Raw genomic sequence first — 68,703 nt, forward strand, 5'->3', positions numbered from 1 at the left:
CCACGGGCCCCCTACCCCACCCCCCGGCACCCTACATGCCACCCGCATGGCCCCCCATGACCCCCCTCATGTCTGCCCATGACCCCCGACCTTCCATGACCCCCCCACGTCCCCCCATGACACCTCACGACCCCCCACGACCCTCCATGACCCCCCATGTCCCCCCATGACCCTCCATGACCCCCCCCACGTCCCCCCAAACGCCACGTTTCCAATGGCCCCCCACGACCCCCCATGGCCCCACATCCCCCCATGTCCCCCCATCCCCCCAATGCCCTTCCCATGTCGCCCAGTGTCCCCCCCCCCATGTTCCCCGACATGCCCCCCCTGCCCCCACGCACCCAGTGCCGGCCTGGGGGCCCCGGCTGTCCCGCACTGGCCCTGCAGCGCCCGCACTTGTCCCTCAGCTCCCGCAGGCGCCCCAGGATGGCCACCAGCGTCGCCGCCCCGCAGGGGGGACCCGGGGGGGGCCCGGGGGGAGCCCGGGGGGGCTCCCCGTGCCCCCCCGCAGCGCCAGTGCCAGCAGCAGCAGGGGAAGCCCCGGGGTCATGGTCCTGCGGGGAGGGGACGGGTGGCACCTGTGGGGACACGCGTGGGGACACACGGTCATGGGTGGGGGGGGACACATGGACACCCATGGGGGCACCCATGGGAGCACAGGGACACTCATGGGGGCACCAGGGGACACACGGACATGGGTGGGACACACGGACATGGGTGGGACACACGGACACCCATGGGGGCACCCAGGGGACACACGGACATGGGTGGGGACACACGGACACCCATGGGGGCACCCAGAGGACACACAGACATGGGTGGGGATACACGGACACTCATGGGGACACACATGGGACACATGGACATCTATGGGGGCACCCAGGGGACACACGGACACCCATGGGGGCACACATGGGAGCACAGGGACACCCATGGGGGCACCCAGGGGACACACGGACATGGGTGGGGACACACGGACACCCATGGGGGCACACATGGGAGCACAGGGACACCCATGGGGGCACCCAGGGGACACACGGACATGGGTGGGGACACACGGACACCCATGGGGGCACACATGGGAGCACAGGGACACCCATGGGGGCACCCAGGGGACACACGGACATGGGTGGGGACACACGGACACCCATGGGGGCACACATGGGAGCACAGGGACACCCATGGGGGCACCCAGGGGACACACGGACACCCATGGGGGCACACATGGGAGCACAGGGACACCCATGGGGGCACCCAGGGGACACACAGACATGGGTGGGGACACACGGACACTCATGGGGACACACATGGGACACATGGACATCTATGGGGCACCCAGGGGACACACGGACACCCATGGGGGCACACATGGGAGCACAGGGACACCCATGGGGGCACCCAGGGGACACACGGACATGGGTGGGGACACACAGACACCCATGGGGGCACACATGGGAGCACAGGGACACCCATGGGGGCACCCAGGGGACACACGGACATGGGTGGGGACACACGGACACCATGGGGGCACACATGGGAGCACAGGGACACCCATGGGGGCACCCAGGGGACACACGGACACCTATGGGGGCACACATGGGAGCACAGGGACACCCATGGGGGCACCCAGGGGACACACAGACATGGGTGGGGACACACGGACACTCATGGGGACACACATGGGACACATGGACATCCATGGGGGCACCCAGGGGACACATGGACACCCATGGGGGCACCCATGGGAGCACAGGGACACCCATGGGGGCACCCAGGGGACACACGGACATGGGTGGGGGACACACGGACACTCATGGGACACACATGGGACACATGGACATCCATGGGGCACGCAGGGGACACACGGACACTCATGGGGTCACCCATGGGAGCACAGGGGACACTCATGGGGGCACCCAGGGGACACAGGGACACTCATGGGGGCACCCATGGGAGCACAGGGACACCCATGGGGGCACCCAGGGGACACACGGACATGGGTGGGGACACACGGACACCCATGGGGGCACACATGGGAGCACAGGGACACCCATGGGGGCACCCAGGGGACACAGGGACACCCATGGGGGCACCCATGGGACACACAGACACCCAGGGGACACAGACACTCACAGGGACACCCTGGGGACACAGGAACACCCATGGGACACACAGACATGGGTAGGGACACACGGACACTCATGGAGACACCCAGGGGACACGGGGACACCCATGGGGACATAGGGACACCCAGGGACACAGGGACAGCATGACCCACAGCACCCACCCATGAGCCTTATATGGCCCCTGCACCAGTGCGCCCAGTAACACCAGTAACCCCCAGAAGCCCCCAGTAGTCCCCGCTCCCCAGCAATACCAGTAACTCTGGTAATCCCCAGTCTCCAGCAGTAGCCAACATCAGTAACAGCAGCAGCCCCAGTAACATGCCATCTCCGCTAACACCAGTGACTCCAGTCACTCCTCCCTAGTCCCCAGTAACTCTGGTAGCACCAGTAACTCCAGAGACACCAGTAACTCCAGTCACCTCCAGTAGCATCCATGACCCAGTGACACCAGCAGTTCCAGCCCCTCCAATGAGCCCAGTGACTCCAGTGAGCCCAGTGACTCCAGCAGCAACCAGTTACACAAGCAATTCCAGTCACCTCCAGTAACATTAGTAAGACCAACTCCAGTGACATAAGCAACTCCAGTAACCCCAGTACCACCATCAACTACACCCGTTACACCAGCAACCAGCAACACCAGCAGCTCCAGCAACCCCAGTGAGCGTAGTAACCCCAGCGACACCAGTAACTCCAGTGACTCCAGTCACTTCCAGCACACGCAGCAGCTCCAGTAACACCAGCAACTCCAGTCACCTGCCGCAGCACCAGTAACTCCAGCGACTCCAGTGACACCAGTAACATCAGTGATTCCAGCAATTCCAGCCGCTTCCAGCATACGCAGCAACTCCAGTGACACCAGTAACTCCAGTGACACCAGTGACACCCGCAGCACCAGTGACCCCAGTGACACCAGTAACCCCAGTGACCCCAGCAGCACCAGTGCCCCCAGTGCCCCCAGTAACACCAGTACCTCTCGTCCCGGCTCCGTCCCTGCGCCTCCGCTCCGGGGTGGGGTTGGATCTTGCCGGGGGGGGGGGGCGTGGCCGGGGGCGTGGCCGGGGGCGGAGCCACCTCCCACGCACCTGCCCCCCCCCCCCCCCCCCCCCCCCAGGGGACCCAGTGACCGCGCGGCCCCCCCTCCCCCCCGGGTGTTTATGGGGTGGCGGTTGCCCCGGTAACCAAACATCTGGCCGGGAGCAGCCAGATGTGGGCTGCGGCTGCCAGAGCGGGGGGGGGCGATCCCAGTGACACCAGTGACACCAGTACCACGGCACAGACTGAGCCACGGCTCCAGTAACACCGTGACCGCAGTGGCACCTGCCCCACGGCTCCCAGTAACACCAGTAACCGCAGTGACGCCTGCCCCACGGCTCCCAGTAACACCAGTAACCGCAGTGACACCTGCCCCACGGCTCCCAGTAACACCAGTACCACCAGGAACCACAGTGGCTTTTGCCCCTCGGCTCCCAGTAACACCAGTAACCGCAGTGGCACCGGCCCCACGGCTCCCAGTAACACCAGTAACCACAGTGGCTTTTGCCCCACGACTCCCAGTAATACCAGTAACCGCAGTGGCACTGGCCCCACAGCTACCATTAACACCAGTGACCGCAGTGACACCTGCTCCACGGCTCCCAGTAACACCAGTAAACACAGTGGCACCGGCCCCACGGCTCCCAGTAACCACAGTGGCTTTTGCCCCACGACTCCCAGTAACACCAGTAACCACAGTGGCACCTGCCCCACGGCTTCCAGTAACACGTGTAACCACAGTGGCACCTGCCCTACGGCTTCCAGTAACACGTGTAACCACAGTGGCACCTGCCCTACGGCTCCCAGTAACACCAGTAACCACAGTGGCACCTGCCCCATGGCTCCCAGTAACTGCAATGGCTTTTGCCCCACGGCTCCCAGTAGCACCAGTAACCACAGTGGCTTTTGCCCCACGGCTCCCAGTAGCACCAGTAACCACAGTGGCTTTTGCCCCATGGCTCCCAGTAACACCCATAACCACAGTGGCACCTGCCCCACAGCTCCCAGTAACACCAGTAACTGCAGTGGCACCTGCCCCACGGCTGCCAGTAACACCAATAACACCAGTAACCACAGTGGCTTTTGCCCCACGCTCCCAGTAACACCAGTAAGTAACCTCAGTGGCACAGTGGCACCTGCCCCACGGCTCCCAGTACCACCAGTAACCAGAGTGGCACCTCCCTACGGCTCCCAGTAACCTCAGTGGCACCTGCCCCACGGCTCCCAGTAGCACCAGTAACCACAGTGGCACCTGCCCTACGGCTCCCAGTAACACCAGTAACCTCAGTGACACAGTGGCACCTGCCCCACGGCTCCCAGTAGCACCAGTAACCACAGTGGCACCTGCCCTACGGCTCCCAGTACCACCAGTAACCACAGCTCCTGCCCCAGAGCTCCCGCCCCAGTCCCCGGTGTCATGGGGCTGAGCCGTGGGGCCAAGTCGCGGGTGGGGCCGTGACTCAGCCCCCCCCCCCCCCCCCCGCTGTTGTTGTTGCCGCAGGACACGGCGGGGGGAGGGGGACTCGGCCGGGGTCCACTGGGGGGGGGGGGGGTCAGGGTCACGCCCGGGTGCCCCAGGAGGGGCGGGGGGATGTGGGGCACGGGGGGCCCCTAAGGACAGTGGGGTGCGGGGAGGGGGGTGACTTAGGGATGCCCGAAGAGGCGGGGGGGGGGGCGGGGGGGGCACGTGGGTTCGCCACGCGGTCTGGCAGGGTCAGGCGGGGGTGGGGGTCCCATGGGGCCGGGGGTGTGGGGCAGAGCCGGGGGGGCCCGGCCGCCCGGGCGCCTTGGCCGGGGCTGGTGTTGTGCTCATCCCCCCCCCACGGGCTGGGCGGGGCCCCACACGTGTGGGGCTGGGGGGGTGTGTGGGGCTGGGGGCACGTGTGGGGCTGCAAGGGCTGGGGGGCATATGTGGGGCTGGGGAGGGCACGTGTGGGGCTGAGGGGGGGCATGTGTGGGGCTGGGGGGGGCATGTGTGGGGCTGGGGGGGCATGTGGGGTTCAGGGGACACGTGGGGCTGGGGGCCACGTGTGGGGCTGGGGGGCACGGTGTGGGGCTGGGGGGACATGTGTGGGGCTGGGGGGTATATGTGGGGCTGGGGGGACATGTGTGGGGCTGGGGAGGGCACGTGTGGGGCTGGGGGGGGCATGTGTGGGGCTGGGGGGGGCATGTGTGGGGCTGGGGAGGGCACGCGTGGGGCTGGGGGGGGCATGTGTGGGGCTGGAGAGGGCACGTGTGGGGCTGGGGGGGCATGTGTGGGGCTGGGGAGGACACGCGTGGGGCTGGGGGGGTCATGTGTGGGGCTGGAGGCACGTGTGGGGCTGAGGGGGCATGTGTCGAGCTGGGGGCATGAGTGGGGCTGGGGCACATGTGGGGTTGAGGGGACACGTGTGGGGCTGGAGGGCATATGTGGGGCTGGGGGCCACGGGTGGGGCTGGGGGGACATGTGTGGGGTTGAGGGGACACGTGTGGGGCTGGAGGGCACTTGTAGGGCTTGGGGTGGGAGCACAGGCACATGTGGGGCTGGGGGGCCACCAGGGAGGCTGGGGGGCCGTGGGCACATGTGGGGCTGGGGGCACGGGGCAGATGTGGGGCTGGGGGACGGTCGTGGGGTACATATGGGGCCACAGGGCCCATGTGGGGCCGGGGGAATGTGTGGGGCAGAGGCTGCGGGGGGGGCCCGCCCTGGCCCAGCCCCACGGCCGCTCCTGCCAAGGAATTTTCTCGGCCTCCATCAACAGCATGAGGTAATGGGGGGAGGGGGGGGACAACCCAGGCGTCTGGGCGGGGGGGAGGGGGCAGATGCCTAAGACATGGGGGGACGACGGGCGTCACGCGACCCCTACCCCCCCAAATCCCCCCCCCCCCCGTCCCCACTCCATGGGCTCACTCTGTCCCCATCCCTGCCTCCCCCTCCCCAATCCCTGCCCCTCTCCCCACCTCTGCACCCCCATATCTTCCCCTTCCCCTCCCCCATTCCCCATTACAGCGCTCCCCACACCCCCACCCCCACCCCCATCACAGCTCTCCCGGTCCCTTGTCCTTGTCCCCACTGTCCCCATCCCGGTTTGTGGTGTCCCCATCCCAGTCCTCAGTGTCCCCATCCCAGTTTCTGTTGTCCCCCATCCCATCGCTCAGTGTCCCCATCCCATCTCTCAGTGTCCCCATCCCAGTTTCTGCTGTCCCCATCCCTGCTCAGTGTCCCCATCCCAGTCCCCGGTGTCCCCATCCCAGTTTCTGGTGTCTCCATCCCTGCTCAGTGTCCCCATCCCAGTCCCCGGTGTCCCCATCCCAGTTTCTGCTGTCCCCATCCCTGCTCTCACTGTCCCCACACCTGCTCTCCATGTCCCCATCCCCGCTCCCAGTGTCTCCATCCCTCGGTGCCCCCATCTTGGCACCTGCTGTCCCCCTGCCCAGCTCCTGCTGCCCCTCACCCTCCTTCCCCGTGTCCCCACCCCCCGCTGCCCCCCCCTGCCCCCCGCCCCGCAGCAGGCACCAGGAACGGCTGCCGGGGCGCAGGAGCTCCCCGGGGGACCCCAGCTCGTGCAGCCGCCCCCCCTCCAGCACGGCCACCCGCTGCGCCCGCATGGCCAGGGCCACCTGCCCCGTCACCAGCAGCACCGCGCGCCCGGCCCCGCCGGCCCCGAAGATCTCCTGCTCCACCTGCGGCGGGCGGCATCGTCAGTGGGACCCCGGGGTGTGGGGACACGGGGGGCATGGGGCCCGAGGGGACACGGGCAGTGGGGGGCCAGGGGACATGGGGAGCAGGGGGATCCCACCACGACCAGGTGTTTGCTGGGCAAGTGGCCCGGGGGACCCCGGGACAGGTCCCAACTGGACACCAGGACTGGGGACAAAGGGAACGATGGAAGAGGGGACCAAGGGGGACCCCTGGGACCAGGGGTCTGGGGGGAGAGGGACCCAGGGGACACTGGGACTGGGGACCGTGCGGAGTGCGCTGCATTCGTGGGAAGGGTTCTGGTAGTGGGAGCGGGGGCGGCTCTGCCCGCGCCGGGCCGGCACCACCGTGCCGGGGGGCGCTGGGCCGAGGGGTCCGGAGAGAAACGGCCTCACGGACCGCGGGTGGTGCGGGGGGGTGGGAGGAGGTGCCGGAACGGGGAGTGCCCTGAGCCCACGGTGAGGGGCAGCAGCCCCCGCAGCTGCGGCAGACTGTGGGGCACAGCCCCACTGCGCCCGGGGGGAGCCCGCGCTGGAGCGGGGATGCTGAGCCTGGGGGGGGGGCGCAGGGAATGGGGCGCACGGCAGAAGCAGAGACGCAGCTGGAGTCCGTGGGACGATCCACGCCGGAGCAAGGGGCAGCTCCCTCGGCACCGTGACTGGGTGTCGAGGTTTATTCCGCTCTGGCAACCAAACTCCTTGGCGGGGGGGGGCCAGCCCCAGCCCCCCCCCCCCCCCCCCCCACTGCTCCGAAGCGCCTTTCCCGGCTCCGTTATCCCAAGGGAAATCGGGCACTGGCAGAGGCGCCGATGGCCCAACCCTGGCGCAGCGGGATGGGGGTCCAGTCTGGTGGGCAGAGCCGGGTCTGACCCGGTTCCCAAACTGGGGACGTCACAGGGAGCCAAGCCCCTCTCCCGCCACCAGAGCCCCGTCCCCCCAACCCGGCACACCGCGGCAACCGCCGCGCCGGAGCGATGCGACGGGGCAGGGCCGCATCCCGCGGGAAGGGCTCATGCCGGAGGGCTGGGGGCTGTCCCGGTAGCAGGGGATCCTCTGGGGCAGGGAAAGGGCGCCGGGAGCCCTCCTGCTCCGGGAAAGGAGCGGCAGAAACACGGGATGAACTGACCCGCACCCCCATTCCCCGTCCCTGCGCCGTGGGGAGCGGGCAGAGCCGGGAGGCAGGGCAGGGGGGGAAGAGCTGCTGGTTTAGGATCCGGCGTTGTTCATTGTCACCCTCTGCCGTGACTGGGAATAAACTGGATTGACTTGTCCCCGAGCCGAGTCTCACTCATGGACGGAGTGAGCGAGCGGCTGAGCCGCCGGCCGGGCTGAACTGCGGCATCCAGTGTGCTCCGGTGCGGTGCCGGTGTTCCTGCTCCGGTCCTGCCCCAGTCCTGCTCCTGGTGTGCTCGAGTCTGCTCCTGATATGCTCCGGCTGTGACTGGGTATGTCCCAGTGCTGGTGCTGGTGTGCTCTGGTGTCGTCAGTCTGGTCCCAGCGTCATCCGGAGCGTTCCGACGTGCTGTGGTTCTGCTCCCAGTGTGCTCCGGAGTTACCCGGTGTGCTCTGGTCCAGCCGTGGTCCTTCCCTGCTGTGCTTCCGGTCCTGGTGCCGGTGTTCCTGCTCCCAGTCCAGCTCCTGGGACCCTTCTGCCCGGTCCTGGAGCTGGTGCCAGTCAATCGTCAGTGGCCGAAGGAGCTGCGCTGGAGCGACCCGCTGCAGAGCGTCAGACCGCGGCGCACACGGGGCTTTTCCTGAAGAAGTCAGGAAGTGCCAAGGGAGCGAAGAGACCCCCCGGAGCTGGCAGCAGGTGACCCCCCCTCGCCCCCCTCCCCTCCCCGGGTGCCCCTGCACAACAGGGATGAGGCTCTGGAGGTGGAAGGCTGGTCAGTGGATGGTGTGGCAGAGGGACCATCTGCACTGGAGGTGTCACCGGGGTCAGGGAGGGCCACCCGCTGTATCCAGACCGCCTCTGCAGGGAAGAGAAGAAGGATAATAGTGACAGGCGACCCCATCTGAGGGGGTCAGAAGGTCCAATATGCCGGGCTGACCCCGCTCGGAGGGAAGTCGCTGCCTCCCTGGAGCCCGGGTTAAAGACGTCGCCAGGAAACTTCCCAGCCTGGTACGGCCCACGGGCTGCTATCCTTCACTGCTCTTCCATGTGGGTGGAGATGGAGCTGGAAAAGGAGCCCACGGTCGATCAAGAGGGATTTGAGGACCCTGGGGCAGCTGGTAAGAGGGTCTGGGACACAGGTAATCTTTTCGTCCATCCTTCCAGTTGTGAGCAGTGACACTGGAAGGAGCAAGTCCATTCAGTCGATTGATAAGTGTCTCCGTGGCTGGTGTCATCGCCACAATTTTGGCTTTTTTGATAATGGGATGGCCCACATGGCACCAGGCCTACTGGCACCAGATGGGACTTGTCTTTCTCAGAGGGGAACAAGGGTCTGGGCACAACAGCTGGCAGGGCGCATTGGCAGGGCTTCAAACTGGATTCCAAGGGGGAGGGGGGGAACATCAAGGTGGATAAAGATGTGCTGGAAGCACCTGTAGAACAGAAGGAGGGAATTCCAGCCGCTCCAGCCAGGAAGTCAGATCCATCTGGGGCCCAACTGAAATGCCTTTGTGCCAACGCGCAGCGTGGAGAACAAGCAAGAGGAGTCAGAAGTGTGTGCGCGGCTGTTGGGGTGTGACCTTATGGGCATCACAGAGACGTGGTGGGATGACTCCTGTGACCGGAGTGTCTGAACAGAAGGGTACAGGCTCTTTAGGAAGGATGGGCAGGGGAGAAGAGGAGGAGGGGTTGCCCTCTATGTCAAGGACCAGCTGGAGTGCACGGAGCTGCACCTGGGGACGGATGAGGTCCCAACTGAGAGCTTATGGGTCAGGATTAAAGAGAGGTTAAGGGACAGGGGACGTAGTAGTAGGGGTCTGCTACAGACCACCTGACCAGGAGGACCGGGTGGATGAGGCCCTCTACAGACAGATAGGAGCTGCCTCACACTCACGAGCCCTGGTCCTCATGGGGGACTTCAGCCACCCTGATACCTGTTGGAGGGACAGCACAGCAGGGCAGAGGCAATCCAGGAGGTTCCTGGAATGCATGGATGAGAACTTCCTTCTCCAAGTGGTAGAGGAACCAACGAGGAGAGGTGCTTTGCTGGACCTTGTTCTCACCAACAAAGAAGGGCTGGTGGGGAACGTGACACGCAAGGGCAGCCTTGGCTGCAGTGACCATGAAATGGTGGAATTCAAGATACTTAGAGAAGCAAGGAGGGTGCACAGCAGGCTCACTGCCCTGGATTTCAGGAGAGCAGACTTTGGCCTCTTCAGGGATCTCCTCGCTAGAGTACAGTGGGATGAGGCCCTGCAGGGAAGAGGGGCCCAAGAAAGCTGGTTGATATTCAAGGATCACCTCCTCCAAGCTCAGGAGCGGTGCATCCCAACAAAGAGAAAGTCAGGTAGGAACACCAGGAGGCCTGCATGGATGAACAAAGAGCTCCTGGACCAACTCGGACACGAAATGAAGGCCTCCAGAGGGTGAAAGCAAGGACAGGTAGCCTGGGAAGAATACAGAGCGATTGTCCGAGCAACCAGAGATCAGGTTAGGAAAGCCAAAGCCCTGATAGAGCTAAATCTGGCCAGGGACATCAAGGGCAACAAGAAAGGCTTCTATAGATATGTCAGTGATAAAAAGAGATCTAGGGAAGATGTAGGCCCTCTCCAGAAGGAAATGGGGGACCTGGCCACCCAGGATATGGAGAAGGCTGAGGTTCTCAACGACTTCTTTGCCTCTGTCTTCACTGGCAAGAGCTCCAGAGGCACAGCCCGAGTCACAGAAGACAAAGGCAGGGACTGGGAGAATGAAGAACCGCCCACTGTAGGAGAAGATCAGGTTGGAGACCATCTAAAGAACCTGAAGGTGGACAAGTCCATGGGACCTGATGAGGTGCATCCGTGGGTCCTGAGGGAACTGGCAGATGAAGTTGCTAAGCCACTGTCCATCATATTTCAGAAGTCGTGGCAATCTGGTGAGGTTCCCACTGACTGGAAAAGGGGAAACACAGTCCCCAGCTTTAAAAAGGGGAAAAAACGACCCAGGGAACGACAGGCCAGTCAGTCTCACCTCTGGGCCCGGCAAGATCATGGAGCAGATCCTCCTGGCAACTATGCTAAGGCACATGGAAAATAAGGAGGTGATTGGTGACAGCCAACATGGCTTTACCAAGGGCAAATCCTGCCTGACTAATTTGGTGGCCTTCTATGATGAGGTCACAGCATTGATGGATCGGGGAAGAGCAACTGACATCGTCTGCCTGGACTTGTCCAAAGCATTTGATACTGTCCCACACGACATCCTTGTCTCTAAACTGGAAAGATGTGGTTTTGATGGATGGACCACTGGGTGGATAAGGAATTGGCTGGATGGTCACACTCAAAGAATTGTGGTCAACGGTTCAATGTCCACGTGGAGGCCAGTGAGGAGTGGTGTTCCTCAGGGGTCAGTACTGGGACCAGTGCTATTTAACGTCTTTGTTGGAGACATGGACTGTGGGATCGAGTGCACCCTCAGCAAGTTTGCAGATGACACCAAGCTGGGTGGTGTGGTGGACACGCTGGAGGGAAGGGATGCCATCCAGAGGGACCTTGATAGGCTGGAGAGGTGGGCCTGTGAGAACCTCATGAAGTTCAACAAGGCCAAGTGCAAGGTCCTGCACGTGGGTCAGGGCAATCCCAAGCACAAGGACAGGCTGGGTGGAGAATGGATGGAGAGCAGCCCTGAGGAGAAGGACTTCGGAGTGCTGGTGGGTGAGAAGCTCACCATGAGCAGGCACAGTGCGCTGGCAGCCCAGAGAGCCAACCGTGCCCTGGGCTGCACCCAGAGCAGCGCGGGCAGCAGGGCGAGGGGGGGGATTCTGCCCCTCTGCTCTGCTCTCCTGAGTCCCCACCTGGAATGCTGCCTTCAGCTCTGGGGTCCCCAGCACAAGAAGGACACGGAGCTGTTGGAGTGGGACCGGAGGAGGCCACGAAGACAATCCGAGGGCTGGAGCACCTCTGCTCTGGATACAGGCTGAGAGAGTTGGGCTGTTCAGCCTGGAGAGGAGAAGGCTCCGGGGAGACTTTCCAGCACCTGGAAAGGGACACGGGGCGATGGCTTTGAACTGGGAGAGGGGAGATTTCCGTGGGATCTGAGGGAGAAATTTTTCCCTCTGAGGGTGCTGAGGCACTGGCACAGGGTGCCCAGAGAAGCTGTGGCTGCCCCATCCCTGGCAGTGTTCCAGGCCAGGCTGGATGGGGCTCTGGGCAAACTGGTGTAGTGGGGGGTGTCCCTGCCCATAGGGGGGGGTTGGAACTGGATGGTCTGTGAGGTCCCTTCCAACCCAAACCATTCCTGTCATTCTGTGATTCTAATCCTGATCCTGCGCATCAAAGGGAGGAGAAGGCCCTGGGCACCCGAGAGGCCCCAGGAATCACGGGGGGGGGCACTGGGCACCTAAGGGGAGGGTCTGGGACTGGGCAGTGGCCCTGGGAGCACCGGCTGTGCCCGGTGTGTTCTGTACGGTGCTGAGTGCCGTCCGATGGAGCCACACTGGGAGCACTGGTCTGTCCTGGGGAGCGCCCCCACCCATGGGGCGGGGCACGGGCTGAGCCGGGCACCAGGCACAGCGGGCACCGGGACACCTGTCCCGAGCCCTCGGGGGGCCACACGCCCCAGGATGGTTTTACCACTTTTCCGGCTTTTTCACCCATAAACTCCCCGGGGAGCAGAGCCGGGGTGGGGGTGGGGAGAGCCATTGGGTACCCGACACGTGGGGAAGGTCCGGGGGTGCCCCGGGGGAGGGGACAGGAGCGGGGCCGGGCGGGGGGTGTCTGCGGCTCCGGGGGGGCCCAGGGGCGACCCCGGCCCGGGGGCACACGGGCACAGCGGGGGCGGGGGGGGTCTCGGGCGCTGAGGAGGGGCCCGGGGGCGCTGGGGGCGGGGCTGCCCCGTGCACGGGGGGTCCCGGGCCGCGGGTCCCGGGGGGGCGAGTGCCGGGGGGTCCCGGGGGTCCCTCGGCCCCGCCCCGCCCCCCGCGCTGCCGCCGGCGCTTTCGCTTTCGCTCCTGCCGGCCCGTGGCGCTGCGATCTGCCCGGCGCCCGGTGACGTCCGACGCGCCCCGAGCGGCCATTGGCGGGAGCGCAGCGGCGCAGCCAATGGCGGGCAGGGGGCGGGGCTACACCCGGGCCGGGCGCGGGTCGGTGGTTTCGGGGCCGGAGCGCGGCGGAGCGGCGCGATGGGGCCGGAGCTGGTGCCGGTGCTGGGGCTGGTGCCGGTGCCGGTGCCGGGTCCGCGCGGGCCCGCGAGCCGCCCCTCTCCCGGCTGTGTCCGCAGCAGTCGCGGGGCTCCGCGCGGCCCCTCCCTTCCCACACGCCCGGTGCAGCCGGGGCCGGTCGGGCCGGTCTCAGTCTCGGGCTGGCGGTGGTTTGTTCGCCATGGAATTACCTCCCCGAGTTCGTGATAGGAGAGTACAGACAGGAGCTGCCTCACACTCACGAGCCCTGGTCCTCATGGGGGACTTCAACCACCCCGATATCTGTTGGAAGGACAACACAGCAAGGCACAGGCAATCCAGGAGGTTCCTGGAATGCATGGATGAGAAATTCCTTCTCCAAGTGGTAGAGGAACCAACGAGGAGAGGTGCTACGCTGGACCTTGTTCTCACCAACAATGAAGGGCTGGTGGGGAACGTGACACTCAAGGACAGCCTTGGCTGCAGTGACCATGAAATGGTGGAATTCAAGATACTTAGAGAAGCAAGGAGGGTGCACAGCAGGCTCACTGCCCTGGATTTCAGGAGAGCAGACTTTGGCCTCTTCAGGGATCTCCTCGCTAGAGTACAGTGGGATGAGGCCCTGCAGGGAAGAGGGGCCCAAGAAAGCTGGATAATATTCAAGGATCACCTCCTCCAAGCTCAGGAGCGGTGCATCCCAAGAAAGAAAAAGTCAGGTAGGAACACCAGGAGGCCTGCATGGATGAACAAGGAGCTCCTGGATCAACTTGGGCACAAAAAGAAATCCTATATGGGGTGGAAGCAAGGACAGGTAGTCTGGGAAGAATACAGAGCGATTGTCCGAGTAACCAGAGATCAGGTTAGGAAAGCCAAAGCTCTGATAGAGTTAAATCTGGCCAGGGACATCAAGGGCAACAAGAAAAACTTCAATAGATATGTCAGTGATAAAAAGAGATCTAGGGAAGATGTAGGCCCTCTCCAGAAGGAAACGGGGGACCTGGCCACCCAGGATATGGAGAAGGCTGAGGTTCTCAACGACTTTTTTGCCTCCGTCTTCACTGGCAAGAGCTCCAGCGGCACAGCCCGAGTCACAGAAGACAAAGGCAGGGACTGGGAGAATGAAGAACCACCCACTGTAGGAGAAGATCAGGTTGGAGACCATCTAAAGAACCTGAAGGTGGACAAGTCCATGGGACCTGATGAGGTGCATCTGCAGGTCCTGAGGGAACTGGCAGATGAAGTTGCTAAGCCACTATCCCTCATATTTCAGAAGTCGTGGCAATCTGGTGAAGTTCCCACTGACTGGAAAAGGGGAAACACAGCCCCCATCTTTAAAAAGGGGAAAAACGACCCAGGGAACGACAGGCCAGTCAGTCTCACCTCTGGGCCCGGCAAGATCATGGAGCAGATCCTCCTGGCAACTATGCTAAGGCACATGGAAAATAAGGAGGTGATTGGTGACAGCCAACATGGCTTCACCAAGGGCAAATCCTGCCTGACTAATTTGGTGGCCTTCTATGATGAGGTCACAGCATTGATGGATCGGGGAAGAGCGACTGACATTGTCTGCCTGGACTTATCTAAAGCATTTGACACTGTCCCACACGACATCCTAGTCTCTAAACTGGAAAGACATGGTCTTGATGGATGGACCACTGGGTGGATAAGGAATTGACTGGATGGTCGCTCTCAAAGAGTTGTGGTCAATGGTTCAATGTCCACATGGAGGCCTGTGACGAGTGGTGTTCCTCAGGGGTCTGTACTGGGGCCGGTGCTGTTTAACATCTTTGTTGGTGACATGGACAGTGGGATCGAGTGCACCCTCAGCAAGTTTGCAGATGACACCAAGTTGTGTGGTGTGGTGGACACGCTGGAGGGAAGGGATGCCATCCAGAGGGACCTTGACAGGCTGGAGAGGTGGGTCTGTGAGAACCTCATGAAGTTCAACAAGGCCAAGTGCAAGGGCCTGCACGTGGGTCGGGGCAATCCCGAGCACAAGTACAGGCTGGGCGGAGAATGGATGGAGAGCAGCCCTGAGGAGAAGGACTTGGGAGTGCTGGTGGGTGAGAAGCTCACCATGAGCCGGCACCGTGCGCTGGCAGCCCAGAAAGCCAACCATCTCCTGGGTTGTATCAAAAGGAGTGTGGGCAGCAGGTCGAGGGAAGTGATTCTGCCCCTCTACTCTGCTCTCGTGAGACCCCACCTGGAATACTGTGTTCAGCTCTGGAGTCCCCAACACAGGAAGGACATGGAGCTACTGGAACGAGTCCAGAGAAGGCCACGAAGATGATCCGAGGGCTGGAGCACCTCTGCTATGGAGACAGGCTGAGAGAGTTGGGGCTGTTCAGCCTGGAGAAGAGAAGGGTCTGGGGTGATCTTACAGCAGCTTTCCAGTGCCTAAAGGGCCTACAGGAAAGCAGGAGAGGGACTTTTTACAAGGGCGTGTAGTGATAGGACAAGGGGCAACGGATTTAAACTGAAAGAGGAGAGATTTAGATTGGATATAAGGAAGAAGTTCTTCCCTCTGAGGGTGCTGAGGCACTGGCACAGGGTGCCCAGAGAAGCTGTGGCTGCCCCATCCCTGGCAGTGTTCCAGGCCAGGTTGGATGGGGCTTTGGGCAACCTGGTGTAGTGGAGGGTGTCCCTGCCCATGGCAGGGGGGTTGGAACTGGGTGATCTTTGACGTCCCTTCCAACCCAAACCATTCTGTGATTGTATGATAATTAACGCCGAGTAGCTGCGTGGGTCTGTGCTGCGCCGTTGGCGCTCCCTGAGCACAGCTGGCACAGACCGAAGGTCCGTCGGGTCGGGGTCTCCACCCGGGAAGGAATCTCCGACCCGGAGAGGTGTGTCTGTTCCACGGGACAGCCACCTGCGCGCTGTGCCGCTGCAGCTCCGAGAGCTCTGACGGAACACAGCCCCATGGGCCAAGGGGTTGGCTGCCGGTCGATGGTCCCAGTGGCACTTTGCTCCTGCAACGTGCCAGACCCACCCAAAAGCCTTTCTCTTCCCAACAGGGCTCTAAAGGAGCAACGAGTTGGGAAGAAACAGTCCCCTCTGTGGCCCCGAGCCGCCTCGAAGAGGCTCAAAGCTTCCAGACGCAGCACGAACATGGCCTCGGGTGTCTCCCGAGGCTGCGGAAGAGACGGCGCCGCTGGAAAATAACTGTCAGAGCCGCCGCTGCCCAAGCGTTCCTGCAGCGTTCGCGGGCAACTGCGGGAGCCAACGGGTGCCCCTTCCCACTCCTCGCATACACACGCACGCCCGCTCCTGGGCACCTCCTCTTCCTTCAGGTTTGACCCTCAGTTTCCCACAGTGGACTCTCAGGCATGGGATTTTGTAAAAATAAATAATTTAATGGAGTGGTACAGTAGCAGGGTCGGCTGGAGCCACGTTCCTCCAGGGAAGGGCCCTGAACCAAGAAACCGTTGGACAACGACACCCTCACACCTCTGCACCCACCCGCCGCGTGTTCTTCATGTGCCCTTTGGGTCCGGTGGCAATTCCTGGTCTGGGGTCTGATGCCACTTTGTTGGATTCTCTCTCTGTCTCAGGCCGACCGGTGACAGTTCTCTTGCTGAGGTGCAGCTCCTGCTGACTCCTGTAGCCTCCGTATCTTCTGGTGCGTGCTTCTTGCGCACCGGTGCCAGCAGAATACGGGAAACACTGAAAGAGCCCAAGACTTGGGATAAACAGTGCTTGGGAACAGCCAAAATATCAGCATGTGATCAACCTTCTTCTCCCACTAAATCATGGAATCACAGAACAGTTTGGGTTGGAAGGGACCTCAAAGATCATTCAGTTCCAACCCCCTGCCATGGGCAGGGACACCCCCCACTACACCAGGTTGCCCAAAGCTTCATCCGACCTGGTTTGGAACACTGCCAGGGATGGGGCAGCCACAGCTTCTCTGGGCACCCTGTGCCAGTGCCTCAGCACCCTCAGAGGGAAGAATTTCTCCCTCAGATCCCATGGAAATCTCCCCTGTCCTAGGTTATGATGTAAGATGTGCCCAAAAGTATGCATTCTATCACCATCCTCATGAGCTGCTGAGACCAGGTGGGGCAATGTTTCCCTTGCCTCCTCCTCCCAGACTGTCTTCTGTTAATGGCCCATCAATGCCTTGCCCATGACTGCGCATCACTCCCTCCAGGAGCCATCTCTGTCTGATGGGCAATCATGGATCCTTCGGCAGGATCGCGGCTTCCGCGGAGCCACGGCTGCCGTGCCAGGGGGGCCGCAGCCCCCGTTGGATCAGACGGCTGCCGGCAGCCTGACCAGCAGGGGGGCAGGGCGTGTTCTGACTCTGTCAGTGGGTTTGGTTTTTTCTTTTTGTGTACTATTGCATTTGGGTGGTGGTGGTTGTTGTTGTTGTTGTTTTCCCTTCTCTTTAATCTTCCCAGTGAAGAACTGTTATTCCTACTCCCATATCTTTGCCTGAGAGCCCCTTAATTTCAAAATTTCAGTAATTCGGAGGGAGGGGGGTTACATTTTCCATTTTGAGGGAGGTTCCTGCCTTCCTTAGCAGACCTCTGTCTTTTTTTTTCAAACCGGGACAGACTTTGGCGCCCAACGTGGGGCCCGAGGGCATCGAGAGAAAAGGAACAACAGTTCGTGAGTGACCTACCTTGTTGTAAGTGTCACCATGTGGTCTGGCTTACCCTGGTTCGGGTGGCACGTGGTCGTGGCTGTATTTCTTCCATTTTCAGGCCCTTATCTAAACATGGGTCCTATAACTAAGGCCACTGTGGCTGTTATCCAGTTCACTTTATGGGTTAATAAGGTGGAGAATTCATGGATTTTTAACTTCCTCTGGAAGGCAGGCACATGGATTCAGAGCTATCACACACTAACTGTATGTTTAGACCTCTGTCTTTTTTTTTCAAACCGGGACAGACCCTCTCCCAGTTCAAAGCCATCGCCCCGTGTCCCGTCACCCCACGCCCATGCCCAAAGCCCCTCTCCAGCTTTCCTGTAGCCCCGTCGGGCACTGGGAGGTGCTGGAAGGGCTCCCCAGAGCCTTCTCCTCTCCAGGCTGAACAGCCCAACTCTCTCAGCCTGTCTCCATAGCAGAGGCGCTCCAGCTCTCGGATCATCTCCGTGGCTAGACAACCGGTGTTTCTGAACAACGAGTACCTCGCCCCTGGTGATGGAAGAGCCCCAGGCGGCGACTTAGCCGTGACATCAATCAGAACTAAAGGGTCTTTGAAGAGTCCCCGCTGTCCCTCTACCGCTGCGTTTCTACCGGGAAACAGCACCCACGAATGACACCGATGGGAGTCACGTACGTGTTTTGCCACCTCAGGTGGTGCTGGGCCCCCGAGCCCTCATCACTCCAGCCAGGGCCACAGCATCCTGGTCTTGGGTGCACGGCATTGGGCAGACCTGGACCCGCCGTACGTTGGGGGCACCGAGAGGGAGGGCTGAAAGCTGTATCCTGCCAATACAGTCTTCTGCGGTTGTCTCAGCAGTGACCAGAACATCTCAGGCCTTGGTATGAGTAGTTCTGCTGCCTCAGGTCTTGGTGGTTGTGGAGTGAAGAACTTGTAGGTGGGATCCTCAGGCAGCCCAGCCTCGGAGCTCACTGACGGCAATTTGTTTCCGACAGGAACTTTCTTCTCTCCTTGTTCTCCTGCCCTGCACCTCCGAGCTTTTGCTGCCCATGCTTGGCTCTGCTTTGATGCTTGGCCTTTGGGTGCAGGTTTGCCCTGGCATTGGCCACTCACAGGCTGCTTTTTTCCAGAGGAGGCCCCTGAGTTTGCTGGTGGATGCCTGAAAAGACACAATGGGAGGGGTCTGCCTGAGGACACGACGGGTTTGGGGCTGCACTGTGTCCCCATGAACCATGGACCCGCTGGCACAGCCTCCAGCAGCTCAGCGGGAGCTGAGCCATGCTGTCCCACCACGAGGTGGGACCCTCGGCTGACACGCGGCTGTCCCCCTGCATGGCTCAGGAGGCCACGCTGGGGCTCTCCTGGAGGGAAGGAGAGGACCCAGCTCTCTGAAATGGGGTGGTCTCCTGGCAGCCCCATCCCGCCCCGCCGGGTGCTGCCTTCACCGCCGTTGGACAGCGATGAGCGGGAAGCGTTTGGGGTTGGAGAATGGCCTCTCACTGGGTCAGACATGACCCCGCGCAGATGCCAGCCCTGAACCTCCAGACTCACTTGACCTGAGAGCTGCTCCTCTTCTCCATTGTCTTCTTATCCCAGAACTGCTCCCCTTCCTTACTGGTCAAGCTGGGATGGGCAGCCAAGGGCAGATGGGGAAATCTCACTGGAACAGGATGGAGAAACCCTTTCAGAAGAACATCGCGGTGACGCTGCCAGCCCCAGTGACACACAGGGGTGCTCGGGCCTCTTCTCAAAACATCTGAGAGGGTCATCCCGGTCCCCTCGCAGCCGCCATCTCCAGAGGCCTGGCACGCTCCCCAGTGCCGGCGCTTGCTGGGCTCCTCTGCCAACGCGTTAATGGCGCCAGGTTTTGGAAAGAGGAGCCCAGTGATGCCAGTAATTTCCCGGAGCGAGGAGAGGCCCTTGGATCCCCACCCTCCTGCTGTACCTGGGGATGGGCATCTCGGGCACATCCCATCCCAGGGCTCAGTTCTAGTGGAGCCAACCTTAGGAGAAAAGGCTGTGCCAAGCTGGTGTGAAGCCTCGGTGCACGTCAAAGACTTTTGACGATTGTTGTCAGGGGTTTTCCCACCAGACCACAGAAGCTGGTTGTCCACGGTATGGAAATGAGGCATGGAAGGAAATTTACCTTCTGTGCCTCTCCTGAGAGGTGACGAATCCTTTTCTGTCTTACATTCGTTCTCAGCAGGAACTTTTCTCACGGCCTTCAGAGGGTCCCTGGGCAGTGACTTGGTCACAAACTCCACTTCAAACCTGGAGACAAAGAGGCGACACCAGCATGACCCACAGCACCACCAGCCTTTGCTGCTTGCAGCGACCAGCGGCGCACAGGCAGAGTTTGGCACCGTCGGGAAGGTCACCGTTTTCCCAAGTTGACTATGCCCCATCCTCAAGGACTGTCCTGGGAAATGGAGTCAGCCAGGAAAGGAGTCCTGGCCACGATGGAGAAGAATGTTTTGCCTAAAACCCTCCATCTGTCCCATCAGGTCCGCTCAGAGAAGCAACTCACGGGGCCAGACGCAACCGAGCGTCACTGCTCAGGGTCCCTGCGGCAGGTGGGGTCTGCTGCGGTCACCAGGAGCCAACGCTCCCGAGCTGCAGCTGAGCAGCTCCGTCGGCTGGGGGCCACAGCTGCCAACGTACTCACTCAGGAAAGACGATGACGCGGCCGGAGAAAGTCAAGGAAGCGATGGGGGCCACTCGGGACACCACCATGTCCAGCAGCTGGGGAACCTGCAAGGCAGGAACATGGAGATGGCAGGACATCCTCGGCGCGGCCAAGGCACTCAATTTAGGAGCAGTCCAAGGCAGCCAGAGATGTCAAGACCGCAGCTCCCACTGGTCCCATGTGGCTGACCGCATCCCGGCAGGCCGCACGCCAGCAGTGCTGCAGAGCTGCGGTGGCTCTGCCTGAGCAGTCGGGAAACCAAACCACTCACCTTGAACACGGCCCTTTCCAAGATGCTCTTCCCACAGAGCCTCTCCAGGAAGTCGGAGTAGTATCTCATTTGCACTCTCCTGCCCTCGATGAGGAGCACCCCTACGTCCTTCAGGACAAGGGCAACGTTCTCTCCCTTCCCCAGGCAGTGCGAGAGGAGGGATGTGGTGCCGAGGAGGCAGCCCTTCGCTTTCCGTCGGGACACAGAGGCATCTGTGGCCACCTTGGCATATTTCAAAGGCTCCAGCTCCTTATTGCCTGGAAAACCATGGGAGAGGGTGGAGGTGCTCACCAGTGGCCTGTCCGCAGGCGTTTCGCAAGAGCTCTTTGTTGCAGTCATTGCCCAGAGAGGCCCTGGGCCTGGAGCTGCTCCACAGAGCTCCGTTTGCTTTTCAGAAGGGATGCGACACCCCCCTTCACCCCAACCGCGCATCCAGCCAGGACCCAGGGTTTAATCCGCCGCCTTACCAGGAATGTTGTCCTTGTTGTCCCTGAGACTGGGGACTGCTTCAAGGTTCCTGGCCAGGCGAAACACGGGCCTCTGGAGAGCCACAATCTCGTTCTCAACCTGGATTTGTACTGGGGCCACATCAAAGGAGCCGAGGGTGGGAATTCGGACCCCCTGGAGCAGAAGAGAAGGGAAGAGCTGAAGGGGCAGGACTGGCCGGAGGGAAGAGCTGGGGGTGGCTCCAGCCAGGGACGGCGCTTTGGACCGGACCCTGCCTGCTCCCGCTACTTGGAGGCACGAGTCAGGGCAGTGGGGAGAGCTTTGGGGAGCAGCTGCTGGGTCCTCTCCTTGCCCTTCCCCTTCCAAAAAAGCAGTGCTGGAGTCAGGGCAGAAGCAGCCCAAGGGCATATCCGGGATCTCCCGTGACCAGGATCAGCCCTGCGGTACCCCATCACCTTCCAGAGGTGATGCCACCCGTGTACGAGCCCCATTTGTCCATTAGTGGGGACTTTTGGGGTGGGTCTCCTGCTTCCTGAGGAGGGAAGAGTAACTGCAGGCCATGCCCCAGGGCGACAGGGACTCCCCGGTTCCCGGGGCTGACGAGGAGGACGTGGGGGGCTGCCCCACCTTGCGCAGCAAGAGCTGTTGTTGGATGTAGCCGGCCACTGCGTCCCAGATGGCTCTTCGCTCTTGGAAAGAAAAGGAGAACCGGGTCATGCTCTGCGTCTGCCGCCTCTCCGCCCTCCCGTACCCCCGAGCTGCGGGGCACTGCCAGATGCAAAGTGTCCCTGCTGTGCCCAGCGCCAGGAGCGGGCACCCCTGGGACGGCGGCAGTGCCGAGTCTCGCCCACACTGCCCTCTGACCGCTGGTCCCAACAACGCTCCTGCGGTGGCTGCGGACGCCTGTACCTTTGGCAGTGCTGCTGGGCACCGTGAAGGTGTGCTCCATCCCATCCCAGAAGTCCATCTTGGTCCTCCTCGTGCAAAGAGGTGGCTCCTTAGTGGTGACAGCCATGAGGGAGCTCATCCCTGCGGTCAACCTATGGACACTCCTCCAGGGTGCAGGACCCACTGCCCCGCGGCCCCCGTTGTGCCCCTTTGTGGCTGTGCCCCACTGTGACACCGTGGTGACTCTACTGCCCATTGTGACACGGCCACGAGTGACCCGCTGCCCACTCTGACACCCGTCGCCTGCTGCCTGCCGGGACGTTGCCGCCGCCACCACCATTGGCACAGCTCCTGCTCAGGTTTTGGCCGGACACGTGGCTCGTGCTGAGGCCTGATGCATGCTGGGAGCAGGGCCAGGCAGTCACAGTGGGTACGACATGGCAGGACACGGTGGACTGGACAGGGTGACTCCGTTCTGCCACCCTTAGAACCTGCAGCTCGTTGTCTCCCGTATTTTTGCGTAGTAACTGACTGGCAGCACCTTCAATATCCACCGATTTATGGAGATGGCGTGGACCAAGCTTCTGAGCTGGAAGGCCAAAACGCGGTGGCGTGCCCAAAAAGCTGAGCCAAGGGCAGCCGGAGTGCTGGGGCTGCGGTGCTTTCCAGCGCAGTGCAGGGGACACCTGCACCGTGACGGAGCAGGATGAGTGCTCTCACTGTCGGCTCGGGAACGTCGTTGCTCATAAGCGCTTGAGTTGGAAGTGAGGAGATGGAGAACCTGGGAGTGAAAGGTGTCGTGAATTAAGGAATGAGTGACTCCGGGTGCCAAACGAGCCCGCTCATGGGGAGTCGGGCCCTCCTTTGATGTGTCTGGTGGTGGGTTTTTTATAAGATCACAAAATAAAATTGAATTGACAGAGGATGCTGCCCTGCGAGTTCGGGAGATCCAGGCGGATCGTGACAGTGTTGGTCCCGGAAGCAGGTCTCTCTCGGATGCATTTTGTTGGAGGCATGAGGTGCGTCACGGTGCCAACCGAGGCACCATCCGAGGGTGAGCGTAGAGACATGGCGCGTCTGCACGTCCATGTCATGACGCAGAAGGAACATCTGGACAGCGACTGGCCACAACTGGGAGCCCACTTTGCAAAGGGGGAGTGGCAAAAGACCCGGTGGGATCTGTCCTGGGTGGAGGACACTGTGCGGACACTGATGATGTTTGGCACGAGTCTGGCAGGATGCCCACTGGTCAGGGCTGGGTTGTCTCTGTCCGACGGATAGACCATCCTCCCAGCTGCGCTCCGGGTCCCTGCCGTGTTTACAGGTGGACGCACCGAAGGGCCAGTCGTGACTGGCTCGTGCTGCACTGGCTCCAGAGCCACAAACACTCCAGTCCCACTGGAGGCTGCTGTGGTGCAGGGCAGAGGGGATGTCCCTGCGCTGGGCCATTCCGCAGCAGCTGTGGGACACCACAGTCCATTGGGATGGAGACACCGGAGGAAAAGAAACAAAGACCCGGTTGGGAAGCGACCTTCTGAGAAGCCAGACGGGTGGTGGGAGGAAAAGTCCCCGCCGAGGTGCTACATGGAATCCAACAGTTGTCCGTGCCCGGGAGCGAAGAGGATTTATGTTCTGTGCCAGGGAGTTTGGGATTTTGGAGAGCACGTGTTTGGAGGGTACCTCCTGGCAGAGATGGAGGTGGGCTCATCTTGCTCGGAGCTCCTTGGGCTGCAGCCGGAGGCCTGTGTCCAGTTCTGGAACCCACAATTCATGAAAGATGCAGCCGGACTGGAGAGGGCCCAGCGAAGGTCACGGAGACGACCAAAGGACTCGGAAAGCTTGAGAGCACACTGCTCCTGCAGCACGGGGCAGCGCAGATGCCAGTGCCGCTGATGGAGGTGCCCTTGGTGACAGTGACACCGTTGACGACACTTCTCTTGACCTGCTGGCCACGTGGCTTTGGACGCGGCCCAGGACAGGGTTGGCTCTCTGGGATGTGCCTGGCTTGGCAGGATTCGGTGCCACCTCTGCAAATGACCAGCGCTGACAGAGTTCAGAGAGTTCCACAGCTGGAGTCACACGTGAGATAATCCTGGAAATGCTGCAGGATCTCAGGAAACACTCCTGACCTGGGAAACGTTCTGAGATTCCACATACTCGACCTGTGCCTGCGTGCGACCCATGGTGGATTGGACGTGCCACCGTTGAGATCATCACCAAACAGCTCCCATGTCACCCTGGTGCCCTCGGTCCAAAGGTGCTGTGGGATTTCGGGACAAACTAAAGGCTCAGGCTTCCTGCCACGCCGGAGCCCCATCGGGCGCACAGCGACAGCCCTGTGCCTCCGGCAGACGAGGAAGCACAAGGAAACACCTTGGATCACCGCACAGGGTTCCGTCATCCCTGCACCACAAAGGACACACCGCGAGGGTGCGAGCAGTGTGATTTGGAAGGGCCCTGCACCAGTGCAGCGTCTGTCCATCATTCCCAAACATTAACTGCTCCTGGCTGTGCTGGCAGCGTTCCAGCAGCAGGAACGCAAAGCTCTCCGGACCAGTACGTTTCTAGCACTGGAATGGCAGCACTGATCTCTGCCCATCCCCGCAGACAAGTGCGCTCTGGGGACGTCCCGACGGTGCCCACAGCTGCCGATTACGGTGACGGGCTGTTACGGTGGCGATTATCACAGAATCACAGGAATGGTTTGGGTTGGAAGGGACCATCCAGTTCCAGCCCCCCTGCCATGGGCAGGGACACCCTCCACTACACCAGGTTGCCCAAAGCCCCATCCAGCCTGGCCTTGAACACTGCCAGGGATGGGGCAGCCACAGCTTCTCTGGGCACCCTGTGCCAGTGCCTCAGCACCCTCAGAGGGAAGAATGTCTTCCTTCTATCCAATCCAAATCTTCCCTCTCCCAGTTCAAAGCCATCGCCCCGTGTCCTGTCACTCCACGCCCGTGCCCAAAGCCCCTCTCCAGCTTTCCTGTAGCCCCTTTAGGCACTGGGAGGTGCTGGAAGGTCTCCCCAGAGCCTTCTCCTCTCCAGCCTGAACAGCCCCAACTCTCCCAGCCTGTCTCCAGAGCAGAGGTGCTCCAGCCCCCGGATCACCTCTGTGGCCTCCTCTGGACTCGTTCCAGCAGCTCCATGTCCTTCTTGTGTTGGGGAACCCAGGGCTGAACACAGCACTGCAGGGGGGTCTCAGGAGAGCAGAGCAGAGGGGCAGAATCCCCCTCCTCACCCTGCTGCCCACGCTGCTCTGGGTGCAGCCCTGGGCACGGCTGGCTCTCTGGGCTGCCAGCGCACGGTGCCTGTAATAAGTAATATATTAGAATTTGCCAATCAAATAGAAACCACCATCTCTCAGGAACTAGCTAAGATATATATTAGTTATTGTTTAAATATTAATTACTAACCAATTATCGTTTAAATACTAACTGTTACATCAACTGTTGTATGGATTATTGCTGTAAAATGTTAGAAGTTGCAAAGTGCTGGTCCCTGCTGTAAAATACGAGCTGCCCAGGAGGAGGCTGGTGGGAAAAGCAAAGACAGATCACACGGACTCCGGCAAGGCTGGGACTCACGTCTGACACCTCTGCAGGGAGGAAGGGATGCACAGAAACTGGCCCGTGTAGGAAAGATAAGGGCTAATAAAAACTGACATTTGTCTTCAGATAGTGACAGGCAAGGCGATCAGATGTCCACTCAAGGACAGACCAGGCTGGAACCAGTTTGGCTCTGCAAGCTCAGCCAAATCAGGGATTTTAGGGAAGAGGTGAAAAGTGCACAGTGAGGAAGACCTCCGGCCTTCATCCTGAAGACCCCTGCCCACGACCACCAGGAGGCGTGTCGAGGAGGAGCCTGAGGCGGATCCTGAGGCGGGGACTATGGAAATGATTTCCTGGGAGAGACTGACCTTTTGGGGGGGGGCTATGAGTGTGTCTGTATAAATACAAGAAAACTGCCACGGCGGGGGGGCGTCTTGGTGGAGCGGAGACTCCCGGCGCACCCAGCGCTGTTTGCTTGCTTGCCCTAAATAAATTTTAACTATTAATTTTACAGTTATTGGCTGTTGAGAATCATTTTCTCGCCAAACTATTGAAATCAACCTATAACAGTGCCGGCTCATGGTGAGCTTCTCACCCACCAGCACTCCCAAGCCCTTCTCCTCAGGGCTGCTCTCCCTCCATTCTCCGCCCAGCCGGTCCTTGTGCTTGGGATGGCCCCGACCCACGTGCAGGCCCTTGCACTTGGCCTTGGTGACTCCATTAGTCCAACAGCGCCCCTCCTCAGCGCTGCCCGGGGCCGGTCGGGCGGCGGCGGCCGGCGGCGCTCGAGGCGGGGCTTGGCACAGGGCGCCGCCGCCATTGGCTCTCTCCGCCGCCACTCCTGAGGTCTGCGCGCTGATTGGGTCCCTCCTCAGCGCTGCCCGGGGCCGGTCGGGCGGTGGCGGCCGGCGGCGCTCGAGGCGGGGCTTGGCACAGGACGCCGCCGCCATTGGCTCTCTCCGCCGCCACTCCTGAGGTCTGCGCGCTGATTGGGTCCCTCCTCAGCGCTGCCCGGGGCCGGTCGCGCGGCGGCGGCCGGCGGCGCTCGAGGCGGGGCTTGGCACAGGGCGCCGCCGCCATTGGCTCTCTCCGCCGCCACTCCTGAGGTCTGCGCGCTGATTGGGTCCCTCCTCAGCGCTGCCCGGGGCCGGTCGGGCTGTGGCGGCCGGCGGCGCTCGAGGCGGGGCTTGGCACAGGGCGCCGCCGCCATTGGCTCTCTCCGCCGCCACTCCTGAGGTCTGCGCGCTGATTGGGTCCCTCCTCAGCGCTGCCCGGGGCCGGTCGGGCTGCGGCGGCCGGCGGCGCTCGAGGCGGGGCTTGGCACAGGGCGCCGCCGCCATTGGCTCTCTCCGCCGCCACTCCTGAGGTCTGCGCGCTGATTGGGTCCCTCCTCAGCGCTGCCCGGGGCCGGTCGGGCGGCGGCGCTCGAGGCGGGGCTTGGCACAGGACGCCGCCGCCATTGGCTCTCTCCGCCGCCACTCCTGAGGTCTGCGCGCTGATTGGGTCCCTCCTCAGCGCTGCCCGGGGCGGTCGGGGCCGCGCGCGCTCGGCCGCTCGCCGCCGGACGGGCCGGGGGAAGGTGCTGTCTCCCGGTGCGGCTGCCGCGCTCCCTTCCCGCGTGCGTGCGGCGCTGGGAAGAGGGATGCTCCCGGCGGGGGTTCGGGCCGTGGCTGCGGGAAGGTCGGTGCGGTGCTGGAGCGCGTCCGGAGAACGGAACGGAGCCGGCAAGGGGCTGGAGCGCGAGTCGTGGGAGGAGCGGCTGAGGGAAGCGAGGATGCCCCGCCTGGAGAGCAGGAGGCTGAGGGGAGACCACGTCCCTCTCTGCAGCCGCCGGGAAGGAGGCTGGAGCCAGGTGGGGGTCGGTCCCTTCTCCGCAGCAACCAGCGACAGCACAAAAAGAATCGCCCTCCAGTCGCGCCGGGGAGGCTTAGGTGGGATATGAGGGAAAATTCCTTCGCCGAAAGGGTCGTCAAGCGCTGGCAGAGGCTGCCCGGGGAAGCGCTGGAGTCGCCGTCCCCGGAGGGATTTAGACGGCGTGTGGACGTGGCGCTTAGGGACAAGGCTCAGTGGTGGACTGGGCAGCGCTGGGTTAATGGTCGGACTCGATGATCTTAAGGGTCTTTTCCAGCCTGGATGACTCCGTGATTCCGTGGCGGTGGGGAGGGTGCTGGGTCTGCCGGGGTCCCAGGCTGGTCCCGGAGCTCACGGCGGCCTCGTTTCTCTCCCCAGGTGCTGGCGGAGCGCTGGGGACCGGCTGCAGCGTCACAGGGAGCAGGGACAGGGCAGGACTGTGCCGGTGTCGCCTTCGTCACCGCGAGGCCGCACCTGATCTGCCGAAGGGCAGCGTGGCCGCGGCCAGCCGACAGAATTCAACGTTCCCGTCTCCTGCGTCGCCATCCTGCTCTCCACGACCTCCCAGCGTGATGGCTGCTGAGATCAAACGGGATCCGAGCCTGGCTTAGAAAAGGCTTTGCTGGCAGTCGGGATGCCCTGGGCACGAGCCCCTGCTTATGGCAAGCACAGGGATTCCACAGCCCCGTTTCCCGTGGGACAAGGGGCGGAGAGGAGGTTCTGCGACAGCGATGAGAACGTGGAGGAGCCCCTGGGTCCCCAGGACTGAGGGGCACCCCCCTGCCCGGCGGTGCCTGAGGGCGTACAGACAAACGGACGTGCAGCAGAGAGGTGGGTGAGTGCAGGGCCACCCCTGCGGGCTGCCGGGAGGGGACAGTGTCCCCCCACACGGACTGGGGCTGGCAAGCGTGAGGCTTCCTCCAGCCCTTTGGGAAAGGCCTCGTCCTCTGCTCAGCCCTCGTGGGTGGTCTGTAGCAGCCCCCTCCCCATCTCCATCCGTCCGGCAGCTCTCCTGTATCCCGGGGGGGTCCTTCCCGCCTTCCCGGGGCAGCTTATGGTGGGGGTGGCGGGAGTGTGAGGGCTGTGCTGGCTCCGGGACAGCGCTGTCCCAGCTGCCAGTGGCTTTTTCCCCCTCCAGGCAGGCGGTACGCGCTCCATCCAGTGCGGTCCTGGCAGCAAACTGGGCATCCCCGTGGGGGGAGCCTGGGGCTGCCTCCTTCTCTGCCCCACGGAGCTGCGTCCCCTGGTCCCTGTGGAGTGGAATCCTCTTGTCACCGACAGTCGGGACAGACGCTCCCTGACACAGTTTGCAGTGTTGGAAAGCGGCATTGCTTTATTGTGGCGCCGGGTGCACGGGGGGCGTCTCCTCCTGGCGGCACCCCCGCCCCGGGACAACCTCAGTTACACGCCGCCATCACGCGTGTTCGTGACGTGTTCAGACAGTCCGTGTTGTTCTCTGAAACAATCGGTGCATTTTCTCTTTACATGGAAATCCCCTCCCACGCTCAGTTCTCTCCTCCGCCCCTTTCTTTGGGGTCTGGGCTGTGTTTGGGGCAGGGGCGTTTGGGTCCATGCTTTAGGCTTCTTTCCCAACATTACCCGCTCTGGGGCCCTGGATATATCTTTAGTGTGATTCCGAGTGACACACAATTCCAGCAGCCCCTCTGCCTGTCCTTCTGGAGCTGTCGGGGCAAATTTTAGAAAGCCCTGGTCTAAGGGTTTAGGTCCTTCTGGGCATTGATCATGTGTCCCTGTCCCAAACACAATTCCATTATCACCTGGCCTCCAGGGCATTGGATTCTGGAGCTCGTCGTTGCCTCCTTGCTTGCAGTTGGCGTCCTTGTCAAGGTAATAAGATCCGTTAGCTGCAATGAAAGCCTTGGAAATGTGATCGTATCCCTCTAGAACTGACAGATTTACAGGAATTATTCCCCATGGCAAGGGCTGGCCAGCTGCTTGGAGGATGGGTATGCGGGCTGTTACACCAGTAAGACTGCGCGTTTTTCCAAATCCTTGGATCAAAGCCAAAATTAAATTCTCTTCACCCTCCTCTGTGCCTGGTACTCCTAATCGGCTCAAACAGATTATTAATGTCATTACTGAGATTTTCCAGTAAAGTTTAGATGTGCTGGTCCTACTTGTTTGGCTTCCCGTTCTGGGTCTGCAGCTGGCTTTATCCTGCTGTGGTGGATCCAGATTTTGATCCCGGAGACTGATCCCGGGGACTTTCACTGCTGTTTGTGTTGTGAGCAGGACTTGGTATGGTCCCTTCCACTTTTCCTTCAAAGGTTCATCATTCCAGGTTCGAATGTAGATCCAGTCCCGGGGCTGAAAACTATGGACCTGGACGTCCAAGGTGACGGGTGCCGTCAGTGTGGTGGGTCTGTGTAGAGAGGAGAGAACTTTTCCCAAAGAGATGACATGATCTTTTAATGATTTTTCCCCAATAACATGTGTCTCCCCAATTCCAGTTACAATTTGATAGGGCCTCCCACATAAAATTTACTACTTTCACCACAAAATGAGGACCCCTCTCCGATGATATTCCCTCTGGAATCCCAAATCTAGGAATTATTTCTCTTCACATCATTTTATTACTTCTCTAGTTTTGTTGGTTTGACATGGGAAAGCTCCGGGCCGTCCTGAAAAGGTATCACTATTTCCAAAATGTACTTATATCCATTTCTTCCAGGGAATCCAGAAGAATCAATCTGCCAGTATTCCCTGGGAGATATCCCCATTTTACCTCTCCAGGTGGAGGGTTTTTGTATTGTTGGGTTATTTTTACAACAAATTTCACATTGTCTAATGATTCCCTCTGCGTGCTGCTGCATTCCGGGTCCAATTCCATGTCTCAGAGCCAAAGCTGCCACATCTGCTGCCGTGTGCATGTCTGTGAGTTCGGTGCCACAATTCGCTTACAGCTGGAGCTGGAGCTGCGCATTGTCTGTTGGGTGTGACCCACCATTCATTTTTCTTACCACAATTCAAAAGTTTGGCTTATTCATTTTCTTTTTGTTGTATCTGGGAACTTTGGGTTCTGTTTTTCCCTCTGGAATCAGAGCACCAACTATTTTACTGAAGGATACTCTTTTGTTGCTTCATTGGCTCTTTGGTTTCCTTTAATCGCGTCGGTCTGTTACAGCCGCTTCCTTGGGTAAAGAACCTGCTGTGAGTAGTTTCACAATTTCCACTCCGTGTTGTACAGTTCAGTCCTTGTTCCTTCCGTACGGCTCCGTGAGCATGTGTCACTCCAAAGGCACACATCAGCGTAGATATGGGCCCGTTTTCCAGAGCTCTTGGGAGAGCAGGAGTTCTGCTTTCCGTGCAGGAGTAGTTATCGGAAGAGGGTGCGCCTCCACCTCTTCTCCCAGAGTCACTGCTGCATATCCAGCTTTTTCTTCTCCCCCCGAAAGGATCCTGCTGCCGTCGGTATCCTTCAGGGGAACATCTCTCAAATCTGGCGGGTAACGAGGCTGCTGGATTGAAAGTAGAAGATGTTTTTAATGTCACATCATCCTGTTCAACTAACACAGTGATATTGAACCGTTCTGCTTAGGGATGGTCAGTGATGCCCTTCTTATTGCGGCGCTGCATGTGGAGTGAATACGGTGATCTTCTGTCCCACAGTTTATTTTTGAGCTTAAAAAGTTTGGTCAAATTGGGCAGTCTTAAGGCAGGAGCTTTTATTAAAGTCCTTTGTCATCATCGGAACCTTTCCGGCGCTCTGGTGTCCACTCCAGGGCTTCTCCTGGCCCTTTTATGGCCTCATACAAACATTTGGCCACCAGTCCAAAATTGGTAGCCACAGTCTGCACCATCCTGCCATTCCCAAAAATCTCCTTAATTCTCGCTCCGACTCGGCGGGGCGGAAGTACGGCATATCGCCTCCTTTCATTCAGTTCCCAGCTTTTCTCCTTGGGAAACAGTCTTTTGTATCACCTGGGCCTTTTTCTTAGACACCCGCTACCCTGCCAGTCCCAGAGAACTGGTAAACTGGTAGTTGCTTCTTTACACTGTGGTTCTCTATCTGTTCCTGGAAGTATGTCATCCACACGTTGTAAAAGATTCACAGCAGAATTCTTCCCTTGCCAGTGTTCCAGTTCGTCAGCCACTGCATGACCGAGCACGGTAGGTCTGTTCTGGAATCCTTGCGACAGCACCGTCCAACAAAGCTGTGTTTTCCGCCGGGTGGATGGGCTTTCCCGTTCCAAAGCAAACACCTGTTGGCTTTCTGTCCCCACAGGTAGGCAAAAGAAAGTGTCCTTTAGCTCTTAACACAGCAAAACTGGTGTCACGTTCAGAGACCGCAGCCAATGCCGTGTACGGGTTTGGTTCCGCAGGGTGCACATCAAGTACAGTTTGATTATCGGCTCTGAAATCCTGCACCAGCCGGTACTCCTGAGGTCGGGGCTTCTTCGCTGGCGGTGTTGGAGCACGGTATTCGGAGTGATGTTCTCACAGGAGTTCATCTTTCATTTCACAGAGCCTTTCTTACCGCTCTGGCACCAGGTTTCAGTCCCACTTTCACAGGCCCTGCAGCCTTTGCCTTCCCAGGAATTGTAGGAATAACAGCATTCAGAATTTCTTCGGGCACCTCGAGATTCTCAGCTTCTTTTCCTGTAACAGGCACAGCTGGGCATTCCAAGCATTATTTTGTGGGATATGAAGTTGAATCAAATTATTAGAAAAAGTTATTTGTGCTCCCAATTTGTTTAACCAAGCTCGACCCACGAGAGGTATTGGACGTTCAGGCATATAGAAAACCTTATTCCCAATTTTGCATTCCATTGGTCATAAAAAAAAAAGTTTTACCTCAGGCTTTCTCATGACCCCAGCAACTGGGACAGAGAATTTACCTGAAGGTCCCTTACAACCAGTCACTACTGAGTGGGTTTCCCCAGTATCAATATTTTCATTCCTCAGCTGTACTGGAACCAGGGGATCTGCTGGAGAGGCTTTTAAATTCCCCCCGGCCCCCCTCCCCGAGTCATAATTCCCATCGTCAGTAAATCTGCCTCAGGCGTTCGACCCCCCTTTTTGCGTGATCTTATTCCGCGCGTCTCCCCGTCTCTGTCAGGGAGCAGCCATCAACTTCGAATCATATTTTCAATTTTTCCTTTCCCCTTTCCTTTTCTAATGCCAATGCCACGGGGTCCTGTGGAACATCTCCACAATCCCTCTGCTGCTCTGTAAGATTTCTTGGTGTAAAGAACAAACCCACATACGGGACCTCATCTCACGTCCCTTCTGGCCTACAAAACAGCATTAACTGTGAAAGAATGTCGTGTGTCAGTTGCCGTCCTGAGGCCACCTCTCTCCACCATCTCTCACCACCCGCTGTGTCCCACCACCGAGCGTTACCTGCGCTACTTCGAGGCCACGGTGTCGAACCCCAGCCCGGGGGTGCCCCAGTTCACGGCAGTGGGGTACGTGGACGGGAACCTCATCTCGCGCTACGACAGCGAGACGGGGAGGGCGGTGCCCGGGTCGGGCTGGATGGCGGCCAGCCTGGATCAGCCGTACTGGGACACTCAGACTGGGATAGGAAGGAGCAATCAGCACATTTTCCGTGAGAGGCTGCTCACCCTGCGGGCCCGCTACAGCGAGAGCGGCAGTGAGTGGGGGCTGGGCTGGGGCTCCGTGGGGCTGGGCTGGGACTCCGTGGGACGGGAGCGTTCCCCCCCTCCAAGATCCTGCCCTGCCCCACGCTACTGCCGAGCTCGTGCCGGCCCTTCCCGGCCCTTCCCTGCCCGGTGTCGCTGTCAGAGGGATCCCAGCCTCCCCTTGTCCCCCAGCCCGAGGGGGTCCCAGTCACCCTGTCCCAGCCCCACAGTGCTGGGGATCCCCTGTCCCAGAGCCAGGGGGGCTTCTGGCCCCCCCAGCCCAGCGCATCCCCACCCTCACAGTCCCAGGACTGGCCGCCCTGCCCAGCACCTCACCACCCCCATGGCCAGAGGGGCTCCCCCCACCCCACCCCATCTCCTTGATCCAGCCCCCCCCCGGCATTCAGGACCCCTCCCAGCCCCTCCCTGTGCCAGGGTGCTGTGGGGCTGGGTGCCAGCCCAGCCATGCCCTGGGTGCAGGGGTCTGCATCACGGCTTTCCATGACTCCCTGAGTGCCCTGTGCCCCGGGCAGGACGGGGGGGCCGCAGATGTGGCAGTGCCTGGTCACCGCCTGCATGCAGGGGTGGGCTGAGGGTGCTGCCGGGGGGTCCGCACCCCCCTGAAGGCTCACGGCGGCAGCAGCCCCCCAGCCCCGTTTCCCTGCTGGTGTTTCAGGGGCTCACACGCTGCCAACGGTCAGACAGAGGCGGCAGAGTCGGGCCAACTGGTTTATTGTCCTGCACTGGGCAGCTACCGGCTGCTGGACTGGGACCCCCACGAGCCCCAGCCTCGTTCTTCGCTGCACCTTCTCTTCCCTCTTTCCCCCCTTTTTCCTGATGCTCCAGGTCTCTTGTCTGGTAGTTCTCCCCCTCATTTCTGCCTCTAACCCCACGCCAACGGGATTTCTCCGTGCGTGGTCTGCCCGCTCCAGCCGTTGCCCACCGCGCTCCGTGGGCGGTTGAACCTCGAGCCGGGTGAAGGCCGAGCTGAGCGAGAGCTTCTGGGAGCACGGAGCCAGCAGACACCCCGAAAGTCCTCTCTGCTGCCCGCCCTAGAGACCCCTCGGGATCTCTGGAAGCCCACTGCCAGGGGACACGGGCTCCGGGACACAGCAGAGGGCACCAAGGAGGCCCCCCCTGAACACCCCAGGTGCCCCCCCCAGGGCTGCCCTGCTCCTCTCTGCGGGGGCGGCGGGTCACGGTGGGGCCCTTTGTGACCTCACCTGGTGACACCCCCCAGCTCCGCGTGTGCCCGGGGCGGCTGCTGCCCACGGCCCTCAGTGCCCGGCGGGACGGCGAGGGGAAGGACTGGCACAGGAGCTCCCGAGCGCAGCCCGCGCCTTTCCCTGCTGCCCCCGGCAGCCACGTGGCACCGAGGCGTTTCCCCGAGGCACCCCCAGCCCTTTCCCCGATCCCGCAGGATGGCAGAGAGATGCCGCCCCCGGCCCAGGCTGGCCTGGCAGAAGGTGAGGGCTCCCCAGCAGCGCCGCTTGCCACAGAAGCCCAAAGCAGCGAGCGTGGTCCAGCCGCTGCCAGCCGGTGAGTGAGCGGCCTCGGGCCGGGAGGAGGGCCAGGGCCGGTGGGCGCGTGCTGCTCCATGCCAGGATCCCGTTTCCCCGGCGTGCCAGCAGCAGGGGGGCCAGTGGGTGTGGGGCAGTGACCGCTGGGCCAGCTCCAGGCTGGGAGCCGGCCCTGGCACAGCCTCCCCCAGGGTGGGAGGGAGCAGAGGGCACCGGCTCCTGCACCAGGGGCTGGGCAGCGAGGGGCAGCTGGGCTGCCAGGAGGCAGCGATGCCGCGGGACGGGGACCTGCCCGGCCCGCACGCGAGTTCCTCAGCCCGGAGAACTCGGGGCTTTCCCCACCACATCACGCTCCGGCGTCACGGCCCTTTTGCTGGGCACCCTCAAGCCCGGGCACCTGCGGGGAGACGCTGCGAGGGGAGCGGGCGCGGGGCGGGACGGAGGGCAGAGCTCCTGGTGCTGCTCTCTCCTGCCCGGGGGCCCTCTCCGCAGCCCTCCCTGCTCTCCTCCTTGACTAGATGCCAGCCGCCAGGGTGCCCACGCAGAGGAAGCCGTGCGCTGCATCCAGACTTTTCTCCAGAGCACGGAAAAGGTAACGGTGGTGATTCCGCTGGCAGCTGTGCCCGCGTCTCCTGGCGGCCCCCCGGCTCTGCTGCCAGGCTGCCCGGGGGCTGCTGGCTGGGCAGGGCGCTCCCCCCAGCTCTGCCCCAAGGCGCTGCCCCCCCAGTGCTCTGCTCCTGCTGCCCGTGCCCCCCCCTCACGCTCCCCCTTTGTCTCGCCGTGCCCCGACTGCCAGGACGAGGCCCAGAAAATCCGTTTCCTCGAGAGCATCCGCGTGCTGTGCAGAGCCATCAGGCACAAAGGCTTGTCGCAGCGCCTGGATGCCTTCTGCCAAGGAGACAAGCTGGCAGAGAACATCAGGGTGAGGGGAGCCCCGGCAGATTTGGGGAAGGGGGCAAAGGCCTCCGGGCACCGGCAGGGAGTGGGGAGGGGGCGGTGGCAGCGTGTGCGGACACCGAGCTGCCCCGTGGGGACTCGAGTGCCGCTGGGAAGCTCCGTCAGTGGGTACCCCGGAGCAGGGGGCAGAGGGGGGCGTTCTGGGGGCTGGCACCGGGGTGGGGGCAGAGGGGCTCCGCCAGCCCTGCCAAGCAGTGCCAGGTCTGCTGGCACCAGCGGCTGACAGGCCCCATCCCGGCTGTGCTCTGCAGGTGCTGCTGGAAGAGGAGCCCAGGGACCACCTGCGCTCGGCAGTGCGGCAGCGAGCCATGCTTGCCATCGCCGCCTTGAGGTACGTGCCCAGCGCCGGCTTTGGCTGGCACCTCTCCACAGCCAGTGGCCCCGGGCCAGGCCACGGGCACCCACCGTCTGGGCAGAGTCAGACGGTGCCAGCGCCTCGGCTCTGCCCTGCTCGGGGCTGGTCCGGAGGGCGGGAGGCATCGGGGCTGCTTCCCTGGGACCATTCCCCAGCGGCGCCCTGGGGCACCGCTCCTGGTGCCAGTGTCCAACGGGCCCCTCTCTCTGCAGCTCAGTGCAGGCGGTGCCCTCTGGCAAGAAGAAGGAGCTCATAGATGCCTGCTGCAGCAGCGTCCTCCGGCTCCCTGGCAAGGACGAGATGCAGGGCCTGGACATGTCCCTCTACCATGAGGTCAGCGCTGGGCGAGCTGCAGGCTGTGCTTTCCCACCCTCGTTCTTCAGCCCCTTCCCACCTGGTACCGTGGGTCGCGCTGCCCACAGCAGCTCGTCTGGCCGGAGGCCTCTCCCGGGCACTGCGCGGCAGCGTGGGCGCCTGCCCTGGCACGGCGCGTTCAGACCCGTCTCCTGGGGGCAAGAGGCACTGCCAAAAGCCACCGCCCCCCGTCCTTCTTGCAGACCCTGCATGCCATGGACATCATGCTGCAGACATGGATATTCGGCTCTCCTGCTGCCAGCCTCAGCGAGAAGCTGCAGAACGTCCTGCAGGTCTGGCACGGGCAAAGCGTGGGGCGCGCAGGGGCTCTTCTCCACCTTGGGCAGCAGAGTGTCCACTCTTGAGCGGACGGTTCCCCCCCAGTGCCCTGCATGGACCACGCTGCAGGGAGGGGTCCCACCTCCCCTGGGGGAGCCCAGGGCTGCCCGCCGTGCCCTTCTGGAACCCAGTGCCACCTGTTCTCCCAGCTTCCCAGGGGGCCGTATCCCCATGCCCCATTGCAGACCCCCACGGAGGCCAGGCGGGGGTCCTGCCAGGCGGGGGTCCTGCCAGGCGGGAGCTGAGCAGTGCTGCTTCTGCTGGCACGGCTGTTGGCTCCCGGGGCACACCAGCAGCTTCTCTCCTCCCAGATGCTGCTGACCGTTGCCGAGTGCCAGGACGTGGCGGCGCAGGAGAGGGCCGTGGGGAGGATCGCCATGCTGAGTTCCTTGGTGGCCAGCTTTCCCTTGCTGGAGGTAAGGAGCCGGGCGCCCTCCAGCCAGGCCGGCTCCCCTTGCCTGCGCTCCGCGGCAGCCTGCAGCTCCGCGGTGCCCGCAGGCGAGTTGGGGCACGGGTTGGGGCACTGGGCAGGGCTCTGCCCTGAAGCGGGGGGCTTGGTCCCTCCTTTCCCCGTGCTCCTCTCTGCCAGGAGCCAGCTCTGCCCCTGGTCCTGCGCAGCGCAGGACTGCCCCAGGAGCAGGGCAGGGGCGCAGGGATGCTGCCCGGCTCCAGCTGCGCTGGGAGCCGGGGCTGGCAAGGCGCTGCAAAGCTCCGCCTCACCGGGCAGCTGGCACAGGCAGGCTCTTGGCCTCACGGCTGTGGCCCAAGCTGCTGCCCCTCAGCCCTTCTGACGTTCTGCCTCCCTCGCCCAGGCCCGGCGCCCCTTGGAAAGGGAGGAGATCAGCCCTGCCCGCGACGGACACATCGGTGTGCCCCCTTCCTGGGGCGGCTGCTGGGACGTCTCTTCGTCCTCAGCTCTTGCAACGAGACCAGCCGTGCGGCTTGGGATGCTCTTGACCACCTGTGGAGATTCCTCCTGCAGCAAAGACGTAAGAGGAGCTGTGGTGGGCCCCGGCCCTCCTGCCACTGCGGAGCAGGTCCGGCTGGCCGTCGTGCCGGCGGGTCCCTCCAGGATGGAGCAGGAAGCTCCATCCCTTTGCATTTTTCTCCGGACCTGTATTTCTCTATTCCTGTTCCCGAGGAACGCTGGCAGCTCGCTCCCATCGCCCGCCACCCTTTGCTTTACACCGCTGCCCACCACCTGCTCCCCTGCCTGGGGCCGTCTCCTCCCTCCTTCGCTGCTCCCGGGCCAAGGTTCTTTTTGGCAAAGGTTCTGTGTTTCTCCCGTTCAGCCAGGGAACAGCCAGAGGGTGATCCAGAGCACCAGGAGGACCAGGAAGCTGCCAGCACCTCTTGTCCGTCTTCGCTCGGTGCCAGCAACATGGCCAAGGTGAGGAGCTCCCCCCTCGCTGGGGCTCTTGTCCGTGGCACCGGCGGGGCAACGGTGCGAGCAAAGGCACCCAGAGCCAGCGGGGCCGGCACGGCCGCAGTGTCCCCGGCAAGAGGGCTCCTGCCGCCCCGGGCACGCGGTGCCCGTGACCCCAACCCTCCTCCCTCACCCGAGGGCCCTCCGATCTCATCCTCTGCCACGCAGCGACTGCAGCCCCTGCTCCCAGCGTTCCTGCGGGCACTGCTGCCGGCACTGCCGGGCATCTCTCGCCAGAGCTGCTCGCACGGCTCAGCTAGGCAGCCCCACCAGGGCGTTCGGTGTGACACGTCTTCCCTCCCTTCCTTCCCTCCGGCCACAGGCATTTGGAAAATGCCTCGAGTCTCCTGAGAAGACAGAGGCCATCCTCGCAGCCATGGACGCCATGACAGACGCCAGCGTTGCTGACAAAGAGGGGGCCATCGGCGTGCTGAAGGAGGCCGTGAATGACCCGGACTCCTGGCTGGCGGACGTAAGCGGCCCGTGGCTGGATTGCCCTACCCAGGAGCCCTCTCAGGGCTTGTTCTTCCCTCCTCTCCCTCCCGAGCTGGAGCTCTCCTACGCCAGCAGAGAGGGAGGGGAAGGGCAGCAGTTCCAGTGGCAGCAGCTGGGGACATGGCTGTGCTCCAGTAGCGGCACCGTCCTACCTGTCTCCCCTCCAGGTGCCAGAGATCACAAGGGGCATCCACAGAAACCTGGAGCACGTCCGCGTGGCGCCGGCCCGGCAGAGCATGGACTCGCTCCTCCTGCTCCTGTGCGACCGATGCCCCAGGGAACTGGTCACGGGACTGTTGACGGTCGCTCCACCACCTGACAGGTACCAGCCCTGACAGCCCTGGGGACTTGTTCCGTGTGGGAAGAGGGGCCCAGAGACTCGGGCTGCCAGACCCATGGACAACTGCAGGATCTCCCCAAGGAGCCGGACCCTCCATCCCACCACACTCTCCAGCTCCGCTGGGTCGGCCAGGCTGCAGCAGCCAAAGCTGGCCAAGCCAGCCCAGAGCCCCCCCCAACGCTCCCCCCTGCCCCCCGGGGAACACCACCTCAGCCCTCTGCTGCCTGCGTGGGCAGGGCCCCTGGGCACCCCAGGCACGGCGGGTGGGCATGTCAGCCCTGCTGACGGAGCGCGCTGGCTTGCAGCGCTGTCCTGGCCATGTTGGAGGTGTTGTTCTCCCTGCCCCAGCCTTTGGAGAAGGTCTTGAGGGAGCTGCACAGGGACCTCGGTGACCAGCGGTTGCGCCAGCTGTTCGGTGCCATCGTGGAGAACCCCTGCATCCTCCGGCTGGCTGTGAGTGCCCACCCCAGCCTGGCGTCCCTGCAAGGCTGCGCGTGCCTCTCCAGGAGAATGGCACAGCCCTCTGCCCTCCCATCTGCCCCCAAACGCTGCCCAGGCGCTCCTCGGAGGCGTGAGAACAAGAGGCTGGCGACGGTCAGAGGGCAGGAGGAGCCAGCGCGGGCGCTGTGCGGTGTGCGGCGAGGCACAGGGCACGGCGGGGGCCGGGTGGCCCTGCACCGGCAGAGCTGCCCCTAGGACGGGCTGTCTGCCCCGATGCCCTTGCCCTAAGCTGCCGGTGGCAACCAGAAGCCGCACGGGGTGGGGAGCCCTGCTGGCTCTGCCAGTCTCTCACTGCCGTCCTTGTTCCAGCTGGCGGCCACCAGCGCTGTTCCAGCAAGGGATTTTGCTGGCGTGAACGAGATCCGGATATGTCTGAACCGTCGAAAACTGCCGATGCTCTCACTGTTGCTCCGCATCCTCCTCACGCTGTCGCAGAGACCCGAGATGGTGAGTGGGGCAGTCAAGTGGCACCACGTTGGCAGCCTGGGGCTGGGGCAGTGGCTCACACGGCGGCTGGGCCTTGGCTGGGAGTGAGGAGGTGGGGGGACGGCTCCAAACACCTTCCCTGCCATGGAATGGTTTCCTGGGGAGCTCTCCAGGCATGGAAGGTTACCGAGCCGTCTGCGCTTGGGGCTGGTTGGAAAAACGGGTGGCTGAGCGAGGGACAGGGAGTCTTTGCTCCTCCCCCCTCCCCTCCCTCCCCTCGCTCTCCCTGCATCCCCGTCAGCGCCCCCGTGGGCACCGCTGGCTCGGAGGCTGCTGCAGCCGTTCCCGTGCCCGCTGCCGGGAAGCCGGACGGGAGGCTGGAGCTCAGTGACCAGAGCGTTTCTGCTCTCAGGGTGGCCGTTCATAGAATCATGGAATGGTTTGGGTTGGAAGGGACCTCAAGGACCATCCAGTTCCAACCCCCCTGCCATGGACAGGGACACCCTCCACTACACCAGGTTGCCCAAAGCCTCATCCAGCCTGGCCTTGAACACTGCCAGGGATGGGGCAGCCACAGCTTCTCTGGGCACCCTGTGCCAGTGCCTCAGCACAAAGCGTTGGCCGCTTTGCCGAACGGAAACGGTGTGTTTCATGCAGGCAAGAAAAATGAGCGTGATGCTGAAAGACATCTTGGAGACCCTGCGGTGTCCCAGTGAAGACATCCAGATGAAGGCCCTGCTCATCGTCAGGAACATGCTGGATCACACGACGAGGGAGGTGGCCAGCCGCATCGATCGGCGGCTGGTGGAGAAGCTCCTGCCGCTCTTCACCGAAGTAAGGCTGCTGCCGGAGCGCGGGCGCTGGCGCTGGGCGTGCTGCCAGGAGAGCTGCCCGCCAGCCCAGCCCTGCGGTCAGCACGTGGGCAGCGCTGTTCCCCTCCCCACTCCCCTCTCCGCTCCCCCGGGCTCCGCAGCCCAGCATGGCATCTCCCTGACCGCTCGATGCTTCGGGTGACCCAAGCCCTGTGCTGGGGCCCAGCCCAGCCCCTGGGCACAGCACCGGCGGGCCAGGGGCTGCTCTCCGAGTGCCCAGCACTCCCCCAGCCGCGCTGCCGCGCCGTGGTGGGGGGCTGAGGCTGAGCTGGCGCCGTGTGCCCCGGAGGCGCTGCCGAGGGCCAGCCTGGTCTGCTCAGCCCGTCCCTGGGGAGCTCTGCGCTGGCGTGGCTGGTGGCCAGTGCTGGGTGGCTACGGGAGCGCTCGGAGGCAGAGGCACCACCCGATGGAAACCTCGTGCGTGGCCTTTCCCGGGCGCGGGGCTGTTCCTCTGCTGCAGATCTGCTCCTCAGCTCCCGTGTTCCGGACCCGACTCCGGAGCATCTTCACCCCCCGGCAGCCACGCTGACACCCTGGCTCGGCGCGGGCAGGGAGCGGCCGTCGCTGACGTCCCCCTGTTCTCCTCCCTCCCAGAAGTCCAGCCAGGTGCGGGAGCTCTCCATCCGCCTCTTCGGAGACGCGACGCGGAGGGTGACGTGGAGACGCAAGAGGCAGCTGAGGAAGAACGTGCAGCAGGGCTTGCTCCCGCTCTCGTTCCGCATGCACGACCAGACCGGGAGCGTGGCCGAGGTACGGATTTCAGACCCGAGCAGTGGTGCGGGGAAGGGCGTGCTGACACCGCAGGGGTGGTCTGGGCACCGGGGGCGACTGATGGCAGTCGGAGTGGAGGAATATGCCCCCGTCGGAGTCCCGCTGCCCGAGTCACTGCGGAGAGGGCAGAGCTCCCCTCCTTCCCTGCACCAGCCCACCACCGCCTTCCTCCGCCCCCCGTGCCTCCTGCTGCAGAGCTGGGCGGGGAGCTGGGGCTCCCATCCCCGCTCCCCCCGCGCAGCCCTCCTCCAGCACACCCAGAGGAAGGTCCCTGCAGCGCTGGTGCGAGCAGGGGCAGAGACGCCGGCACGGGCATTTCCAGCACCTGCCCTCCCTGCTCCTGCAGGGCTCGGCTGCAGCCCGTGGCCACCAAACGTGCGGGTCTCGACAGGCTTCCCAGCTGTCCCTGCAGGTGCTGCAGGCCAGGGCTTTGAGCCCCGACCCCTGTGCCCCAGGGCTGTGCCCAAGAGACTCCCGGATGCTTGGGCCAGGGTACGTCCCAGCTCCCGAAGGGCAGGATGGGCGCAGGAGCAGAACCCCGCTGGCTGAGGTGCCCTGGCGTAGGGCCAGTGACCTTGGCCTCTGCAGAGAGGGGCAGTGCCTGCAGGGGTGGAGAGCCAGCTGGTTGCCCAGCCTGGGGCACTGGGAGCGCTGGGAAGGCAGTCGGTGGCAGCCTGGCTCTGCATCCCGGGATCAACTCTGCCCACGCAAAGCCTGGCCATGGAGGCGCTGGGGCAGCCCTGGCCGGGGAGCCGAGCGTTCTGCTGGGGGAAGCCCATGGGAGGTGCTGCTGGTGCCGTCCTGCCCCGGTGTCTCTGGCACTACAGCCGTGGGCCTGCATCTCCTTCGCCCTTCGGTCTGCTCCTGGCCCTGGCAGCAGCTCCGCAGCTCTCGAGGATCTCTGGCCACCAGTGGGAGACACCCGAGGGGGTGGCTGCCCCGTGTCTCTGCCCTGGGCATTGGATCGAGCTCCGGCTCGGTCTTCCACCGCCTCGTGCCGTAACGGGCTGGGAGCTGCTCGGAGCCTTGCCCGGAGGAAGGGGACACCAGGTCTCCTTGCTAGGGCTGTGGTGACACGTCCCGATCTCTGCTGCTCTGCAGGTCGCCAGGGATGCCCTCCTAGCCGCTGCGGAACTCCTGGGCAAGAAACAGCTCCAGTACCTGATCGAGATGGGGCAGTCCCAGATGATTGGAGAGTGTTTGGTGAGGACGATCCCCAGGGCCCGGGGGGCGCTGGGAGGAGGGTCTGGTCTGGCCGACTGGGAAGGGTCTGTGCCAGCCCCGCGCCATTGTGCCCTCTCCAGCTCACGCAGGGCGGCGGCAGGGCAGAAGAATACCTGCATCAGACCGAGCCGTTCTTGGAGGACGCTCAGGTCGCCGTGCGAGAGGAGGCCGTCAGGTTCATGGGTGAGCCCAGCCCCTGGGATGCCTCTTTGGGCAGCCCGGCCCTGCTCCGGCCGCTGCGCCGGCAGCGAGGAGCAGCCCTGCGGCTGCCGGAGCCCCGGCTGCCCCGTGCAGGGCCTGGGCAGACGGGAGCTCTGTGCCTCCCCCTCCGCCCCTGCCCGCACGAGTGTGCCCCCGGCAGCCTTGCCCGGTCCCTTCCTGCCTCGGGCCCTCTCCTTCCTCCCTGCCGAGGGGGAGGAGGGCGTGCAGCCGTGCCGGCCGGGCTGGGGGCTGTGCTGCTGGGGGGGAGCGGGGGGTCTGACGGGAGCTCTGTGCCCAGGACTTGCTGCACGGCACCTGAAGGACCCCAGCACGGAGAAGCTGAGTGCCATCCGCGACGGTGAGTGGGGCCGTGCTGGTGGGGCTGGGAACGGAGCTGGGAGGGGTGTCGCCGTGCAGGGAGATGCTGCAGGGACAGGGGAGCATCTCCAGGGCCGGGGACGGATACGGCTGGGGCTGGCGTGCTCTGCAGGGGACGTCTGGGTGGCCGTGTGGGCACGGGGCGTTTCATCTCTGCTCTGTCTCTTTCTGGTGCAGCCCTCAGGCCCTTGGAGGAAGATGACGAGCCCTCGGTCCGTTCACTGGCAACCCAGACCGTGCAGATTATGACTTCTGAAAGGACGCGGCCAGCATCGGCATGGAGCAGGCTGCTGTGCTGCTGCTGGCCCTGGAAAGCCAGGGAGAGGTGAAGCTCTCACTAAATTTGCATCAGCCAACCCCCAGTAACCCCCAGTGCCATGGTGTTGTTCATGCGGGGGGTGCCCTGAGCACGCAGAGCTGGCAGCATCGTTCCTGCCCTCTCCTGCTGCCTACGGGAGCGCTCGGAGGCAGAGGCACCACCCGATGGAAACCTCGTGCGTGGCCTTTCCCGGGCGCGGGGCTGTTCCTCTGCTGCAGATCTGCTCCTCAGCTCCCGTGTTCCGGACCCGACTCCGGAGCATCTTCGCCCCGCCGGCAGCCACGCTGACACCCTGGCTCGGCACGGGCAGGGAGCGGCCGTCGCTGACGTCCCCCTGTTCTCCTCCCTCCCAGAAGTCCAGCCAGGTGCGGGAGCTCTCCATCCGCCTCTTCGGAGACGCGACGCGGAGGGTGACGTGGAGACACAAGAGGCAGCTGAGGAAGAACGTGCAGCAGGGCTTGCTCCCGCTCTCGTTCCGCATGCACGACCAGACCGGGAGCGTGGCCGAGGTACGGATTTCAGACCCGAGCAGTGGCGCGGGGAAGGGCGTGCTGACACCGCAGGGGTGGTCTGGGCATCGGGGGCGACTGATGGCAGTCGGAGTGGAGGAATATGCCCCCGTCGGAGTCCCGCTGCCCGAGTCACTGCGGAGAGGGCAGAGCTCCCCTCCTTCCCTGCACCAGCCCACCACCGCCTTCCTCCGCCCCCCGTGCCTCCTGCTGCAGAGCTGGGCGGGGAGCTGGGGCTCCCATCCCCGCTCCCCCCGCGCAGCCCTCCTCCAGCACACCCAGAGGAAGGTCCCTGCAGCGCTGGTGCGAGCAGGGGCAGAGACGCCGGCACGGGCATTTCCAGCACCTGCCCTCCCTGCTCCTGCAGGGCTCGGCTGCAGCCCGTGGCCGCCAAACGTGCGGGTCTCGACAGGCTTCCCAGCTGTCCCTGCAGGTGCTGCAGGCCAGGGCTTTGAGCCCCGACCCCTGTGCCCCAGGGCTGTGCCCAAGAGACTCCCGGATGCTTGGGCCAGGGTACGTCCCAGCTCCCGAAGGGCAGGATGGGCGCAGGAGCAGAACCCCGCTGGCTGAGGTGCCCTGGCGTAGGGCCAGTGACCTTGGCCTCTGCAGAGAGGGGCAGTGCCTGCAGGGGTGGAGAGCCAGCTGGTTGCCCAGCCTGGGGCACTGGGAGCGCTGGGAAGGACATGCAGTCGGTGGCAGCCTGGCTCTGCATCCCGGGATCACAGCTCTGCCCACGCAAAGCCTGGCCATGGAGGCGCTGGGGCAGCCCTGGCCGGGGAGCCGAGCGTTCTGCTGGGGGAAGCCCATGGGAGGTGCTGCTGGTGCCGTCCTGCCCCGGTGTCTCTGGCACTACAGCCGTGGGCCTGCATCTCCTTCGCCCTTCGGTCTGCTCCTGGCCCTGGCAGCAGCTCCGCAGCTCTCGAGGATCTCTGGCCACCAGTGGGAGACACCCGAGGGGGTGGCTGCCCCGTGTCTCTGCCCTGGGCATTGGATCGAGCTCCGGCTCGGTCTTCCACCGCCTCGTGCCGTAACGGGCTGGGAGCTGCTCGGAGCCTTGCCCGGAGGAAGGGGACACCAGGTCTCCTTCCTAGGGCTGTGGTGACACGTCCCGATCTCTGCTGCTCTGCAGGTCGCCAGGGATGCCCTCCTAGCCGCTGCGGAACTCCTGGGCAAGAAACAGCTCCAGTACCTGATCGAGATGGGGCAGTCCCAGATGATTGGAGAGTGTTTGGTGAGGACGATCCCCAAGCCCCAGGGCCCGGGGGCGCTGGGAGGAGGGTCTGGTCTGGCCGACTGGGAAGGGTCTGTGCCAGCCCCGCGCCATTGTGCCCTCTCCAGCTCACGCAGGGCGGCGGCAGGGCGGAAGAATACCTGCATCAGACCGAGCCGTTCTTGGAGGACGCTCAGGTCGCCGTGCGAGAGGAGGCCGTCAGGTTCATGGGTGAGCCCAGCCCCTGGGATGCCTCTTTGGGCAGCCCGGCCCTGCTCCGGCCGCTGCGCCGGCAGCGAGGAGCAGCCCTGCGGCTGCCGGAGCCCCGGCTGCCCCGTGCAGGGCCTGGGCAGACGGGGGCTCTGTGCCTCCCCCTCCGCCCCTGCCCGCACGAGTGTGCCCCCGGCAGCCTTGCCCGGTCCCTTCCTGCCTCGGGCCCTCTCCTTCCTCCCTGCCGAGGGGGAGGAGGGCGTGCAGCCGTGCCGGCCGGGCTGGGGGCTGTGCTGCTGGGGGGGAGCGGGGGGTCTGACGGGAGCTCTGTGCCCAGGACTTGCTGCACGGCACCTGAAGGACCCCAGCACGGAGAAGCTGAGTGCCATCCGCGACGGTGAGTGGGGCCGTGCTGGTGGGGCTGGGAACGGAGCTGGGAGGGGTGTCGCCGTGCAGGGAGATGCTGCAGGGACAGGGGAGCATCTCCAGGGCCGGGGACGGATGCGACTGGGGCTGGCGTGCTCTGGAGGGGACGTCTGGGTGGCCGTGTGGGCACGGGGCGTTTCATCTCTGCTCTGTCTCTTTCTGGTGCAGCCCTCAGGCCCTTGGAGGAAGATGACGAGCCCTCGGTCCGTTCACTGGCAACCCAGACCGTGCAGATTATGACTTCTGAAAGGACGCGGCCAGCATCGGCATGGAGCAGGCTGCTGTGCTGCTGCTGGCCCTGGAAAGCCAGGGAGAGGTGAAGCTCTCACTAAATTTGCATCAGCCAACCCCCAGTAACCCCCAGTGCCATGGTGTTGTTCATGCGGGGGGTGCCCTGAGCACGCAGAGCTGGCAGCATCGTTCCTGCCCTCTCCTGCTGCCTGCAGGACAGCTCAACCCTCATTTTTAGCACACAAAGCCTCGGTTTAGGGTCCAAAGCTCCATTTCTGGTGTTCAAAGCCGCGTTTGATTTCTCAGAGCCTTAGCTTCTAACTCCCAAAGCCTCGTTTTATGCTCCAAAGCATCCACTTTATGGTGCAAAGGCTCAGTTTTAGTTGGAAAAAATCTCCTTTCCGGAGTCCAAAGGCACAGTTTTACTGCTGAAGACTCATTTTTAGGCTCCAAAGTGGCACTTTTAGGATCAAGCTCATAATTTGGAGGGTCCAAGCCACGTTTTGTGGCCTCCTCGCTACAGCAAGAACACTGGGGCTCTGCCCTTTCCCTGCTCACCCAACACTCCCTTCACTTTCTCACTCGCGCAAAAGCCCGGCTCCAAAGTTGAGAACGTCCAGCAACTCCTGGATAAGGAATTGGCTGGATGGTCGCACTCAAAAGAGTTGTGGTCAACGGTTCAATGTCCACGTGGAGGCCAGTGACGAGTGGTGTTCCTCAGGGGTCAGTACTGGGACCAGTGCTATTTAACATCTTTGTTGGCGACATGGGCAGTGGGATCGAGTGCACCCTCAGCAAGTTTGCAGATGACACCAAGCTGGGTGGTGTGGTGGACACGCTGGAGGGAAGGGATGCCATCCAGAGGGACCTTGACAGGCTGGAGAGGTGGGCCTGTGTGAACCTCATGAAGTTCAACAAGGCCAAGTGCAAGGGCCTGCACGTGGGTCGGGGCCATCCCAAGCACAAGGACAGGCTGGGCGGAGAATGGATGGAGAGCAGCCCTGAGGAGAAGGACTTGGGAGTGCTGGTGGGTGAGAAGCTCACCATGAGCCGGCACCGTGCGCTGGCAGCCCAGAGAGCCAACCGTGCCCTGGGCTGCACCCAGAGCAGCGCGGGCAGCACGTCGAGGTGGAGGATTCTGCCCCTCTGCTCTGCTCTTCTGAGACCCCACCTGGAATACTGCGTTCAGCTCTGGAGTCCCCAACACAAGAAGGACATGGAGCTGTTGGAGTGGGACCGGAGGAGGCCACAAAGACAATCCAAGGGCTGGAGCACCTCTGCTCTGGAGACAGGCTGAGAGAGTTGGGGCTGTTCAGCCTGGAGAAGAGAAGGCTCTGGGGAGACCTTCCAGCACCTCCCAGTGCCTGACGGGGCTACAGGAAAGCTGGAGAGGGGCTTTGGACATGGTGTGGAGTGACAGGACACGGGGCGATGGCTTTGAACTGGAAGAGGGGAGATTTCGATGGGATCTAAGGAAGAAATTTTTCACTCAGAGGGTGGTGAGGCAGTGGAACAAGTTGCCCAGAGAAGCTGTGGCTGCCCCATCCCTGGCAGTGTGCCAGGCCAGACTGGATGAGGCTTTGGGCAACGTGGTGTAGTGGGGGGTGTCCCTGCCCATGGCAGGGGGGTTGGAACTGGGTGATCTTTGAGGTCCCTTCCAACATAAACCATTCCATGATTCTATGATTGTATTTTTGTTCTCAACCACGTTACAGAATATGATTTAATGTTGAGTAGAACCAAACAAAACTCCCTAAATATATGCTGAAGTGCTCCTGAATTTATCTGTTGGGAATGTACCTGCAGAAGACGGAGCTGTGACTGGTCTTTGGTTCAAGGGCTTATGCACTGGTTAGGATGGAGTTTTATCGTAACTACCAGAGAAAGACATGACTGTAACATTACTCGAAGACCCCTGACAAGTGTTAGAACACCGAACTACACGTATTTTTGCAAATATATTACTCAGATATAGTTTGTGAAATCACCATATGCTTTTTACAGCAAACCACTGATTTTTCAGAAGTGAAAAGTTGTTTGGCACCGTTAAAGCTAATTTTCCTGTTCTTCCACTGTTAACTGTTATAGTGTAGTGTCTCCTCAGTGTCCCTTTGGAGGATTTAAGATGTCAGAGAAGGCATGAGAATTGTAGGTAAATACTTTAAAATATGTTGATACTACAAAATATCTACAAAATTAAATTCCAAACCTCAACTTTAAATATTAGTAACTAGGATGCACAGTTTGAGACTTTGTCAAATTAGTCTATATAATATTTAAAAACTCTGTGTTGCAAGAGACAATGTCAAGCAAAGAATCCTCCTAGAACACAAATAAGAAAATTACTTGGATGTAGATTTTTTCAAATTGACCATTTTTCGCAGCTTGAAGTCCGCTGATATGCAAAACTGATCGTTGTTGTGGAAAAATAACAGAAATTGGGGGAATGGGAGAATATTGTCCCCCAAAGTTCAGCTCACATCTTAAACAATGAGCAGTAATATTAGAGCAGCTTTGAGGTGATAGAGCATTGCTGTTCCAAGAAACGGAGTGCCGGGAAATGGGTAAGGCCTGCATCTGGCCGGGTGGAACGTGCGATATCCCTGAAATGGGGAGGAGGGGGGTGTAGAGGTACCACGGCTCGTCCCTGTTATCAGAAGATAACAGCACAGCTGCTGTCAAGAAAGATGGATCCCAACTGCCTCCTCAACAACAATGGTGGGATCGTGCCCTGAAGCTGAACTTTGCTCATTATCATGTCATTGTAATATGTATGACTAGAGTCTCTCAAGCTCCACCTGAAAGTAACGAAGTAGTGTAAAATGGTTAAAGAGACGGGGGATGTTAGGGAGAAGCCCCTCCATCGGAACATCTGGGATCAGTTGACAGGCTGGACCTCTCTTCCCCCCCAATAGGGACGCCTGTTGGGCGAGAGCTCTGAGTTCTGCGCATTTACTGACTGACACCTTGCAGCTATTTAGTGTTATCACTGGTCAGTTCTGGTTTATATTGTTCTAAATCAAATCTGTTTTTGCAGTCAGTCCCTGTCACCGGCTGTCTTCGAATCTGTGTCCTGTCATGAGCATCAGTATTGAAATTTGTTGGTTTAATATAAGTTTCCGGAAACTTTAATATAAGGGAGGATGACCCATTGCACTGCCAGCGAGGTCCCTGCACAGGTCAGGCAAACACCCTCCAACTCAGCGGGCTGCCCAGGGTGGGCAGGCGGGTTGGGTACAAGGGTCTTGTCTGTCTTGGGAAACTGGTAGACTGGTCAAATTGCTCCTAACTTTTTTTGAACTGACCTTTACTGGTCGGATACTGTGTCATTCCATGACAGTAAAATTGGTGTAGTCGGCAGGATAGCCATGGATAAACTGCTGCAAAAACATCAATGTGCCCCTTCTCAAGCTGGGAAGGTGTGGGCTCAAAAGTATTAGAAGGATGAAGAGAAAGTGGTGGAACGCATTGAGAAATGTCAGGTTGAGCAGCAATTTGAAATAGGTAAAGGAGTTATTTGTGTGGTGCTTGAAGCCTGTTTATCTTGTGCACAAGAAGAGGCTAGAGATCCCTCTGTCTCCTCTAAACAAATTGCAGATGTAGAGTATACTGCTTTAAAATCAGAAAATGAGACGTTGGAATCAGTACTAGCCTTTGAGAGAGAGACAACAGAGAAATTGGGAGTTGAGAATAACCATCTTAAATCAGAAGTGGATCATCTTAAAGCTCTGCTCACTGCAGCACAGCGCAGAGAGAGAGAGTTGTTGGAAAAACAGTCCTCTGTTTCGGTCAGGCATATCTGTAAATCGGTACATTGTACGGACCCTGAGACTTGGGATGGGGACATTTGGTATGACGATGATGATGATAATGAATTCATGGGGACGCCCAATCCCAACTCTCAGCCACTTCCTTTAAGACCATTAGTTAAGACCGAAACTTCTGTTGAGGATGATGAAGAGGTTCACACCACTGTGCGAATAGTTCCCTGGTCCCCTGCTGAGTTAATGAAATTACAAGAGAAACACTCCAGATGCCCAGATGTGTCAGAAACTGAATACGTGTGGCGAGTCTCCCTTACCGGAGGAGATCGGGTTTTACTAAGCGAGGAGGAAGCAGGAGGTTTTTGGGGTCCTGGTGTGTTTTTAACCACTACACCTGGAGATCATTATTATTCCTTAACCGCACGAGCAGCATACTGGGCAGGTGGTATAGATCTTCAGGAGAGAGGCGATCCGCTGGGAATTACTGCCAAGGGGTTCTCTGATTTAGTTTCATCAGTGCCAAAGGCGGCATGCATGCAAGCAGTGCATGAGAGAGATCCGACAATAAAATCCCCGATGTCAGCTCCCATCGATCCGACACGATTAACACCCCTAATTCGTGGTCTCCCTGATAGTCCAAAAATGTATGTAGCAAACATACAGGATCGTTTGCCAACTACTATGGAGAGAAATGCAAACGGTCAGCGTGGGCAACAGCCAGCTCCCGTAACTACCTGGAGCGAATTTGTACAAGACGTAGCTAATTACGGGCACCGAGTGGGCTGGGTTGATGTGCCTCCAGGAAAAACGACAGATCGTACACGTCAAGTCTGTCAACTTAACGCTCCACAACCTAAATTTGAGAAAAAATTCCAAAATAATAAATTTGAGGAAAAATTCCCAAATAATAAAGAACGAGTTCATTTATGGCATCGAGCTTGAGAGTTGGAAGTACCTCAGTATTGGCTACATGGTGCTAACATTAATGATCTCCGCAAATTAATTCAATCTTTAACTGCAGTAAAGAATGGTAATAGTGGTGAAAGGCAACCACATGATAGGCCCCCACCCCGAAATGTACATGTGCCTTCCGCACCAAAGCAGGACCTATCGATCTGTCAGAATTGCAGCCAAAAAACGTGCATCCCCGGGGAGGGCAGTGAGCCACCTGCCCGGCAGAGACTCGTCACACAGGGGCTCTTTAACAGACATTCTGAACCCATCGCATCTGTCCCAATGGGACCAAGGAACATTTATGCAGATTTCCTTGTTGATACAGGTGCTCAAGTGTCTGTAATAACTGAGGAAACAGATGAGGATTTAGGCATAAAACCCAGTCAATGCAAAGTGAAAGTTGTAGGAATTGGAGGCGTTGTACAAGAATGGCCAACAGCAAAAATAACCCTGTGGCTTCCAGGGGAGCAAAAATTAACCCGGGCTGAAGTACTAGTCGGCGCGGCGTATATTAATGTATCAGGCTTTGATTTGCTATACGGGAGGACATGGAAACTACCTGATGATTCCTTGTGGGGTTTTGCAGGACGAAGTGACAGGAATCAGGCGTGGGTTAATTCTGATTTTGTAAAACTAAAACTGTTAGAAGTGTCTATTCCCCTGCCCCCACCTCGAGTCACAGGCACAAAACAATAGCCTCTGCCAGCTGCAGCACAGGCAGGAATTGACGGGGTGGTAAAAGATCTCGAGGAGTGAGGTATAATTACTCGCACTCACTCCCCCGACAATTCTCCGGTCTGGCCGGTTAAAAAGCCAAACGGACAACGGAGGCTCACCATCGATTGCAGGCAATTGAATGCCAACACTGTGCCTCTAACAGCAGCCGTACCAAACACTGCAGAATTAGTGACTCGAATTCAAGGAGCATCACACTCATGGATGGCAGCTTTAGATATGAAAGATATGTTTTCCATGATCCCTCTCGAAGAGGGAGACAGGGCACAATTTGCCTCACTCAGCGGGGAACACAATATACTTTTGACAGACTGCCTCAAGGGTATGAACATTCTCCTACTATTGCTCATAATGCTTTGGCAAAAGTTTTGGCAAAAATCCCTGCTCCGCCAGATACCACAGTAGATCAATATATTGATGATGTGCTGATGGGCGGTGAGGGCGCAGAAGCAGTTGAACAGACCATGGGCATCATCCAAGAAAAACTGACAGCCTTGGGTTTGGAACCCCCCGTCTAAATGCCAGGGACCAGCCCAAGAAGTTAAATTTCTAGGAGTCTGGTGGATTAAAGGAGCTGCTTCTGTCCCTCCGGACACTCTGGAAAAAATAGAGCATGGACAAGATCCTTCCAACAAAAAGAAACTCCTGGGAGCCTTAAGTTACTGGCGTAAACACATCCCTGGGTTTTCCATGGTTGCTCGTCCCCTGTAGGACTTGCTCAAAAAAGGCAAATCGTGGGACTGGGCCAACCAGCATGGAGATGCGTTAGAGATCCTGATAAAGGAACTGAGATTATTCCAACAGCTCGGTCCCGTCCACCCGACGGCCCCTGTTCATGTAGAGCGGGGGTTCAGGGAACACGGTTCCCACTGTAATCTGTGGCAAAAGGGACCAGACGGGCCAGACAGACCACTGGAGTTCAGCTCCCAGTCCTTTAACGATACTGGAACCAGACACTCAGTTCTCCAGAAAGGCCTGTTGTCCCTGGGGCGAGCAGTGAGGCGGGAAGAGCAGCTAAAGAACAAAGTGTGATCATTCGGGGACCTTTCCGTCTCTTAGACATGGTCCATGAAGGCACGGCACCACCTGCTGGCATTGCCCAGGAACCCGCTGCTGGCATACGGTGTGCCCGTCTGGAAGGAATTAACGAGATCCTCCAATTAAAGAAGGCAACATTAAAGCATCCAAGTTACAAGAAGAGCCTGACAGTAATTCCCTGTTCCAAACCCTGCCTAGCAAACCGTCCCCGACCCAGGAGGCACCTCCTCTAAAGGAGGACAGTGATGCAACGGGAGCGGGGTTTGCAGAGCCGTCATCCCACCGACAGAACAGTGACCGGCAGGATGGAGCAGGAGTGCTGGAAGTGCCCTGGGAAAAAGGGAAGTGAGACAGGAAAGGGAAGTGCACAGGCAGGGGAACTTGGAGCAGCCCTGTTAGCTGCACAGGAGGGTGCTGGCTACATCTACACCGACCCATCTGCAGTTTTCCAAGGAGCCACCGAATGGATCGGCCACTGGGCAACAAGGGACTGGCAAGTAAATGGGGCTCCAGTCTGGCAAACCGAAAGCTGGAAGCGATTCTGGAAGTAGGAGAACAAAGAGTCCTGCGTGTTGGTGGGTGCAAGGGCACGATCCGTCAGCCTCTGCTGCTGCCCAGTTCCATCAACAAGCCGACAGCCTCACGCGGCTGCACAAAATTGATGTTGTGGGTGATGGTGGTGAATGGGAACGGTGACTGGAGTGGCTGCACTGCAGCGAGGTCACACGGGACGAGCCGATCCGTTCCGAGAAGGCACAGCCCGAGGGTGGCCCATACCGACAGAACGATGTGAGCGAGGGGTAACTGCACGCTCACAGTGCCGCTCTCAGCAAAGGCCATCCAGGCAAAGCACCTCCTTGGCATGGTGGTGACCGAAAAACACGGTGGCACACTTGGCAGGTTGGTCATGTAGGTCCACTGCAACCCTCAGGGGGTAAAAAATACATCCTGGTGGGAGTGGAAGTTGTTTCAGGAATCACCATGGCCACAGAGGTTGCAGCTGCTACTGGAGAAAATACAGCTCACAGGCTAAAGCAATGGTTCAGCACCCTCCCTCTTCCCGAAGAAATCCAAAGCGACAACAGGACACACGTCACAGCTACTGTGGTCCAAGACTGGGCCAAGGAAGAGGGAATTCGCTGGTACCCAAGCCAATGGCATTGTTGAAAGAACAAATGACCTAGTTAAGAAATTTGCTAAAACTCATGAATCGGGATGGCATCTGCGACTACCTAACGCCTCCATCAGTGGAACAACAGATGGAGTGAAAATGGGTGTCCAAAAATGAAAGCTTTCTGCTTTTCTGTCAAGGGACACCTGTTGGGCGAGAGCTCTGAGTTCTGCGCATTTACTGACTGACACCTTGCAGCTATTTAGTGTTATCACTGGTCAGTTCTGGTTTATATTGTTCTAAATCAAATCTGTTTTTGCAGTCAGTCCCTGTCACCGGCTGTCTTCGAATCTGTGTCCTGTCATGAGCATCAGTATTGAAATTTGTTGGTTTAATATAAGTTTCCGGAAACTTTAATATAAGGGAGGATGACCCATTGCACTGCCAGCGAGGTCCCTGCACAGGTCAGGCAAACACCCTCCAACTCAGCGGGCTGCCCAGGGTGGGCAGGCGGGTTGGGTACAAGGTGAAACTGGTAGACTGGTCAAATTGCTCCTGACTTTTATTGAACTGACCTTTACTGGTCGGATACTGTGTCATTCCGTGACAGCCGTGTTTACAGTTTACAGCTTTTGCATAAATATAGAAAGTGTCATTTGCGTGAAGATGCAGATGTTTGTGGAATCCCCTTATAGTGCTGGGTGTTTAAAATACATTTCAAAGTCCCTGATTTAAAGAAGAGTTCTTATTTTACAAGTCTTGTGACAACAATGTTTTTACAGTATGTTTCAGCTCCTGGAAAGGTTACGACAAAAATGGTCCTCTGTAGACTTTGCACCTTTGGTCTTTTCCAAAACTGGAAGTGGAGTATACAGAAGGCATTAAGAGTTAGTGCTTTTAACGAATAATGGAAGTAATTAAAAATACATGTGCAGGTGAAGGGCTTCAGAGCTGCTTTTTCTCTTTTTTTCATATTTTTTTTAAGAGATAAAGGCTGGGGTTTTCGTGTTTGCTCATCACTGAACTCAGTCTCTTCCTTATGGCAAAGCTCTGACTGACTTCAAAGGAAATATTTTTATGCCAACACTGAGACTCTCAGAAAATGTCAAAATAAGAAAAAAACAATAATTTAGGCCATCACTATCAAGGACTGTTTTGCATTTGCTGGGTGCCAAAAATTGAGAGATCATCAGTTTGGAATTACAGCCTTTTGCAGAAGTATTTTGGGGATTTATTTGCTAGAAATGCCAGGAAAACAGTAACAGGTTGTCGTAAAGGTTAATATTCTGAATAACAGCGCATTTCCAAGGAGTTAACCGTTTGTGCAAGGGAAGTTTTTCCTAACGCTTGGTTCAAAATCACAATTAGTGGACCAATAAATTATTCCTGCTAAATTAGCACCAGATAGATGTCTGCCATGGAAAAAAGTTTTGTGAACATGTGGTGATCAATTTTAGGAGAGGTGGAAATATGTGTGAAACAACCGCAATGGGCTTCCTTGAGTCCCAGAATAAAATTCCCAGTATAATTCTTGGGGTGATAGTACCATTGTGAGTTACACTACAGAATGTCATGTACTAACAGAATGCCTCTTCCAAATCACAGAATCATAGAATGGTTAGGGTTGGAAGGGACCTTAAAGATCATCTAGTTCCAACCCCCTGTCCAATACACCCAATGTCCTCATTACACATCTGGTCAACTGCACAGCACCACCAAAAGTCCCATCCGGGACATAACTCATATAAAAAGCATCGGCATAAATATTGCTCTCTGTTCTCTTTTATCCAGGGCAGAATATGGCCTTCAGGAATAAAGAGAAGTTAAGGCTGTCACAATCAAAATCCCACAGAAGAACTCATGATGCTGCTCGAGGTGCAGAATTCGGCTTCGTCAAACACATCCGAAAAGCCCATCTGAATCCTGAGAAGATTTAAATCCCAAATAATTCATGAATCTTTTTGCTTTCTGATTGTATAAGAGGTACTTGCTTACATATAATGTTGAAAATTTTGACGTGATTAACTGAGAAAAGGAAACTTTACTGTCTGGTATGTAGCTCGCATTTGGAAATTCGTGTTCAGAAAGAACTATTTTTGCTTTTCAGTGCAAGGTCTCTGTAGTGCTGTGAAAATGCTCCTTTCTCATTACATTCCACATTTGAATTTACGTGCTCTTCTAAGTGTCTTCTTTGTATTTACCATTTTTGTGGCCTTAACAGAATAATTAATATAATCAGTAATTAACAGCTCGATGCTTTTCTGCGTCTTTCAAAGCCAATAGACTTCCACGTGTATTTCTTAGACTACTGAATTAGTTCATCGTACTGCATAAATGTAACCTGGACAATATTAAACAAACTCACCCCCTATTTGAGGGGTAGAATGGATCATAGAATCATGGAATGGTTTGGGTTGGAAAGGACCTCAGAGATCATCCAGTTCCATCACCCCTGCCCTGGGCAGGGACACCCCCCACTACACCAGGTTGCCCAAAGCCCCATCCAGCCTGGCCTGAACACTCCCAGGGATGGGGCAGCCACAGCTTCTCTGGGCAACCTGTGCCAGTGCTTCACCACCCTCTGAGTGAAAAATTTCTTCCTTATATCCAATCTAAATCTGCCCTCTTTCAGTTTAAATCCATTGCCCCTTGTCCTGTCACTTCAGGCCCTTGTAAAAAGTCCCTCTCCAGCTTTCCTGTAGGCCCCCTTTAGGTACTGGAAGGCTGCAATAAGATCACCCCGGAGCCTTCTCTTCTCCAGGCTGAACAGCCCCAACTCTCTCAGCCTGTCTCCAGAGCAGAGGTGCTCCAGCCCTCAGATCATCTCCGTGGCCTCCTCTGGCCCTGCTCCAGTAGCTCCATGTCCTTCTTGTGCTGGGGACTCCAGAGCTGAACACAGTATTCCAGGTGGGGTCTCACAAGAGCAGAGCAGAGGGGCAGAATCCCCCCCTCGCCCTGCTGCCCACGCTGCTCTGGGTGCAGCCCAGGACACGGGTGGCTCTCTGGGCTGCCAGCGCACGGTGCCGGCTCATGGTGAGTTTCTCACCCACCAGCACTCCCAAGTCCTTCTCCTCAGGGCTGCTCTCCATCCATTCTCCGCCCAGCCTGTCCTTGTGCTTGGGATGGCCCCGACCCACGTGCAGGCCCTTGCACTTGGCCTTGTTGAACTTCATGAGGTTCTCACAGGCCCACCTCTCCAGACTGTCAAGGTCCCTCTGGATGGCATCCCTTCCCTCCAGCGTGTCCACCACACCACCCAGCTTGGTGTCATCTGCAAACTTGCTGAGGGTGCACTCGATCCCACAGTCCATGTCTCCAACAAAGATGTTAAATAGCACTGGTCCCAGTACTGACCCCTGAGGAACACCACTCCTCACTGGCCTCCACTTGGACATTGAACCGTTGACCACAACTCTTTGAGTGCGACCATCCAGCCAATTCCTTATCCACCCAGTGGTCCATCCATCAAAACCACGTCTTTCCAATTTAGAGACAAGGATGCCGTGTGGGACAGTGTCAAATGCTTTGGATAAGTCCAGGTAGACGACGTTGTCCCAGTTTTAGCTGGGACCAGGTTAGCTCTTCTTTTTAACAGCTACACGACAGTCTTAATTGGCGTCCAACATGGGGCCCGAAGGGGTTGAGATAACGATGTTGCTGGCTGGAATGCTGTTTATTATGCTCACATACATGTTACCCGACATTCATAATTTATTGCCTTATTTACCCTATATGATGTTAGGCGGAATTTTTACGCAGTTTTCTGGCTCTGGATGTTGGACCTTCATGAAAATTACGTTATCGGTAATTAAGGGCTTTGCTATACTGTATGGTGTAACTCTGATAAGATCATCGGTGCTGGGACCGGCTCAGTCTTTGTATTCGGCAGTGCAGAGGGGGATGGTGATGTGGAGCTCGTTTATTAATTTTGAGCGTCACCTGGCGGATATTATCGCCAATTATACCGGTGACTTTTCATTCACAAAAGCTTATGTGGATTTTGATAATGCCGAACATCGTTGGAATAATTTAATGAGTTTGATTGTCCTGCAAGGTCTCCTGAATATATGTTTAATTATCTATATATTCAAAATCAATCGGCCATTTAGGGGTGTATATCAATTTATTTCTTGGGTTATTGTGCTTGCCATCTCGACTCCCATGACAAGCACTATAGCTACTCAGACTACAACGGTATCAGTTGCCCCCGTAAGGAAAAGAAAATGTATACAAAAGTTAGAAGATGAAGAAGAGCAATCAGGGCCATCACAACAACCAAATGAGGAAGAGCAACCAGGGCCATCACAACGATTGGAGGAAGAGCAACCGAGGAAATGTGTGTGAAAGTCAGAATGCAGAGGAGAGGATGATGATGATGAAGAGCGACCAGGGCCATCACGAGAAATGAAGCGGGAGCGTTCTGTTTCGCCCCAGAGAAAAATCTCAATGGAGGAGAAGTGACATCATAGATGAGACAATAAACACCAGATCTCTAAAAATGAGCGAGCTGCGAGATATTTGAAAAGATTATGGCCGCCTTAAAGGTGAGCCCATTGTCTCTTGGTTGCTCAGATGCTGGGACATAGGAGCCAATAGTCTGGAGTTAGATGGTAGTGAAGCCAGGCAGCTGGGAGCCCTTGCCATGGATGGAGCATTGATAAAGCAATTGGAAGGCAGACACAAGTCCGCAGCCTCTGGAGACGGCTCCTGGCAGCTATAAAGGAAAGGTATCCCTACAAGGACGAGGTGCCATGTAATGTAAGCAAGTGGACCAACATAGAAAAAGCTATTCAGTATCTGAGAGAACTGGCTGTGCGAGAGTTGATTTATCTTGACTCGAGAAGTGGACCAAGACTGGAAGATCCAGATGACGTCCGGTGCACACGACCAATGTGGCAGAAGATTATACGGAGTGCGCCAGCAGCATATTCCACCTCATTGGCAATAATGGACTTCGGGGATGATGAAGCACCACTATCCATAGGTAATCTGGTCACCTACCTCTGACGATATGATGATACTACTTCTATACGAACCTGTGTTGTGGCTGTGGAAAAGCTGTCTGAGGAGGTCCGAGAATTAAGAGAAAAAGTAGATTTCCCACCACCTGAATGTTCTAGAATTTCAGCTGTTAGAACCAGGCGTTACCCTCCTCAAGAGAGACGGTACAGATCACGGGGTGAGCTGTGGTTCTACCTCCCTGATCATGGAGAAGACATGAGAAGGTGGGATGGAAAACCCACGTCCGCTTTAGAGGCCAGGGTACGCCAGTTGGGAGGAAGAACCAACAAGAATAGAACTTTCTCCAATTCCTCCAGGACAGCTGTTGCCCCAGTCTACAGTGAGCAGTCCACTAGTCAAAATGGGAGGGCTGATCCTCCTAGCCACCCTGACTCTAATCCTGCTGATTCCTTTTATTTTCTTTTATTTTATTTTTATTTTCTGTGTGTACAGTATATAAATTATTTTTGATTCTTTGTGTGGATAGTGGTGTGTACTGTATGTATTTTATTGTCTTGTATGTATTGTAACGTACTTTGTATTGTAATATGGCTTATTGTATGGTTTCTGTTGTATGGTGTCACATGTGTGGCGTGTACTGTATTTTGTCCCTATTGTCCTGTAGGCATGGTGTGTCATTTTATGGTATGTACTGTGTTTTATTGTAGGTGTTGTACTTTGCATTGCATTGTGTTGCATGTGGTGTATTCTATCACGAGTTGCGCTATACATGTTGTGTTGCCCTGTGCGGTTTGTCGTGGTTTTCCTTGGATGGCATGCATTGTAATGTCTGTATTTAATATATGTGCACATTTATGCATTTTGTATTGCATTGCAGCATGGTGCTGTGTTTCGTACTGTAGTGTCTGAATTGCACATGCTGTATTGTATTTATTGTGCAGTCTGTGAAAAATGTTCGTTTTGTGTCACTATGGGACAAGATGTGCGAATATGTGGCGAGGAGCAGGGTGTGCCTATTCAAGACAAGATCTTAGTTTAAGATCTCTAAAATGCAAAAACGTAAACCTGTGAAATTCCTCGTGATGCTGCCGACCACCAGAGTGACACACAGGATGCTCTGTCACTGCAGAGCAGAGAGCTCTGGTGACAGTTCATCGTGATGCAAAACGAGATAAAAGGAAATGGTGAATAGTAGAAAAGGATGGAGAGCATAGACGCTGGGAAGCACTCTTTAGATGGTCAACTTCCGCTTCAGGATTTTCAGTCATCTTGTGATAATACTGTTAATAGCTACAGCTGCTTTAATATTGTCACTGACACTGCTGTACATATGGGTTTGGTGCATGTTTAAGAGGGTATCTTCAATGCACAAAGTGTTATATCAATTGGGAAACTTACGCAAGTAAAAGAATTTACTTGATTTAATAAAAGGGGAAACTGATAGAGGGAATATAGGAGTAGACATAAAATCACATAAGAGAATATGTATATATTAGTTATTGCTTAAATATTAAATACTAACTGCTACATTAACTACTGTATCAATTGTTGCTTGCCATTATTGATTTGTGAAGTCATAGTCCCTGCTGGCTGCCCAGGGAAGAGGCTGGTGAGAGAAATAAGGCAAATACCAGTAAAATTGTAACTCAGGACCCACACATTTGTAAGAAGGAAGGCAAAACAAAAACTAGCCCATGTGGGCAAGATAAGGACTAACAAGAACTAACATTTTTCTTCAGACAGTGACAGGAAAAAATAACCAGATGTCCACTCAAGGACAGACCAGGCTGGAACCAGTTTGGCTCTGCGAACGCAGCCAAATCAGAAATTTTTGGGAAGAGGTGAAAAGTGCACAGTGAGGAAGACCTCCGGCCTTCATCCTGAAGACCCCTGCCCACGACCATCAGAAGTCGTGTCAAGGAGAAGCCTGAGGTGCATCCTGAGGCGGGGACTATGGAAATAATCTCCCGCGAGAGACTGACTTTTTAGGGGAGGTTATGTGTGTGTTTGTATAAATACAAGAAAAACTGCCCTGGCAGGTGTGCATCTTGGTGGAGCGGAGACTCCCGGCGCACCCAGCGCTGTTTGCTTGCTTTTATTCGCCTAATGAATGGTAAACTTTAATTGGAGTTTTGTTTGGGACTCATTTATCACATAGTCGTTGTGTTGTGTTTTGTCAAGTGTATGTATTGTATTTGTGAAATATGTTCATTTCATCCGTGTCAATATGGGACAATGGATGTGCAAATAGATGGCGAGGAGCAGGGTGTGCTTATTCAAGATGAGTGATTGTCTCAGTTTATGTCCGTGAAAAGCAAACACATAAACCTGCGAAATGCCTCGTGATGCTGCCAACCACGAGCACCAATTGTGACATATGACGTTCTCTGCGTATGTAACCTTTAACCATTCTGTTCGTTCTGGTATAACTGCAGCCCTAGAGGAAGCAGAATGGTATGGATATAGTTCTCACTTCTTGCAAAAGCCACCTAACGTTTTTGCTTTACTGCCAGTTGCAAGGTGTTAGACAAGAAGGGCCTGGGGGCCGGTACGCGCTTAATCTCTAATCTCGCTTAACCACTTTTGAGTCAGCTCAGCTCAAGCCATAAATCTGTAAGTTGCACAACCCTTGTGTAAGATAAGCGGGAGCCAAGGTGGAGAACAAGGACGGTCCTGATGACTTCGCAGAGCAGAGTCATGATGACTTCGCTAGTTTTCTGGGGAGGTGAAAAAGTCATCACGAGGAAGACATACAGCCTTCATCCCTGAGACCCCTGCTCACGACCACCAGGAGACACTGCGCACGCGCAACTGGGGGGAATGGGGTGGAGATGACTCTCTGAGCGCATTGTAATAAGACCACCTTTTCTTGGACATAATTGAGGATATGTATTAGTAAAAGGAATATAAACCAGAAATAGGAACTAAACTTTAGAGAAAGCCGAGTCTGTTTTGCCCGGAACTATGGTGGGTGGGTGCTCCCTCTGTTCTTGTCTCAACCCTCAGTCCCTTTATTACTTTTTTCTCATCTCCACTTTGCTAGAAAACGAGTGAGAGAGTGGTTGTGTGGAGTTTAGTTGCCGGATCAGCCTAAACCACCACACTCCCATTTTTAAAAAGCGAAAAAAAGAAGACACAGGGAACGACAGGCCAGTCAGTCTCACCTCTGTGCCTGGCAAGATCATGGAGCAGATCCTCCTGGCGAGTATGCTAAGGCACATGGAAAATAAGGAGGTGATTGGTGACAGCCAACATGGCTTCACCAAGGGCAAATCCTGCCTGACTAATTTGGTGCCTTCTATGATGAGGTTACAGCATTGATGGATCGGGGAAGAGCAACTGACATCGTCTACCTGGAATTGTCCAAATTGTCCAAACCATTTGACACTGCCCCACACGATATCCTTGTCTCTAAACTGGAAAGACATGGATTTGACAGATGGACCACTGGGTGGATAAGGAATTGGCTGGATGGTCGCTCCTCAAACACACTATTGCTTTTGTGGTGACCTGAGGATACACCACCTTTTGTCTCCATATTGTGATCAAGCTCTGATTCGGTTCTTCAGTGTCGTTTCTGTTTAAGGTGATAGCCATAGAGCCCTACGACTACGTGTAAGGTAAGAGTTGAAGACAGGCTGAGAGAGTTGTGTCTGTTCAGCCTGGAGAAAAGAAGGCTCCGGAATGATCTTATAGCAACTTTCCAGTACCTGAAGGGGCTACAGGAAAGCTGGAGAGGGACTTTTTACAAGGGTGTGTAGTGACAGGACAGAAGGCAATGGTTTTAAAGAGGGGAGATTTAGACTGGATATTAAAACAAAAAAAAAAACACAACAACAACAAAAAACATTTTCACTCTGAGGGTGGTGAGGCACTGGAACAGGTTGCCCAGAGAAGCTGTGGCTGCCCCATCCCTGGAAGTGTTCAAGGCCAGGCTGGATGGGGCTTTGAGCAACCTGGTGTAGCCGAGGGTGTCCCTGCCCGTAGCAGATGGGGTTGGAACTAGATGACCTTTGATGTCCCTTCCAACCCAAACATTTTGTGATCCCTCAGAGCAACCGCCTGCCCTGAGCACCAGCTATTCATTGATTTGCCAGTCCCGGCGCGTATGTTTTCTTCTTCCATCATGTACCATATCCAGAACCCAATGTTTGCTTTGCGTCTTTTTTTAAAATGAGTGTGGAAAAAATGATAATGTATCTCCTTCTTAGTGTGTTTCACAACTCTTGCCTCCTGCAGAGAGTAGGCACACCTGTAAAACAGCACATGGAACAGAATTTCTAGATCTTGTATGTATGAAGACTCAAACAATGTTCTTGAATCCATAAGTCAATTAAGAATATGCCAACAGGTCAAATAGAGAGAAGGAAGCAGACATTCCACGGTCTTCCTGGAGCTGTAGGAAACGCTCGGCAAAGTATTCAGAGCTAATTCTGCACCTGACACAAGAGCAGTCGTCTAGTGCCATGGCAAAAAGGTGACTGGAAAGAGGGACAAAATTTGATCTCCATAGAAAAAATACATCTGGTGGAGGGGAAGACGTTGCAGCTTTGTCTAATTATTCTAATTATTCGGCAGTGGGCAGTTCTGCCCCGCTGGCGGGCACAGACAAAAAGCGTCGCTGAATGAGACAGGCAAAAGGCATCAAAGATAAATTACAGTGACTGCGGGCAGAGCAGTCAGATGAACTACATTAACACATATTTATGCTGCTAAGCCTGGAATCTACTCTGCACCTTGGAAACTGTGGATCCTGCTAAAAGAAACGTTGGAGTATTTACACCTGATAGCTATGGCAGGCAAGGAAAAAACAGCTTTGCATACAGTGATGCTGATCCTTTCTGAAAACAATAGAGAGTGGATTCACCCCAAGATCTGCAATCGTTTGATGTAGAGCTTAAATATCTGTGCAGTTTCAACAAAAATGGAGCGCCTTCCTCACATTTTCATTGCTTTTTGGGGGTGAGGAGGAAATATGATGAGTTATTCCTGCTGCATGGGAAAAAAAGAAGGGGAACTGAGCAGCATGGTCGGTGCAGCAATGGGAAGGTGGAAGGCTGCAAATGAGAGAGGCTTCTTTCCCAGGAACCAAAAAGATCAAGATAGCTCTGCTCTTGTGTGCTGGGATTTGTCCCCTGTATCGAGCTGTATGTCCTGCGGTGATGCGTATTCCCACGCTGTAACAGCAAAACAGCATGCAAAATTTTTGTGCACCGTGAAGTGCTGTGTCCTGGATTTTTCCACCCTGATGTTCAACTAGAACACCCAACACAGCAGAGCAGCTGCCTGAGCTTCACCCAGGACCACATGAGCAGAAAGAGCCTCCCAGGAGAAGCTCAGGTCTGCCAGAGACCTCCTGCCTTGTCATGGCCACCTACCTATAAAACATCGTGGACCATCCTATGGGAAGGTGCCCAGTGAGGTCCCCTCAGTTATGGGACTAAAGGTGAGTGAGATGGTCACCACTCTGTGAGCAGGCGCAGAATTTTCTACTTGAGTTGATGGACACGCAACATCCAGCAGAAAGCTGCATATCCTCCTGCAGAAATAGTGACTCTGCTGCCTGTGTTTAATTGTTTCACCCAGCAAAGCAGGCAAGAACAGACAGGGAAGACCCTCCTCCAGAGACCTGCACAGTCTTGGGGTCATAGCGTACCTTCTGACAGGCAAAGCTATGAGTTGTGATTAGATTTCCAGCAGGATGCTTCAAGTATAGTTGATCTAAGTCTCTCTTTACATTAACTGACCCTAGGAGTAGCCTCCAGATCTTGTAATAACAGCCTATTTAGAATTGCAACAGAGGAAGTTTGTGTTTGAAAAGGCTCTGTGGAACTTAGGGAAGCTGTATTAAAGAGAATTGGATATATTTGTTCTCAGCACCAGTCTTTCATGATTTTAACAAAAGAAAATACAGCAGATTTCTTGATGGGGCCTTCAGAGAGCCCTGCTCTGCATTCTGCCCAGTTTTGCTTCGCCTTCAGTGCACAAAGCAGAAGATTTGCAGAGTACATTTTCCCCCCTGCAGTCATGAAAGAGAAAGAATTAATATATTTGTCCCTCAAACAGTGGATGACTTTAGCTAACAGATAGCTAAATAGAGGTAAACAAAATGAGCCGCATAGATTTTTCCAAATAGCACTCTGATCACTTTTAAAACTTTAAAAGACATACGGAAGAGCAGCATGGGGCTAAAATTCCCGGTGTGCACACGCAGCTCGGCCCCTGCCCATGGCAGCAGCAATTTGCCCACCTCAGGCAGGCAGAAGCCTTCATTGCTTGTTCAGTTGCACTGTCTTGGGCGCACCCAGTCGCTCTGCATGAGTGGGCTGGTGGGGCAGTTTTTAACCATTATCACTCCATCTGCTTTGAGAAGGTCTGGGAGGTCGTGCTCCATCTCCAGCCCCAGCCGGTTGGTCCTTGACTTGACAAGCTATGTGCTGCTTCTGGGCGAAAAAAATAATGATCATCTTTGTTTTGGGCAAAGATTATCACACAAGGCTTGACTTCGGGAGGGAAAAACCAATCTAGTCTCTGATGGTCCGACTTAGGTATTATGAAAACAAAAACCATCCATGTTTAGCCAGGGCTTAAGGTTTTAGGCAGAGAGTCTGACACGTGTCTTCCGAAAGAGTAACACTTTCCTGCAGTAGATCTGCCATCTCCACTAAGAATTGTTATTTGGAAGACATAGCAATAAAACCCCCAAAACCATGAAAGACGAAGAAATTTCATGGAAATCAGTAAGTGTATGAAGACCCAAGAGAACGCATGCAGGACAAGGTGCTCTCTGCCTTTGAAGTAAAGACAAACATCAGAAAATAGTCAAGTACTTGTTCTCTCCACTATTGAGGATTAAAGAAAACTGAAATAGATTCCGTTCAACCTGTTGTTGCACAGCAATGTTCTTGCATTTACCAGGAGCTGCCACTTTTCATCAAGTTCCTTTCGTCTCAGAGGAAAATAATTTTTATTCGTATTACAGCAAGGTAGTGTGTGCAAAATACATTTGTCTAGATGGAAAATATAACACGCATTTAGTGAAAAAGTAAACGAGAGAAAAGGAATTGTCCTTTTCCTAAGAACGTGGAGCGGGGGGTGGTACAAAAATGGTTTGGCAGCTTTTTTCTCCAGGGCGTATATTTGTTTGAGACCAAGCTACTAAAAACAAGCGTGAGGATTAATCCGTAATTAGTGTGCCATTTCTCCTAGAGCAGCCTTAGCAACAGGAGCAGGATTCGGAGCAGTCCCTCTCCCCTGCCCCTCTGGCTCAAGACAGCCCCCGCGGGAGCGTGTCCCGCAGCGGGGCCCAGCAAACCGCAGATAAAACCAGTCGCAGGTGCTGGACTCGAGCACCGAGCATCGGCCCCACCAGCACCTCTCATCAGCCGGGTGGGATCCCCCTGCGAAAGCACAGCTGAGCTGCAGGAATGGCGCAGTCGGAACCACCGGCTGACTCTGAATTCAATGGGGGTTTTTTTCCTTTACATCCCTGAAAGCAGAATAAGGCCTTTAATAAGCTCCTTGCTGGCTGCCAGCGGCACTGGTGCCATTCTCTATTAGCTTAGGAATTAGAGATGGAAAAGATCAGCCAGGGCACCCTGTCCCTCTCCTGGCCCGAGTATTCCCACAGAACTTTTTCCATTCAAGCCAAACTGCCTCATAGCAACAAAAACCTGAAGGATATGAATCAGACCGAGAGAACACGATCTGACCAAGAGCAGCCACCAGCACAACGCAGGGACAAAACCCTTCACCGTGTTTTCAGAAAAACACCACCCTCTACCAGGCTTTTACACCTGTTTCTAAACATGCAGGGCCTGATCCTACGATGTGGAGTCGAAAAGCCAATGCCAGAATTACTCAGTGGTAAATGCCCTAGAAGAGGCGTGATGCTGTTGGACATGTAGATGATGCTTCCACCAGTGGTTACTGCTATAATGAAGCTATCTAACACCTGAGGAACACAGAGAAGTTGAGAGCACTTTAACAGGAACGAAGGGTGTAAACAGGGCATCTCATTGCATTGGAGCCTTCCAGTACCTAAAGGGGGCCTACAGAGGAGTCCTGGAGAGGGAGTTTTTACAAGGGCCTGTAGTGACAGGACGCAGGGTGATGGCTTTAAACTGAAAGAGGGGAAATTTAGATTGGATATAAGGAAGAAATTTTTACCTCTGAGGGTGGTGAGGCACTTGAACAGGTTGCCCAGAGAAGCTGTGGCTGCCCCATCCCTGGCTGTGTTCCAGGCCAGGTTGGATGAGGCTTTGGGCAACGTGATGTAGTGGAGGGTTACCCTGCCCATGCCAGGGAGGTTGGAACAGGATGATTTTCAAGGTCCCTTCCAACCCAAACTATTCCGTGATTCTATGATGATCAAAAGAGCTGCACTTCAGCACCATATTGTTATCGAGTTGTAGGAACGCTATCTCAAGTTGTAGAACAGTAATTCTCTGATTTCACAGTCTGATTCAACTTCTACAACAATCTCGGTAGTCTAGTAAAACCTACTGTTGAAGCAACAAAAGGCTCACAGGAATATTTCACGTCTCAGTTTTTAAATTAATCACACGTTTTAATAATGCAAAATGACTAAGACTGGATCCCTTGGATGTTATTAAAATGAACATTTGAGCTCTGTGTAAACATAAAAGGTCGATGAAAGGACGTGGTCCTATCTCAAAGTGGTCGTTCTCTGCAAACCCCGTAAATCTCATTTTGTATTAATGTAACGTTGTATATTACTGGGCCTTCATGTAAGCAAAAGTGATGCAAATGATCAAATACTCTTTAGCCTGAGTTTTAATTGATTTATTTCAAAGGTCATGGTATTAGACTATTCATTCCAAGAGAAATTCACCCTTCTGCAGTTTCTCCCTCACTTTGGTCCCACCTGGGGACCAAAGGCCCCTTCACACCTAGAACTGAAAGGGACTGTCAGCCTTATCCCCATCCTCCGCTCAGAAGCAATTTCACTTTCAAATATATTTTCTTCTTTAGTGGGAACTGCAAATTTTTGAGATAAATCTTGTTCAAAGTTAAATCTGAGAAGATTTCCAGATCTAAAGCAACATTTCACCTACTGTGAGCAGAACTGCTCCACAAATTAAGATTCAAGAGTAGGTTCTCAACGACAAAATTAAAACCTTTCCATTGTAACAGAGGAAACACTGGTAAAAGTCACAGTGCCTTCAAGTGGAGCCAGTCTGGGTCTTTCCTGCTGGTTCACTGGTGTAACCTGCAGTATTTGAGCTGGACGGGGACTGTAAACATGACTGAAACAGAGCAGAGCTCATCTATACTCCAGAGGCAATACCTGTTCAGGAGACAGGTGTGCTGCAAACAGCCTGATTACGGTGACACAATGACATTACAGAACCTTACTGCAAACCCAGACGTGCCTCCAAGCCAGACCAGCAGTTGATCCTGTGAGCTGAAGCACATCCTTCCCCCCCGCTGACCTCAATAAGAGAAAGAATTCAGAGAACACTGGAAAACGCTGACCATATGCAGGAGGGAGGGCCCAATGAAGAGGGACATTTGTGTGGGTCCTCAGAGGGCCAAGACGTATCTAGCCTCAGTTACCAAGGTGATGGTGGTGAAGGCGAGTGGGCAAGTGAGGGAAATGCAGCTGCAAAAGCTGAGGGTGGAGGAAGTGTGGGGTTGGTGGACAACCTCTCTCTTATAGAAGAGAGGACTCCGGGGCAGGCAGAGCTTTTGCTGGTGCCATGGGCTTTTGCTACATCCTTGCACAAGAAACAGAGTTTTGTTCAATGGTTAGAAATGATATTGAGGGGGAAAGAAGGCTTGAAAACCTCTGAGGATTGGGATTGCACGAGCTCTCAGAGCAACCTTTTCCACTGCATAAGTGACCACATGGTTAGGACCTGAAGGGCCTCATGGTCCTCATCTCCCACCTGAACTTTCTTTCAACTTTCGTCCCTTTCCTCTCATCTTCCCACCACACATCATAATGAAGAGCCTGGCTCTCAACTGCCTGACAGGTACTGAAATGATCCTATGAGATATCCTAAAACCTTCTGGTCTCCATATTTTGCAGTAT

The 68,703-nt window shown here is 57.5% G+C and overlaps 4 protein-coding genes and 1 long non-coding RNA gene across 5 annotated transcripts in view; 3 read left to right on the plus strand and 2 right to left on the minus strand.

Annotated features, from left to right (window-relative positions):
• The window catches only part of LOC147525961 (tenascin-X-like), a 142,170-nt gene extending 141,620 nt beyond the window's left edge, over positions 1 to 550 (minus strand). Inside the window, 4 exon segments of the mRNA XM_086630709.1 lie at positions 342 to 372; positions 375 to 410; positions 413 to 488; positions 491 to 550. Of these exon segments, the coding sequence (XP_086486835.1) occupies positions 342 to 372; positions 375 to 410; positions 413 to 488; positions 491 to 550 (203 nt within the window).
• An 18,280-nt stretch (positions 551 to 18,830) lies between these two features.
• Positions 18,831 to 22,158, minus strand: LOC147525962 (coiled-coil domain-containing protein 81-like). The gene is made up of 7 exons (XM_086630710.1): positions 22,035 to 22,158; positions 21,753 to 21,814; positions 21,146 to 21,299; positions 20,679 to 20,935; positions 20,387 to 20,472; positions 19,667 to 19,992; positions 18,831 to 18,880 (listed from the first exon to the last, which is right to left on the minus strand). Exons 1-7 carry the CDS (start codon positions 22,150 to 22,152, stop codon positions 18,831 to 18,833), a joined length of 1,053 nt encoding a protein of 350 aa, XP_086486836.1. The 5' UTR covers positions 22,153 to 22,158.
• A 13,955-nt stretch (positions 22,159 to 36,113) lies between these two features.
• LOC147525963 (uncharacterized) lies at positions 36,114 to 36,954 on the plus strand. Its single transcript, XR_015222989.1, has 3 exons — positions 36,114 to 36,183; positions 36,408 to 36,497; positions 36,855 to 36,954. It is a non-coding gene; the product is annotated as an uncharacterized LOC147525963 (long non-coding RNA).
• Positions 36,955 to 37,422: 468 nt separating this feature from the next.
• LOC147525964 (uncharacterized) lies at positions 37,423 to 43,433 on the plus strand. The gene is made up of 12 exons (XM_086630711.1): positions 37,423 to 37,532; positions 37,836 to 37,933; positions 38,292 to 38,441; positions 38,632 to 38,786; positions 39,110 to 39,257; positions 39,615 to 39,752; positions 40,389 to 40,565; positions 41,198 to 41,353; positions 42,476 to 42,577; positions 42,679 to 42,781; positions 43,098 to 43,157; positions 43,420 to 43,433. Exons 2-12 carry the CDS (start codon positions 37,925 to 37,927, stop codon positions 43,431 to 43,433), a joined length of 1,212 nt encoding a protein of 403 aa, XP_086486837.1. The 5' UTR covers positions 37,423 to 37,532; positions 37,836 to 37,924.
• LOC147525965 (maestro heat-like repeat family member 5) lies at positions 42,709 to 55,814 on the plus strand. Its single transcript, XM_086630715.1, has 9 exons — positions 42,709 to 42,781; positions 43,098 to 43,157; positions 43,355 to 43,502; positions 43,850 to 44,005; positions 45,135 to 45,236; positions 45,344 to 45,446; positions 45,763 to 45,822; positions 46,020 to 46,167; positions 55,476 to 55,814. The coding sequence occupies exons 3-9, from the start codon at positions 43,455 to 43,457 to the stop codon at positions 55,498 to 55,500; spliced, it is 642 nt and encodes a 213-aa protein (XP_086486841.1). The 5' UTR covers positions 42,709 to 42,781; positions 43,098 to 43,157; positions 43,355 to 43,454; the 3' UTR covers positions 55,501 to 55,814.
• The last annotated feature ends 12,889 nt before the right edge of the window (positions 55,815 to 68,703 follow it).

Source organism: Tauraco erythrolophus, unplaced genomic scaffold, assembly GCF_009769465.1.
Source record: "Tauraco erythrolophus isolate bTauEry1 unplaced genomic scaffold, bTauEry1.pri scaffold_47_arrow_ctg1, whole genome shotgun sequence".
Lineage (NCBI taxonomy): Eukaryota > Metazoa > Chordata > Aves > Musophagiformes > Musophagidae > Tauraco > Tauraco erythrolophus.

Coding starts and splice junctions, on each gene's coding strand:
- LOC147525962 (XM_086630710.1), bottom strand. CDS start 22,152: ATGAGCTCCCTCATGGCTGTCACCACTAAGGAGCCACCTCTTTGCACG. Junction 21,815..22,034: donor GCCCAGCAGCACTGCCAAAG/GTACAGGCGTCC, acceptor TTTCTTTCCAAG/AGCGAAGAGCCATCTGGGAC. Junction 20,473..20,678: donor TGGAAAGGGCCGTGTTCAAG/GTGAGTGGTTTG, acceptor CCTGCCTTGCAG/GTTCCCCAGCTGCTGGACAT.
- LOC147525964 (XM_086630711.1), top strand. Junction 39,258..39,614: donor CCTGCATCCTCCGGCTGGCT/GTGAGTGCCCAC, acceptor TCCTTGTTCCAG/CTGGCGGCCACCAGCGCTGT. Junction 42,782..43,097: donor GGAGGCCGTCAGGTTCATGG/GTGAGCCCAGCC, acceptor CTCTGTGCCCAG/GACTTGCTGCACGGCACCTG.
- LOC147525965 (XM_086630715.1), top strand. CDS start 43,455: ATGGAGCAGGCTGCTGTGCTGCTGCTGGCCCTGGAAAGCCAGGGAGAG. Junction 43,503..43,849: donor CCCTGGAAAGCCAGGGAGAG/GTGAAGCTCTCA, acceptor CCTCCCTCCCAG/AAGTCCAGCCAGGTGCGGGA. Junction 45,823..46,019: donor GCTGAGTGCCATCCGCGACG/GTGAGTGGGGCC, acceptor TTTCTGGTGCAG/CCCTCAGGCCCTTGGAGGAA.